This window comes from Harpegnathos saltator, unplaced genomic scaffold, assembly GCF_003227715.2.
Source record: "Harpegnathos saltator strain DR-91 unplaced genomic scaffold, Hsal_v8.6 scaffold161, whole genome shotgun sequence".
In the NCBI taxonomy this organism is placed as follows: domain Eukaryota; kingdom Metazoa; phylum Arthropoda; class Insecta; order Hymenoptera; family Formicidae; genus Harpegnathos; species Harpegnathos saltator.
Window position 1 is genome coordinate 217,684 of NW_020229941.1, and position 72,089 is coordinate 289,772.

At 40.4% G+C, this 72,089-nt stretch overlaps 3 protein-coding genes across 14 annotated transcripts; 1 reads left to right on the forward strand and 2 right to left on the reverse strand.

Moving 5' to 3' along the window:
• Nucleotides 1-21,849: 21,849 nt before the first annotated feature.
• On the reverse strand, nt 21,850-27,495 carry SrpRalpha (signal recognition particle receptor alpha). 3 transcript variants are annotated; one of them, XM_025296932.1, is made up of 9 exons: nt 27,351-27,495; nt 27,086-27,278; nt 25,841-26,210; nt 25,080-25,121; nt 24,667-24,808; nt 24,447-24,585; nt 23,285-23,841; nt 22,766-23,180; nt 21,850-22,140 (listed from the first exon to the last, which is right to left on the reverse strand). In XM_025296932.1, exons 2-9 carry the CDS (start codon nt 27,200-27,202, stop codon nt 22,015-22,017), a joined length of 1,908 nt encoding a protein of 635 aa, XP_025152717.1. In that variant the 5' UTR covers nt 27,203-27,278; nt 27,351-27,495; the 3' UTR covers nt 21,850-22,014. The 3 variants fall into 3 exon arrangements, with proteins under 3 accessions (XP_025152717.1, XP_025152718.1, XP_011139947.1); XM_025296933.1 differs by lacking the exon at nt 25,080-25,121; XM_011141645.3 differs by lacking the exon at nt 27,351-27,495 and having other exon boundaries at nt 27,086-27,300.
• Nucleotides 27,496-33,410: 5,915 nt separating this feature from the next.
• Nucleotides 33,411-38,647, reverse strand: LOC112588142 (translation initiation factor eIF-2B subunit delta-like). 4 transcript variants are annotated; one of them, XM_025296936.1, is made up of 7 exons: nt 38,505-38,627; nt 37,706-38,032; nt 37,316-37,648; nt 35,730-35,857; nt 35,420-35,597; nt 34,957-35,137; nt 33,411-34,511 (listed from the first exon to the last, which is right to left on the reverse strand). In XM_025296936.1, exons 1-7 carry the CDS (start codon nt 38,547-38,549, stop codon nt 34,300-34,302), a joined length of 1,404 nt encoding a protein of 467 aa, XP_025152721.1. In that variant the 5' UTR covers nt 38,550-38,627; the 3' UTR covers nt 33,411-34,299. The 4 variants fall into 4 exon arrangements, 3 of the variants coding, with proteins under 3 accessions (XP_025152721.1, XP_025152720.1, XP_025152719.1); XR_003112591.1 differs by adding an exon at nt 34,710-34,810 and having other exon boundaries at nt 34,330-34,511; nt 37,316-38,032; XM_025296935.1 differs by having other exon boundaries at nt 33,412-34,511; nt 37,316-37,928; nt 38,505-38,647.
• Nucleotides 38,648-38,891: 244 nt separating this feature from the next.
• On the forward strand, nt 38,892-45,557 carry LOC109504083 (uncharacterized). Of its 7 annotated transcripts, none has more exons than XR_003112595.1 (5): nt 38,988-39,097; nt 39,185-39,350; nt 44,532-44,689; nt 44,851-45,097; nt 45,169-45,557. XR_003112595.1 is itself a non-coding variant. In XM_025296939.1 (5 exons), exons 3-4 carry the CDS (start codon nt 40,648-40,650, stop codon nt 41,977-41,979), a joined length of 1,260 nt encoding a protein of 419 aa, XP_025152724.1. In that variant the 5' UTR covers nt 38,988-39,097; nt 39,185-39,350; nt 39,826-40,647; the 3' UTR covers nt 41,980-41,991; nt 42,353-42,793. The 7 variants fall into 7 exon arrangements, 3 of the variants coding, with proteins under 3 accessions (XP_025152723.1, XP_025152724.1, XP_025152722.1); XM_025296939.1 differs by lacking the exons at nt 44,532-44,689; nt 44,851-45,097; nt 45,169-45,557 and adding exons at nt 39,826-41,005; nt 41,078-41,991; nt 42,353-42,793; XM_025296938.1 differs by lacking the exons at nt 38,988-39,097; nt 44,532-44,689; nt 44,851-45,097; nt 45,169-45,557 and adding exons at nt 38,892-38,959; nt 39,826-41,991; nt 42,353-42,793.
• The last annotated feature ends 26,532 nt before the right edge of the window (nt 45,558-72,089 follow it).

A 72,089-nucleotide genomic window follows, 5' to 3' on the forward strand; every position in this document is an offset into this window, starting at 1 on the left:
TTTGGATGTTCAGCATCGTTGGTTTGTTGGATCTCACTTTCAGCAGCCTCTTTCAGAGATTGCATTCCAACGACTTTCGCGACAGTGTGTATATTGCCCATAATCTTACCATAGGAGCATTGTGCGACATATTTCGGCAAATCCATTATGCCGCAAAAACGTTGTATTCCTTGTAGTCCCTTACCAAGAATACGCATAGCGAAAGTCAATCGTCTATTGATCTCGTATGCAGTCCCTATTAGCGGTGACAAATATACGCTATTAATTATCTTATCGCACGTAGTACACTTAATATTTAATTTAAAACCGAGTCCGCGAACATTCGATTGTAAAAATTTAACTGCACCTCTACATTGTTTACAAGCGACACATTCAGATATTGCTGTAAACACAGCGCAGAATTGCAGAATACAAAATGACATTTCAGGATCAAACGTAACGTTCGATTTTTTGTGTAGCTTTTCCGAGGTTTTGTTTGTATAAGTTTCCTCGCTCTCCATCTCTACATTCGTTGGAGGTGGTCTTTTTTTCTTCGGCCGTATAGTGCGAGTTACACGCGACCCTTTTCTATCGATACTTCGACGTTTCATTTCGTTTTTCGCGGACTGTTCGAAGAGCTGTGAGCTACTAAGCTCGCTGTGTTTCGTACTTCGCTTCTTTAGCCTCGAGTCCAGCGTGTAGAAATTTCTTTGATAGCCAACGAATAGAAAGCAGGAGAACGGTTTCAGGAGAACGGCGGCAAAGTGGAAGTCGGTAGATACAGATGAAAGTTAAGTTTCGACTCGATGCAGGTTAAATGAAGTAACAACGTGAATTTCAACAACACGGGTTTTAATAAAGTAATAGCTGTTAATAAAGTTATAGCTGTTAATATTATAGGTGGGCCATTGTGATTGGCTCCGTCAAATTATGCGTGCGAGAGCCGTGCTCCTAAAACTTGTTCCGCGATATCATCGAAGGAAAAAGGCTTTGTTGTCGTTGGCCTTCTTTTCATCGTCAGCTGATCCGAATAATAGACATACATCACGTTGCCGTTTAACGCACACAATCGAATGTTTGGAAGACCAATAACAACAAACCGTGACGTAGGATACATGTGTCGACGGTCGAACTTTCTGGAAGCTTCTTGCGCGCATTAGTCTTTGGTTGAGAAGCCTCCAGGGCCGGAACTTAGATCGTGTTGCGATTCGGTCATCACCGATGCGACCACTCTCACTTTTTTCCATACTTAACACGCTGGTTCTACGCTTTCTTGTCATTTTCATTAGACTATCTAACAAAAGCGAATTTATAACCTGTCCGAACACGCGCGATTCCGATCGGTAGCAAGTCGTAGCATGCGCTCCGTTTGAGTCTGCGCGCGCCAAGTAACCGAGCGCCCGAACGACCGTTCGCGCGCTCGCACGTTTTCATCTATATCTTCGTCAATTTTGCGAGTACCGAGATGCGCTTTTAACCATAAATTCTTGAAACTATGTACAATATAAATAAACAAATAAAAAAAATCGATTTTTTTGACCCGACAAACATATGTGCCCCCTTAATTTTCGGAATCAGCAATGTCTAAAACCTTAGGGTACATACCAGGTCTATAAATATGAAATCGGAATTTGCCCATAGATGGCCCTAGCTGTCAATGTAGTTACCGTCAAACCGCGTCATTGGCGCCATTTCCATTTGTTGACATCTGACAAAGATTTTCAATTCACAACAATACAAGTTTCATACAACAGCATAGTTTGTAATAGCGTTGAACATGTCGAATTTTGTGCCTGAAAGCTACGATTTGCGGACAGCATTGATTTTCTGTTACCATTTGAAGAAAACTGCTGCAAAATCGCATCGAATGCTTGTCGAAACTTACGGTGAGCATGCTCTTGGTAAATCACAGAGCTTTGAATGGTTTAAAAAATTCAAACGTGGCGATTTTTATGTGAGAAACGAAGAACGTGGAAAACCACCGGAAAAGTTTGAAGACAGCGAATTGCAAGCATTGTTGGATGAGGATAACGCTCAAACGCAACAACAACTTGCGGATCAATTAAATGTGACATGAGAAGCCGTCTCCATACGTTTGAAAGCCATGGGAAAGATCCAGAAGATGGGAAAATGGGTTCCACATGAACTGAATGAAAGACAGCAGGAAAACCGAAAAACCACTTGCGAAATGCTGCTCGCCAGGTACAAAAGAAAGTCATTTCTCCATCGAATTGTGACTGGCGATGAAAAGTGGATATATTTTGAGAATCCTAAGCGTAAAAGATCATGGGTGACTCCACGCGAACCATCGACATCGACTGCAAGGCCAAATCGCTATGGACGGAAGACAATGCTCTGTGTTTGGTGGAATCAGAAGGGTGTGATCTATTATGAGCTGCTAAAAGCTGGCGAAACCATTAATACTGAACGCTACCGATAACAAATGATCGATTTGAATCAAGCTTTGCGTGAAAAACGACCAAAATATCAAAAAAGGCAACACAAAGTGATTTTGCTTCATGATAATGCACCATCGCACACAGCAAAACTGGTCAAGGAAACGATTGAGGCGTTTAGTTGGGAAATACTTTCGCATGCGGCTTACTCACTAGACTTGGCTCCGTCCGATTACTACTTATTTGCATTGATAGGACACGCACTTGCTGAGCAGCGCTTCACTTCTTACGAAAATGTACGAAAATGGCTCAATGACTGGTTTGCCTCAAAAGAGCAACAGTTTTTTTGGTGTGGCATCCACAAATTGTCAGACAGGTGGGAAAAATGTATAGCTAGCGATGGGCAATACTCCGAATAAAATATTTTTTATCATTTTCATACAATAAACGTGTATTTTCTATACAAAAATTCCGGTTTCATATTTACATACCTGGTACTATCAGAAAAATAAGAAATGAAGAAATATTTTTTTATTCAGTTCGACGAGGTGTGACTAATATGCCACACCATGCTTCAAAGGGTTAAATGATGCAATTTTTTTCATAATTGTACGGAATTTTAAGACGAATTGAACGCATTATCAGAAATGTCACTTTGGTAGAATTCCTGGTTAAGGGAGGTACTTTCATACAAGTTGTACAAGTAAAGTAAAGTAAAGTTTTACAAGTCCATAACTTTAAAAATATTTATCAAATCAAAAAATTGTTCATAAGGATGTTTCATACAGGGTTCTCAAAAAGTCTTCGAACGATAAAATATCTCGAAAACAATCAGTTTTTGGAAAAAAATGTTTCAGGCAAAAGTTGTAAGGTTTAAAATGATCTATTTACTGATCTTATCAGTTTGACCTTGGCTAGCGTCAACAAGCTCAGGGCAAAGTCACCTTGAACTTTTCAAATGGAACGCCCTACTTTTTTTGGCATATTCTTATAACGTATTTCAAGAGCTTTCCAAAACACTACAACAAAGTATTTTTTGTTAAGTCTATCTCGAGTTATGAAGCTTTAAAGTTACAGTACCGTCGGCATTAGCATTACCCAAGGTGTACCGCGTGGAGGTTGCACGATCGGATTTACACCTCTTGTGTGTGTGTGTGCGTATGTGCGTGTGCGTGTGTGTGTGTGTGTGTGTGTGTGTGTGTGTGTGTGTGTGTGTGTGTGTGTGTGTGTGTGTGTGTGTGTGTGTGTGTGTGTGTGTGTGTGTGTGTGTGTGCGCGCGCGCGCGGGCGTGTTATGTAACAGAAACAAGGATCCCACGATTCGTCACTCCCGTAATATTTCATGACTCCAAACCCTTTCTGTTGTGTAAAGAGACTTTATCTCATCTTTTAAGATGTGCAACATTTTTCAATTAATTACATGTTCAAATTGTCTTCCTTCTACCATTTGACAATGAGCTAAACGTTCATAGAAATGACTGAACACATCGTTTATTTGTTCTAAAGTGATGAGAGATGCTTCCTGCATTATTCGATTGCTAAGGTCTTCCAAATTACGTGGTTTTGTCGCATAAACCTTATTTTTGAGATATCCCCAAAGAAAAAAATCTAGAGGAGACAAATCAGGTGATCTAGCAGGCCACTCAATAGCACCCCTCCTACCTATCCATCGACCAGGAAAAGAACGATTCAGAAATTCTTGACTTCTTATTGCGTAATGAGGCGGTTCTCCATCTTGCTAGAACCAAACATGTTGCATGTCTGCGCCAAATTTATTTCGTATGGGTATAATATGATCTCGTAATAAATTTTCATACTTTTCCGCATTCAAATTACCGTCTGTCAAAAATGGACCAATAATACCGCGACTGCAAATTCCTGCCTAGACATTCAATTTTTGTGGATACTGTGTGCGAAGATCACTCATCCAATGTGAATTTTCATCACTTCAGTATCTGCAACTGCGACGATTAATAGAACCGTTTATTTGAAACATAGCTTCATCTGAAAAAAACAATAAAATTCAAAAAGTTATCATCAATTCGATTCATAATTTTTTCACAAAATTGAATTCTATCAAAATCATCTTCCATGAGTTCTTGAGTGATAACAATTTTGTAAGGATGATATTTATGCTTTTTTAAAATGTTAAGAATGTTACCTTGACTAATATCATGGGCTTGCGCTGTTCTTGGCACAGATGTATGAGGATTTTCTTGAAATGACAGCAAAACATCCAAACTCATATCATCATTTGTTGTGGATTTTGGTCTTCCGCTACGAGGTCGGTCTTGAACTGTTTCAGTTTCCAAAAAACGTGTCACTGTGTACTGAATAGTAGACTTAGAAATAGGGTTGCGATCAGGATGTGTAGCATTGAAGAGATCAGATACTTCCTGATATGATCTAACACGGTCTCCAAACCCTCGATACATAAGCAACAAAATCCTTTCTTTTTCGATCAACATTTTTCAGATAGAAATTTGAAATTGTAGAACGAAAAAAGAACAAAACAGATAAAGATCGAGACGCAAGCGAATACGATTAATTTGTAGAATACACGGAGCAAGAAGCGTTTTCGAAAACCACCAGTGTGCACGAGTTTTAGCTGTAAGTCCTCGTGGTGTCCGATGTTCACTAATGATCGCCTTTGATGTTAGTAGATCAATTTGCCAAAGTAAACTCCTTGCAAACTAAACTCTTAATAAGCTTTGTAGTTTACTCCTAGTTCGTTAAAGTAGATTTTCTTAAGAGTTCCCTTACGAAAATAAAGTACTAAGAATTAGTGAAAAATTTACAGTGATTAATCACTGACCAAATTATTACTGAAATACTGCTATCCCTATGAACGTTTAGCTCATTGTCAAATGGTAGAAGGAAGACAATTTGAACATGTAATTAATTGAAAAATGTTGCACATCTTAAAAGATAAAATAAAGTCTCTTTACACAACAGAAAGGGTTTGGAGTCATGAAATACTACGGGAGTGACGAACCGTGGGATCCTTGTTTCTGTTACATAACACGCAGACGCATATACACACACACATACGCACACACACAAGAGGTGTAAATCCGATCGTGCAACCTCCACGCGGTACACCTTGGGTAATGCTAATGCCGACGGTACTGTAACTTTAAAGCTTCATAACTCGAGATAGACTTAACAAAAAATACTTTGTTGTAGTGTTTTGGAAAGCTCTTGAAATACGTTATAAGAATATGCCAAAAAAAGTAGGGCGTTCCATTTGAAAAGTTCAAGGTGACTTTGCCCTGACCTTGTTGATGCTAGCCAAGGTCAAACTGATAAGATCAGTAAATAGATCATTTTAAATCTTACAACTTTTGCCTGAAATATTTTTTCCAAAAACTGATTGTTTTCGAGATATTTTATTGTTCGAAGACTTTTTGAGAATCCTGTATATTCGAGAGGCCTCTTTACTATTGGGTGTGTGAATATGACTCCGCCCTTTCCCAACAGATATTGCTTTTAGTATTGTTAACGTGTACTAATAACTGGCAACACTTGTATTCGATAGTATTTAATGTCAACTTTCAAACGCACTACGTGAAGTTTGGTTTAAGTGTAAGCAACAAGTGTTTTACCCTACTTGAAAATGTCGGTTTTCGTTCCAAACAAACATCATTTGCGGGAAGTATTATTACACTATTTTATTGCAAAGAAAAGTGCAGCGGAAACTTATCGTTTGCTTGTGGAGATTTACGATGATCATGCTCCATCTAACACAACTTGTAAGGGATGGTTTCGACGATTTCAAAATAATGATTTTGGAACTGAGGACAGAGAACACGGGAAACCACCAAAAAAATTTGAAGATGCTGAATTGGAAGCATTGACAGAGGATTGTTGCCAAACTATTAAAGGAGAAGTTTACCGACGACAACTAATGCGTTTGAAGCGAGCCATAGAAGAAAAGCGGCCAGAATGGGTGAATAGGCACAGCAAATTAATTCTTCAGCATGATAATGCCAAACCGCATACCGTAGAAGTCGTGAAAAGATATTTAGATGGACAGGACTGGGAAGTGCTACTCCACCCGCCATATTCGCCAGACATAGCTCCTTCAGATTACTACTTATTCCGGACGATGCAGTCAGATCTTACGGGAGAACGGTTCACTTCATACGAAAGTATCAAAATTTGGCTTGATAATTGGATCAGCTCAAAAGACCAGGACTTCTTCAGGCAAGGAATACATAAATTACCTGAAAGATGGGCGAAGGTTGTAGCTGCAGATGGAGCATACTTTCAATAAACTTTTCTTTAATTTTCTAAACAAACAAATGTGTTTTATTTTAACAAAAAAGGGCGGAGTCATATTCACACACCCAATACATAAACGTAAAGTCGCCCCTGCTTCCCTTTTAAGGGAAAATGTAAAAATAGTTCTAAAATAACGTTCTAAAAATAGTTGCGCTGCACGTCAATAATTTTTCTCACATTCTCCCAGAATTAGCAACATATTAACTTCCACATCAAAACGAGCCATGATTTTCGAACTTGATAGCATGAAAATTAGCTCAAAACTAACTAAATGTCTGATGATCTGTATTTGTCTGTGATCTCTATTTACGTTTCCCAATAAATGTGTTTATTTATGTTTCTTTTGGTTAACATGAAATATGTACTAGAACGTCTTTGTCTTTGTTTTCGTTGTATCGCAAACACAACTTTGTGTCAATGGAGTTCAATCATGAATGAAATCGCTAAAGGTTTAAATGCTTATAACTTTTGATAGAAGCATTTTCCAAGCAAATGTTTCAGATAAAATTTACTTGTTTTTTCCCATAGAATCCAAATATGCAACATTTTATCGGGGATTCCATTTAAAATTATGAAGTTATCCCTGTCCCCGTCTTTTTTTATCACCGTCAGGAAATCCTCATGGATACCTCGCCCTTTGGGGGGGGTATGCCGGACTCTTACCGCTACCCCCCCCAAGATGCCTGCCAGGCGGGCCGAAGTGGGAGGAGTTGGGGGAACTGCGCCAGCATTCCTTCCCCGACATCCCGGCCCTGAGGCTCTCGGGGAGCCTCTCGCCCAAGTGCCGCGCCCCTCCCCTTCAAGAGGGAGGCGCGGCGCTCTGATCGGTCGCCCGGTCGGATTGGCCTCTTGGTCCTATCGAAGAAGAGAGGGGACACCCATCCTTTCTCCTAGCCCCCCTCTCTGTTAGATCCCCAAACGGGCCTTCCATTCCCCTTTTTCCTCCCTTACCGTCGCGTAGGGAGAGGCAGGTTCTAGACCTGTCACCCCCTCTATGCGGACGGTGGCAGGCCCGAGGCGGTCGAGGAGGCCTCCGACGGATCGGGGGCGGTTCCTCGACCGGCGCCACCTCGGGCCCGCTGTCGAGGCCGGTGAAGCCGCCGCCCTCTCCGTCGCCCTCTGCAACGGGTGCCAGGGCGGCGCTCCCATTCGGCGGCCTCCTTGCGGGATATAACATCCTCCGCAAAGGAGGCCGCCGCCGACCAGATCTCCTCACTCCCACACATGGCCTGGATGCGCGGGAGCGAGAGATTCTCCCCGGCGCATCCCACCGCCCGGGCGAGGACATGGCGCTGCTGGTCCCATGCCTTACATGAAATCAGCGTATGATACGTCGTGTCCTCAAGCACCGGGCAGTGGCACCGAGTGGTGGGCTCCTTCTGGATCTGGTGCAGGAACCGGCCAAAACACCTATGGCCGGTTAGTATCTGCACCAGCCGGAACGAGAGTCCGCGTCCCCGCCTGCTCGCCATTTCGGCGAGATAGGGGCGGGCGGCCTCGACTGTTCGGAGCCCGGGTCTGCGGGGGTCGGCCAACATGGCTTCCCACCGCGTCATGACCCGGGCTCTGGCCTGGGATTTCAGGGTCGCCAGGTCCCTGGCCGTCACCACTTCCCCCTCCCTGCGGAGCTCGTGTATCCTCCAATAAAGGATACATCGCTCTTCCACGATGAGCTCCACGGGGGGGAAGCCGGCCAGGGTCGTCGCCGCCATATATGATACGGTGCGGAACGCCCGAATCGCTCTCACGATCACCGACTGCAGCGCCTGACGCATTAGGCGCTTGTAGCGGTCGGTGGCCATTAGCTCTAGATAGGCGCCCCATAGAGGGCGATCGAGAGAACCGCATCGACATACAGGCGGCGAGCGTGCCACCCGGGGCTCTCTAGGTCTGCATCAGTCTGGCTAACGCCAGGCCGGCTTTTCGGACCCGGGGGGCCAACCACCTAAAGTGAGGCCCAAAGTCCATCGGCCGTTCAATATCAGGCCCAGGTATTTGATGCCGTGCCCAGTGTGGACGCAGACTCCGTCTACCGAGACCAGTGGTGCGATTCTTTAACTCGTTATTGGACACTTTCATTATCGTTGCGCAGCTTTTGTATACCGTAGAAAAACTGTGCAACGATAACGAAACTGTCGTTAACTCCTATAACGAGTTAGAGTAAAGAATCGCACCGCAGGGGTTATATTCCGTACCTGCATATCGACAGTTGTCGGTGTCGTTAGCGGCATTGCGCAGTTTTTCATATAATAAAAAAGCTGCGCAATACTGCTAACGACACCGACAACTGTCGATATGCAGGTACGGAATACAACCCCTGGGACTCCGGCGGCTCCCCGCGGCTGCCGTTGTGAAAAAAGACGGTCTCCGTCTTATGGGGCGCCACCATAGACGTATAATAAATAGACTGCACGTTCAGCAGATGGCGTCTTGGCGCTTTGACGCCGCGCGACGGTCAGCGCGAGCCGCGTTATCGCCCTACGCATACAGCTTGCCGCGAAGCGTCTATAGGCCGCGCTGGGCGTGGAAAACGCCAAACTTTACGCGGTTATTACTAAAAAAACTATTACGGTTTTTACATTATGGTAGAGGAATTTTTTGTTCCTCTCACTTAGCTCTATGTCCCTACGGAGCCCAAAGTTCTGAGACACCCTGTAGAGAAAGGGGAATTGTAAAAGGCAAAGAGAAGAAAATACGTCTGATATAAATATACGCATATGGAAAAATGATGAATATGGAATTTTGTATGGAAAAATGATGAATATGGACATATGACGATGGGTATAATTACATACCGGTGGAAAATAATCTGTTTGTCATTTTTACATGCATTGCTGCGGTATACACAACAATATAGACTCATTGTATTACGATTATACTTTTTGTGTTATGATTATACTATTATGAGTAAATACGTTGTATAATCTTTAATGTCAATCATCTTGTTTACATACGCTTTGTTTCACGAAAAGAAAGAGAACCAGAAACATAACATTCCACTCTAAATAGGCGGAGGGGCCAAATACCCCACCACGCATCGTTAGAAAGAGACAGACTGCTCTACGAAAGCATGCTACCTCTTTCTAATATTGAACATGTGCAGAAAAAGGAAACGTTGCGAATGCGCGGTCTATATATTATGTCTATGAGCGCCACCTTCAATCCCAGGCTCCGGTTGGAGCTCACCACCGATGCCAGCGCCGCCTCCGCTCAGAGGCGGGCATCCCCCCAGTCCTCCCCCTTAGCCACCACTCTAACTAAAGTGTCATCTACATAACAGATGACGTGCAGCCGGGACCCCTGTCCCCTCTGTAAAGGGGTAGTGGGGTTGACTTTACGTTTATGTAGTTAGAGAGGCCTCTTGAATACATGAAACTTCCTTATGAACAATTTTTTGATTTGATAAATATTTTTAAAATTATGGACTTGTAACACTTCACCCGGATTTTTATCTGTGGGGATTTTTGAAAGACGCAGTGTTTCATCAACCGCCAACGACGCGGCAGGATATGATGGATCGCATCAAAAATGCATGCTGAGTGATTCCAGCAAACATTCTTTTGAAACTCGTCGAAAGTTTCAGAAAGCGAATTTGAGTGTGCCGAGCTGTGTCGATGGCGGTGTTTTCGAACATTTATGATGAATGAGCCCTCCCCCCCACACATTCACACACAAAATCGGCCCTTTTTAGGGCCACTATGATGTACAAATTCGACCGAGCAACCTCCCCGCGGTGTATATCGGGTAATGCAAATGCGGCAGTATGTCAACTTTGAAGCTTCATATCTTAGGAATGGCTTATGCAAAAGACAAAAGTAACACATCACTCAATAAGTTCATAGGATGACTAATAAAACAATAAATTTTAGACAAAATTTGACTTTATTCATCTACATAGTCTCCTTCAAGAGTGATACATTGATTACAACGCTTCTCTAACATTTCGATGCCTTTTTTGTAGAACGATTTATCTTTGGCCTCAAAATAGACTTCAATTTCGGCAATCACTTCTTCATTGGAGCCAAATCTCTTTCCCTGGAGCATTCTTTTTAGGCCTGCAAACAGGTAGTAGTCGCTGGGAGCCAGATCCGGAGAATACGGTGGATGAGGAAGCAATTGAAAATGCAATTCGTGCAATTTTGCCATTGTTGCGAGCGACTTGTGACACGGTGCATTATTCTGGTGCAAGAGCACTTTTTTCTTCTTCATTTAGGGTCGTTTCTTCGCAATTTCTTCCTTGAAACGCACCAATAACGCTATATAATATTCGCTATTGATGGTCCTTCCTTTCTCAAGGTAATCAATGAATAAAATACTTTGCGCATCCCAAAATACGGAGGCCAAAACCTTACCAGCTGACATTTGCGTTTTTTATCGCTTTGGGCAGGTTTCGCCGGTTGCTATCCACTCAGCTGACTGCCGATTTGACTCTGGAGTGTAGTGATGGATCCATGTTTCATCCATTGTCACATACCGCATCAAAAAATCCTTTTTATTGCACTGAAACAGCTCCAAACAGCCCGCTGAATCGTCGACGTGTTGCTGTTTTTGATTGACTGTGAGCAAACATGGTATTCACTTCGAACAGAGCTTCCTCATGGACAAATGTTCATGCAAAATGATGAATACACTGTCTTCTGATATCTTTAAGGTGTCAGCTATCTCAACTATCAGCTATCAGTAACTTCAATTTACGATCGGCCAAAACTATTTTGTGAACTTTTTTAATGTTTTCTGGAATAACTGCCGAATTTGGGCGACCAGAGCGTTCAGTGTCATTGGTATTTGTACGGCCGCCTTTAAAATCAGCAAACCACTTCTTTACCATTTGTCTCGATGAAGCAGAGTCCGAATAACACTTGTCAAGCCATTGTTTGCTTGAACGGTATATTTTCCCATTAAAAAGCAATGCTTTATTAACACACGAAATTCAGATTTTTCCATTGTTTTCAAAATTAAAACAGTAGCGTCACTAAAACCATTGTAACTTGTGAACTAAACGTTCGATTGTCATGAAATTTTGACACGTATCATTTGAAGGTTAGTACTTCCTAAAAATCATATGGATTTGTCAATAATAGCGCCATCTATATATCATCCTACGAACTTATTGAGTGGTTATATTGAGTTAGGTAATGTTTTGAAAACGTCTCAACAAAGAATATGCAATAAAAAATGGGGGGTTCCATTTAGGATTTTAAAGTTGACCTTTATGTGACCTTCAAACGACAATCTAAGGTCAAGTCAAGGTCACCGTCAGATGTCCCCCTCTGAATCCTACAACTTTTGTTTGAAACATTTTTCGCGATCTGGCTTACTTGACGAAATATTTCCGATTATCGATTAAAATGGACCACCCTATATATTATAAAATATATCTTCGTAAGTAACAATTAAGAAGTTTCAGCCGTTATTCGTTATTTATTAAAAAATTGTTGATGGAAAAGATTTTATAAATTAATGGTTTTTTAACACTTTATATAAAAGTTCTTTATAAAAATTCGATGAATACATAAAAACAGTATACGTATATTTGTTTGCCTTTTATACATGTCGGTTTTTCATTAATACTCTATACTATCTATTTTTAATTACTATCTATTTTTATAGTATATATAGTAACTAATCAGTCGATAACATATTTGATAAAAAAATGAAAACAAAATAGTAAACTTCATTGTGTGCTGAATAACGTGTACCATATATTTACTTTTCAAATGTATATGTTATCGGAAAGCATTGGTTTATTTGTAAATTTTTTAACAATTTTTTAATAAACTATAAGCGACGGCTAAGATCTTCTAGTTACTCAGTAGGATGATTTTTATAATATATATGAAGGACAAGGTCATGAAAGTGTTTAAAAAAATTGTATGGTGTCACATAAAAAATTTAAAGTGATATTAATTTTTCTATAAAAAAATCATTAAAAATTTCTTCAGCAGTAGTAGCTTACTTAAGACAGAAAAATGTTTATCTTACAACTTTCTTCCAACTGTCGGAAGCGTCTAAAAAATTGTACAAACAATTCCGCTGAACATCTCGTATACGTAGATATATATGAGAATATCATAATTTATATTCAATATACAGGATGTCCTATTTAACCTGACAAATGGTAATATCAGGAAAACTACATGTCGGATAAAAAAAAGTAGGTGATGAAATTTGTTCGTCTCGAAGGGGGACATCCAATGATATCAAACTCGACCTCCCACCCCACTCCCGGGGGGTGAGGGTGGGGGGCAACTTTGAAATCTTAAGTGGGAACCCCCATTTTTTATTGCAGATTCGGATTCTACGCCACAAAATACGTAAGTTTCGTCCGAAACTTTTCTTTTGATTCGTGATAGATGGCGCTGTAATCGCAAAAAATTAGATTTTCTGCAATTCTCCAGAAATGATCATTGGATTGAAAAATAAAAAAATACCTATTCAATATTTTTAAAAATATTTTTGAAAAACAATAACAGTTATTCTCCCCCATCCCCTCGGGGTAGGGTGGGTGGTAACGTTCAAATCTTAAATGAGAACCCACATTTTTCATTGCAGAATTAGATTTTACGTGAAGTTTTTATAGAAACAATTTTTTTCATTCGTGATAGATAGCGTTGAATTTTTCCGAGAAACTACTTTTTATAGCGTTACCCAGGAACAACGACGAGGACGTAGTAGCTTTCTGTTCCCTTCGGGGTGCACCCACCCTACCCCGAGGGGATGGGGGGAATAACTGTTATTGTTTTTTAAAAATATTTTTAAAAATATTGAACAGATATTTTTTTATTTTTCAATCCAATGATCATTTCTGGAGAATTGCAGAAAATCTAATTTTTTGCGATTATAGCGCCATCTATCACGAGTCAAAAGAAAAGTTTCGGACGAAACTTACGTATTTTGTGGCGTAGAATCCGAATCTGCAATAAAAAATGGGGGTTCCAATTTAAGATTTCAAAGTTACCCCCCAACCCCACCCTCCGGGAGTGGGGTGGGAGGTCGAGTTAGATATCATTGGATGTCCCCCTTCGAGACGAACAAATTTCATTACCCACTTTTTTTGATCCGATATGTAGTTTTCCAGATATTACGATTTGTCAGGTTAAATGGGACACCCTGTATATTCAATTGAGGAAGCTGATGTGTGTATGTGTACGCATCAAGAACTAAAATTTAGTGTCGTATTTAGAAACGATCGGTTTGTCACCCGTCACGAATATTCTTCCATCTGGACTCACCACTACGAAAAGTCAAACAACTAGCAATACGTCGTCCTCCGCGCAAGTTGGCTCAACCTGGGCTGGCTCGGGATTGAATATCGACCTCGACAATATAATGGGTAGTAAAACGAAACAATCTGGCCCGGCACCGACGATGAACCAATTAGCTAGCAATAGTCCTCAGCATCAAATGAAGATAACGCGTAAGTAAATGCCTCGGCATTCTTTTTCCCATTAGTATCTTTATACGAAGGAAGGTTAATATTCATGATTTTTTATAACAACTTCTTTTTTAATATGGAATAAAATTCTGTTGATATTCGATTAAAATACTAAAGAAAGGAAAAGTCAAAGAGCTTGTATACTGGTGATATAATGCAATAAATTAAGATAGTAAACTTACCCTTTAAATTACGTAAACATATATTTATATACAGATGTTTTCTTTAGCTTTCTTTAGCTTTTTTTAACTTTTAGAGGACTTACTATCTATATATAAAATGTAATACAATAAATTGAAATAATTTTAAATTTTTTAAACAAACAATTGTTTATTTAAAAACTATTATAAATAATTATAAACAAACAATTGTTTGTTTATAGATAGATTTAAAGAAGTTAGTTTTGCCTGGATCTTTTTTTAGTTTTCTTAGAAGGCACAGAAGTCTATATGTAATGTAGTGCAAAAAGATAAGATGAAAATTTATTTTTTAAATTAAATAAACTAAATAAACATTATTGTATATAGGTGCCCTTTTTTCAACTTTTCAGAAGACCAATTATTGTCTATGCGTGTCATAATTCATGACTATATTGCTTATAGCGCCGGCGATGGGATATATGTCGCCAATGGTGCAGCCCTTACCGCAAAACCAACAGCAACAACCTAACGCGGCGTTCTTTCCCGCATTCCAATAAGGATCGTATCACATAGTCGAGTCACAGATCTGAGACCGACCAAGTTCTCGGTGGAACGCGTGGCACAACATACCAAAATCCAAGGCTTCACGCGCGGAGTTTCTTACAGGACGATTTATCTTTTGATTAATTAACGAAAAATTATGGATCTTTTATATTCTCCCGCTACTCCGGGCTAACTTACTCCAATTTATACAGGGTTCAACGTTAAATCTATCTATCGAGATCATATTTTCTACCGTCGCGGATATGCCCTAGGTATATAGGCTGACGTGATTTAGAAAGCACGGTGCAGTAGAACGATCGATTGTAAGAGAGGGATTGGAGGAAGGTAATCTCCCTCGGGACGAGTTTATTCCTTTTTAGAGACAATCTCAGTGTTTGCATTTCAAAATATATAAAATATTGGATTGTGTATTAAGAGTAATTTCGAATTTATCAAACAAAATAATATTGTGTCTTTATATCGTGTTGATTTATAGTCTTCTGCTATCTTCCGTACATACATTGTTTCGTGAAATTATGACGACCAAAAACACAATTATTTCGCTTTACCAAAGAACTCAAAATTACTTTTTACATAACCCAATATGTGTGAGTTTTGCGAAATCGAGACGAAGAAACGGGGGCCTAAATTTAATATCGATTGAGAAAAAAAGAAATATATATATACATGTTTACAATAATTTTATATAAAATTATTATCAGTCTTGGGATTGCGTATTTACATGGAATAGATTTATTCTTGCTGATTTAATAAATCTTACTATCGGCACTTAATTGATCGACGTTTTACTGTGCCGCAAACACATGTGTTCAAGAGCAATTCGAGGTGCAGGACAGATCAGAGCATTTGTCGGATGTTTTGTAATTCTTATCAATATACATGTAAGCAACAACTCGGTACGATAGTTCTTAACTCTTTGAATTGAACCAGCTCTTCTTTTTTCGAAGCAGGATATTGTATGATCTCTGTAAATATAGTCATCCTCCATTTCTAAGAATACTTGATTTCTAAGGAAAATATGGTTTTTAACAGAATGGTGAAGAATAGAGAGGAAAAAAGTCAAGATATTTAAAAAAATATCTTTTGAGTTAATTTCGTCTATCTCGCTTTTCCTCTAAAAGCGCACAAATTCGTCATTGGTTGTGCTAGCATTATTCAAAGCGTCTTCACAAAGTAATGGAGTTATAATTTCAAAGTGAATAAGTTATTATTTATTATGAAGTTTTTCTCTTTATTCATTATTATGAAGTTACTTTTACAAAAGAGATAGAACAACGAGAGTACTTTTATTTAAGGCGAACGTGATATTATTAGTTAAAAATGGAGCTACCAGTTGAATCGTGCGAGAGAATATAAGTAAATACAAAATAAATGAAAATATAACATCACGAATATATTTATAATAACTGATCTAAATTCATTTGTTTCACAGTTAATTAAATTAAGGTGTAAAGTATTATCTATATATGTATATATATTATTGACATAAAAAATATGGCTATTCTTAAAAATATTTTATAAAAAAAACATTAAAAATATTTTATTAGAAATAGTCGGAAAATGAAACGTCGCAATATACTAAGACAAATTTATCGTGTTCATTATATAATATTAAATTGAATCTGATATTTTGCTATAAAATTAATATTAGCTCTTATCTGATTTTCTTCTGATTTTACTTTATTAATTTTGTATATTTTGAGGGCCTTTTTAACTTTATTAAAGATATTTTTGTCATTATACATTACCGTTTGTCTTATAGTTAATTTCTCGAGTAAATGGCAGACGTTGCATTTAAGCGTTACTACTCGAAGCGTGAAAGCGAGTTAGACGAAGCTAGCTTTAGTGTATTTATTAAGGTGGTAAAAGATAAAACATTCATCTCAATTATATTTTTCCCATAGAAAACAGGATTCATATTTGGTCATTCGATGTTCAAAGAGTTAAAAATTTAGAGATAAAAATGATATATGTATATGGATTGAAAAAGAGAAACGTGACAAATACAAATAATATACAATAATGACAAACAACATACACTATGGTCGGATAATTTTTAAGAACCAAAAGGAAACCAAAGATTCTAAGAGAAAATTTTGAATTTACATTTGCAAATAAGTTACCTAATATTCTATTGTTGAATGTTTTGCATCCATCTTTGGTGACTAGCTGCCATCAGCTAGCAGCAGCTAGTTTTTACCAAATCGCAGAATGCGCCGTGACTTTCATGTATAAAAAGTATATTAATAAATTTGAATAATTAAACAACTTTAACATTACCAATTTGATACTAGTAAGTTGCGCAAAGCCGTTTAAGCCGCGTTCCGAAATTTTCCGACATTAGTGTATATAAACGTACATATAGAACGTACATATAGAAATTAATCATTTTTCTGACTTAGAGGCAGCTTCATAGTAATCTGATATAACGATTATTAAGACATTGGGGCAGCAAAGGCGACGACATGGAAGATTAGCAGCGTATGGCATTTCTTGTGTAAACATATGATGTCAGTAATACGTGTCATGTCACGATTTGTCATGCATGAGGCCATCGTTCGCATGTAATAGTAATTGTTGTTTCGCATATGCGAACAACGCGTGATTCTTACGCGGTAGAGCCGCACATTACCTGTGCGAGTTATTTGCGGGAGCAAATTTGGCAGGAATTATCGCTGTGTGTATTTTATATATGATGTACATTAGAGTCCTTGAATTAGGAATCAAGATTATGCCTTATTAATAGCGACAATGTATCATAAAAGTATATATATAAACTATGAAAGAGAGGGGGGAGGGAGAGGGGGAGGGAGGGAGGGAAGGGGGGGAGAGAGAGAGAGAGAGAGAGAGAGAGAGAGAGAGAGACGGGGACTTTGTAGAGTGTAATCTAATTGACCGCATCGAGAAGGAATTCACATACTCTTATTGCGCGTGTACATTTTGCCTGTATACATGGATAGACGGTTGCGGAAAGTTGCTTTTATAATAAAATCTACATGGACTACAGACAATATAATTGCGGTAGTCTTAAAAGATGCGGTAATATGTTGCAATGACGAAACAATAGCAGGAATGGAGCATAAAAGTTATACGAGAGAAATAATGAGAAATAGAGGGGGGTGAGGAGTTAAAGAGAACAATGAATTGTCAGTGGATATTATAAATAAGTGCTTCCCTCTTATAATTACTATAGCAGGAAAAGAACGACTACTATTATTATTACAATTATTAGTATTATTATATTGTTATTATGATTATGAATTATTATCATTATATTGTATTATTATTGATATATTATTGAGACTTTAGTAGAAAGGGATGTAGATAGGTATTTTTAGCATTTATTTCATCGTACAATCGTGTGTATGTATCTATTATGCATGGAATCGGCGTGATAAGCGGACTCTCCTACTTGGTCGAACATCACTTGTAAATCGTACATCGTTTCGCTGTTGATTGTATAATTAAGATTACACACGAATTACACGTAGATTAAATAAGGAAAATTAATCTTTATGCGATACTTTACAATTAACCAAAAGGAAAGACAGAAAAAAGAAAGAGAAAGCGAGAGAGATCATTAGCATTCGATTATATTTTACTAACAATAAAATATACACACATACATACATATACACACGATGCATATCCTTCAACATAAAATATTACAGAATTATTGTCGGGTTATAATTAATTATAAACGATAATTAGTACGAAATATTAATACGTTAGAGATATAATTATGTTTATGCACATTACATCAAAGAGAATGAAAGAAAGAGATAAATTGTTACTTTTCATAATTTAGTTTATTTTTGCTTATACGAATATGATATTGAAAAATTTTGAAAGTTACTTATCATAAAAATATTAATAATAATAATAATGGTTTTCTCATTATATATACGATGAAATTCATATTACCAATAATTATTTATATGTACATATAGGTATATTGAAAAAAGAGAAAAGTGAAAAAGATATATTTATCTTGTCGCTTTTTAACAGCAATACGCGAACGGGAAGTTACACGAGAAATTTAACGCAGATACTAAAAATCGTTCCAAGTTTAGCAGTGAAATTAAATATATATGAACATATATTGTAAAAAGAATTATTTTTATTATTATTCATATGTGTAGGAAATCATTATTATTTGTCTCTGTATGAAATTAAATGAATTAATGTTAATAGTACGAGATCGGATGAGTCTGAATCAATTGCAGAAGTAATTGATTATAATAAAAACCATTTTGTTATTGCAAGGAGGAAAAAACAACAAGTTGAATAGCGTTACCGAATTGTGTTTTGCTATGTAAAGTTGGCTTAAAGAAAGAAAGAGAAAGAAGAGAGAGAAAGAGAGAGGGAGAGGGAGAGGGAGAGGGAGAGAGAGAGAGAGAGAGAGAGAGAGAGAGAGAGAGAGAGAGAGAGAGAGAGAGAGAGAGATCGTAAAGTCCGAAGAGAGCCTTCACGCGAAATGTGTAACAGAGACTGAATTACGTAGAGGCCAATGCACAGTATTGTCCTTTACACTTTCCATTATTTCAGCATTTTATGAAAGGCGCGTTCAACATATATATGCAGGAATATATTTTTCAAATGCGAATGATATATTGTACAAATGTGAAGAGAGAGCAGGGTTGGGAAAGTTACTTTTTAAAAATAACTCGTTACCGTTACCATTACTTTCGGTAAAAAGTAACTCGTTACCGTTACTCGTTACTGATCTTAAAAAATAACGCGTTACCGTTACTTGAAAGTAACGATATTTTATTTCGTTACTTTCCGTTACTTTTTTTTGTTATAAATCCAAGATTATAAGAAAGGTGCTAAGACAAGATATAAATCGGACATAAGACGATTAGAAATATATATATATATATATTTAAATATTTTTATTATTTTATGTTATTAAGTATTGTACTTAATGAAAAGTTTCTTAATTAGTGGATATGAATTTAATATTTGGACATTAGTGCCTGTTGACTTTAAAAATCTTTGCCATTCATCATAGGCAGATTTCTCATTTGATGTTTGCTATTTAAAATTTAAAAAGTCATCGTTATTATTGTGCTTATCAGACAACAAAAAATTTTTAATTGAAGGAATTCCTTATAAATCTTCTAAATACGTTTGCGCAAGTTTTCATTTATCTTCAGCTAACCAACTCAATTTGGGATGCAAATAGCTGACAATTATCAATTCTTCTTTTTCGAGTGTAGTACAAAACCTAAAGTTAAATCAATAAAATTAAATATGAACATATTGATTTTTCTTTTTGATTAGATGAATGTTGTTTGATGAACATATGTATTAACCAAATTACACCAACTTACCTTTCTTTTAAACCTTTCTGTATAGCTACGGCCAATGGATGACAATATGTGAGTCCATCTTTATTGGTTCTCATTAAATTCAGCATAAAACAAAAAATGCATAGAAATTAAATACAATTAAGTTTAATTTTATAAAAATTAAAAAGTAACGATTAAAGTAACGGACGTTTTATTACTCGTTACAAAAAAAATGTATCGCCGTTACTTTTTCATTACTGACACCAAAAAATAACGGCGTTACCTAATCGTTACTCAAAAAAGTAACGATATCAGTAACGGCGTTACAAGTAACGCGTTACTTCCCAACTCTGAGAGAGAGAGAGAGAGAGAGAGAGAGAGAGAGAGAGAGAGAAAGAGAGAGAGAGGGGGGAACGATAGGGAAAGAAAGATTTTAGTCAATTCAACGCGTAGAGAGGAGAATCGTCATCATTGATTAATATTACAGAGTTATTAATTACAGAAGGTGTATATGTACAGTTTAATATGTTATAAAAAGATCCTCTGCGAAATACGAGTGGACACAAGAGACTCGTATAAAAACAATCGTACCTTCTCTACTAACTCGCGCGGTTTTAGCGATAAAATTGCGTGGTACGAATTAGTATCTTTCGTGTTTTTATAATCCACATCACACGATTGTGTTATTTACGCGCGATAATATTGTTTACGGTACGCTACGAGAATTTATTTGACATTTCTGGATTACTCGAATAATAAATTGCAAATCGTACGAGTTTCTTATAATACATTTTTCGATTGATTCTTTTGCGATATTTGTAAATTAAATTAATTTCGAGAAAGTGAATTGTAAGACGCAAAGCAGCGATTGTTATTATGTGAAATTAATAATAGAGAGCACTTATTAAACTATAACGCATGTTCTTGACTACGTGATTGTTCAGTGAGTTTTTTTTATTACGCAAGAAAATCGAGCTATTTTGGATCTTATGATTCTGTTTCTTTTACATTGATTATATTAATATTACATATCGATTTGGTAAACATTTGTTTTAGATTAGATTAAGAGATAGATTAACAAAAGTAAGAAGAGATTATATGGATAATTTGTTATATTGCGGTATTGGAAAATGAGATATTAGGAAACAAAATTTTGGGAAAAATTGCGAATGATGACGAAAAATCCTTAATGAGAATATCTTATTGTGTAATAGATGCTTGAATTTTTTACGCGTATTGCTACATATCAATATTCATCGCGCGTATACAATATACATGTATATATATATATATATATGTCCAAAATACGATGTAACATTCAATTTCGTAAGAAATTTGTATTACGCATCAACGAATAATTATTAGTCCTCCAACATTAATTGTGGCACTGATAATGAGCTGCTTATAATATTTATACGCAGTCCGATATTATCGATTTTTCGATCAAGACTTCACTTAGAAAATGAAATCGTTTTATTGTAATTATTGTTTAGATATTTATATCTACTTTACAGACTTATCGTTATTAAATGCTAATTGGTGCTGGTGTTAACACTGATTGTTGCATCTTTTTCATTTACATCTCTTGTTATAATTACCTTTCTTTATCCCGTTCCTTTTTATTGCCCAAACAAAATCTCAAAAAAGCGCTAGATGCTATGTAGCTAATTTAAGACGAACAAGAGAAGACAGAACATTCCATTAAAAAACCGCACTTGGGAGAGAGAGGGGAGGAAAAAAAAGAAAGACAAAATCTCGCTCATTTTTCTTCTTTTCCCATTATTCTGTCTGATTTTGTAATATCGGTGCGATTTTCCGCGGAGTTCCGTAAGAATATCAATATGTGTGACAACGCTCGAAAAAAATACACATTCATTATAGTAGGATATCTTTTGATATTTTTTTTATTATCTCGTGTAACATTCATTTCATCAGAGCGTGCACCACAGCTTTGGCGTTCAGTGACTTCAAATCCGTGTACGTTTGGCCAGTTCCGACGAAGACAATGGGTTGTCCAGTGATGTAAGTCATCGTAATTGCCGCACCGACCTACACATTAAATAATAATCCATTGTAGCCTATATAAAATAAATAGGCTCTCCAGATATACAATCAAGTAAATAGACGTAAATGCAAGAACCAATGCTGTTATTCAAGCGTAACTTAATATGTAAAAAAATTACTTTTATATTCATTTCGAACATTTTAATAATTTTTCAAATGCTCTAACAACTTGGACATATTTTGTCGTTTTGGCTGTTGTAATTTAATACTAAAACAATTTTTTGTTTTATTGTAATTTTAACTCAGGAAAATCTATATATTCAAAGCATTTGGATTAAATGTAAAAACATGTCTTTTTTGTACATTAAATTTTGCTCCAACGACATAGCACTGGTCTTATTTGCCTATACATTTATTTACTCGATTGTATCCATTACAGACAAATGAGAACATGTATTACTTTTCTCCTAGTTACTACACGTCGCTACAGTGGCTTTTCATTAAACGATTTCGTTTAGGACGAAATGCCACTATATTGTTTCTCTTCTAAAATTCGCATTGAAATCAGTAGCTAATCTAGTAAAATTTAATAAAATAACAACAGATAATAATAGTAAGCTAAATAATAATAAATTGATAATGAAAATCTCAAATAGAATATTCAATCTACCTTATCATCGATTGTGTCAAATTTGGTCAGCACGATACCATCGATAATATGAGGATTGACAGACTGGCTATAGTCAGCCAGTGCTTGATTGAACTTCACCAGCTGATCGACAGCCTCGTTGCCCACTAAGGCTTCGCCGACGAACAGCACTAGATCCGGCTCATTCACCTTAATCAGCTTCGCTAAAGCACGCATGAGCGGCTCATTGTCCTGCATTCTGCCGGCGGTGTCGACTAACACGATATCAAACAAGCAGTCTTTGGCGAAGCGAATCGCCTCCATGGCAATGCCAGCAGCATCCTTGCCATAGCCTTTCTCGTATAGTTGCACCATTGGTACATTACCGTGCTTCTCCTGCGGGTGCAGCGCGTTCAAATGTCGCATATGCGTCCGCAGCTGTTCGACTGCACCGGCTCTGCGAATGGCAAGATCTTACTATTAGTTCGTAAAGTGGAAACCTGTGCCTTCATTATCAGAGAACGGGCGGGACGCGAGGCGGAAAGCAAAGTGTCGATTTACCGGAATGTATCGCAAGCAGCGATCAGAACGCGGAAGTTGTTCTCAATGAGCCAGAAGCAGATTTTAGCTAGGTTCGTGGATTTGCCGACGCCGTTCACGCCGCAAAACGTCATTACATATGGCCTGCCGGTCTTCTTCGCTTCCAACGCGTCACGCAGAATATCGATCCGCCGTTTGGGAGACAATATCTGCACCAAGGCGTCGGTGAGAGTAGCCTTCACGGTGTTCGCCACATTGTCGAAAGTGCCCAACACCTTGCCCTCGAGCTTCGTGCCCACGGAATCACATAGTTTCTGCGCGATATCGGCGGCGACGTTTTTGGTGATCAGGTGGTCCTTCAATTTGTCCAACACTGGTGCCATGTCGTCGTGTTTCAACGACTTGCTGCCGACTAGGCTTTTGAACATGGAAAACATACTGCTGCTTGTTGTCTTCTTCTGCGTCTGCTGCATCTTGGAACGTTCCGTCGTCTCCTGATCGGAATCGTCGTCATCGTCTTCCTCGGATTCGCTGTTCACCTCAAGGTCACGTATGCTGCCTTTCATCTGCCCGACTAGCTATAGGAATTGACGTAAGTATTAATAACAACTTAGACAAAAGATAACGGTGACATGTATATATATAAATCTGTCTAAACCTGAATTGGGTAGTAACATGTTATGTCGTTATCTTTACAACCTACTTCTTTGCGATGACTTAATAAAAGTATTATTTTTCCTCGTTAATAACGATAATAGTATTAATTATAATTAACGGCAGTAAAACGATAATGATAATGCAATTAATTTTTTATGTAATATTAATGAATGAGCGATAATGAGTCAAAGAAACAATAAAGAAAACTTCGAAATTTGGTGAAGAAAATTGTAACGACTCGTTACTTCTTGAGTAACAATAACAACAATGAATATAATCGTTACCTTATATATATTTAGAATATATTTACATGAAATAAGCGATAAAGTAATCGGAAAGAAAATTTTTTAATTTGAAAAAAACAGAAATCGTAACGACACATTATTTCTTGAGCATAATAATAATGATAACGAGATATTTTTCAAAATGAATAACGAGTTAACGAGATAATAAGTTTCTCTTCAAAACTAAATCTTCCAACCCTGCTTTAAACAAACTGCTTTAAAAGGAACAGAGAAAATATTACAGTTGTATCGGCCGGTACGTAATCGCCGCTTTCTTCAGGCTTGTCTTTGGTTCGCTCCAAGGCTGCAAGATCTTTGACAGTCCCGCCGAGTTCCCAAATACGTGGTTTCTTACCAGCTTTCTCAGGTTTCGGACTCTTCCTAGTATTGTTCGATGTTAGGTAAATATAATAAATAAAATAATAAGTTATTATATTGTGGATTAATTCACGAAGAACTTACTGCTTGTCAGCTTTTTTCTTTTGCCCTGTCATCTTCTGAACAAGTTTCATGCGATTAGCGATCAATGTTTCTTCGTCAAGTTCCCCATTGTGAACCGCTTGTTGTTTCATAGGTTCTTGCTTTGAATTTTCTTGAATTTTTGCTATTAATTTCATAAAAGTTAGGAAATATTAATTACATTTAATCCTTAATATAAGATCAGATGCATATGAAATCAATATCAGATCATATGCATCAGATAAAAAAAATTTAGCAAAAGTCTCAGCTGATTTTAAATATGTTTAGTCTCTCATGCAGCATATCTTTATATTTTAGTATCAAAGAAGAAGAAAACAGCAAAGTTAATATTAGAAGGTAAAAGCAAAGTCGATAACTAAAAAAGATCAGCTAGAAAAAGTTCAAGCATTGCGTACCATGATTATTCTCGTTATAATTAATCCCCTTCTTCTTTTTACCTAGAAACGAAGAAGAAAATCCCCATTTTTCGTTATTGTTAGCCAGTGAGTGAAAAGGAGAGATTATTACCTAAATAAAAGTAACTCGTAATTCTAGATTACATTTTAAAAACAGAAGTTGTACTTGTGAGCTTCTCATAACTTCATAGTGTGACATTTTTTAAAAAACATACATTTAGAAAGTAAAAGAGATAGAATTTTGAATTGTCAAACCCAATTCTAAGAATAAATTAAATATTCTAAGAATAAATTATGAATTCACTTCCAAATCCTGTGCGTCAAATTCTTTTCTTTAATCTTTTTAATATTTCTAAAGTATATTTCTAAAGATATGGTATAAATATAAAAATATAGTAAAATAAAAATATTTTGATTGTGTTTAATAAAGTTTTTGTTGAAACTATTTACTGAGAATTCATTAAGCTTGAAAATATTTTTCATTTTCTCATTAGTTTTTTAACTTTCAATAACATTTTTTAAAAACTCTTTTTGTTGAAAATACTTTCTAAATCAATCTTGTAAAATATTATTTATACCTGTAGGATATCCTTATATTAAAACAATACTAAAAATTCAAGATTCAAAGATTGAAGAAATGAAGATAAGAAACTGTTTGGAAGCATTTCAGCTAAGCCAGGCAATGTATTAACGCGAGTCTCTCGCGTATATAACTTTCAAGTTTGTTATATTATGGACAGCAGCTATATTGTGATATATACCAGCTTTCTTCTCGTCTTTGTCGTCCTTCCTCTCAATCATGCTAGCGACCGTCTTCTTAGATTTCTGACTCTCATCAAAAGTGCGCATTTGCTTAGGTAACTTGGCCTGCGTGCGGGACCACTGCTCGGCCCGCTCGAGCACCAGTCGGTAAGCATGTTCAAACTCAAAATTAGAGAACCAACTCGCATTCTCTAGCTCGTTTTTGAAACGATCACGGAACTCCAGATGAACATCATTCAGAAACTTGTCTACATATGACAGCTGTAGTATTTTCTGATATGCTACCACAAACACCAGCTCAAACTCATTGTCAAGTTTATATTGCAGACGCAGGGAGTCATGCTCGAAACTGTGGTTACCTGTACGTTCCTGTAAGAGGTTTTCATATATTTATATATTTATGGAAAAAGAAGCATCTTTTTCTCATATGCCACATGATTCTCTAAAGCTTCTAATATAATATCAACACTGTCAATATTAGGAAAATTGATTTCACAAAGTGAACTTCTTTATTTTACAAATTAAATTAAAAAAAAAGAAATTAAAGGAATCTGTTACATATCACATTACAAATCATACATTATCATTTTTCTTAATTTTTTATATTTTTGGAAACAAAAAATATTATGTGTCCCAGAATGTCCTAATTTTTAATGTAATAACACTGCCAATAAAAAAAAATGTATTTCAAAAAATAAATTTATCTTGAAAACAGACCTAACAAAGTTAAAGAAATTTATTTTAAATCACTATTATCTTCTTTAGTTTTACACTTTAATTCGTTATATCTTTTCAATTCGTTGTATCTTTTTATAAGGAGAAATAAAGAGCTTCAAGGCATCTAGATTGACAACTCTAACCATATGGTGTATTTAAACCCTGTTCTCTTTTTCTTTGTATTTACATTTAATCAGGTTGAATTCAAATAAATATATATATACATTTTATGATTTTAATTAAGTATAGAGTTTTCTATTCTGTGCTGTGTACGAAAATTTATTTATAAGCAAAAAAATTAATATTTATAAAGCATAAAATTTGTCATTAAAAACATACGAAGCAATGTCATATGAAGCTATGACATTCAAAATATAAGTAACATGGTATATTCAAATGGTCGATTGAATAATTAAAATGCGACAGTTTGAAAAAGTAACAGGAAAAATTAATCATTAAATAATTTTTGGATCAAAGGTCGGGAACAATACATCGTGACAATAGCAAAGATTGATTTCAATACTTACTTGCAATATGACACTTCTTATCAGTGCATTGACACTGGGCGCGAAGATCTGAGACGTGCTCTGAAAACACCAGAGCACTATACCGCCCTTGCTGAATATCGTGAAGAGATCGAGCATGATTTCGCGAGGCAACCCGACGAGAGAAGATATACGCCTCCGGATATACACAACACACGACGTGTTCCAACCTAACCTAACATATAATATAATTTACTTACACGTCAGACACGAATAAAATCCATAGAATTGTCGACGAGAAGATTACCTGATTTAACGGGTTTTTCTCATAGAGCCAGCAGCGTCCAATCAAGATCTAATTAACACATCCAATCAACATTCAAAACATTCCGTGACCGAAAATCATTGGTCTGTTCTTTTTAGCTGCACTGCGGAACTAGTGCAATAAGTTAGAATGAGACAACTATATTTTTTCTCACTTTAACTTATTGCACCAGTTCAGTAGTGCAGCTAAAAAGAACAGACCACATGGCTGCCATCACAGACTTCTATCAGAGAGAAACCTAAGAGCGGCTACCGGGCGAAAGCATATGTCTGTCCTGATAGGCCCCCTGAGAAAATAGACGTCAACTAACTCGATATGTCGGTAACGATGCGAGGTTTATGTCTATGATTTGAGTCTGGTTAATGTCCGAGCTACTAAAACAGACTATAGTGAAAATGATATATATATATATGAGTAAGAGAAGGATAACAATTGAATCGCTTTGACTTTGTCTCACCACTAGTGAGCAGACACGCGACACAGGCACAAGTAATGCTGGAAATTCTTAGACGCACGGTCGAGACAGAGAGAAGAATGAGAGCGGCCACCGGCCGTATTTCGGGGGATACGGCTAGGCGCATTTTAGATACGACATCTGACCAAAATATGCCTAAACTACGCCCGCTAGGCGCACTTTCGCGGTGATAAAAGTAAAATGCGCCTAGATTCGTGTCCGTACTACTTCCATGCAATGGATAGTAGATTAGAAAAAGACAGACGACAGACAATCGTTCCGTCTTTGTCTCACTACTGAGCGGCGCGCGGCAGTAAACACGAGGCGAGGTAGCGGCGATCTTATCGCTAAGCGAACATCTCTCCGCTTTTCTTTCATCTTTCACGCTTCAGAGACATCAAAAGACGCGGTAGCGTCTCGTGTCAAGGGAACGTGCGAAGTGAGGAATTATTTTTCACGCACGCGAGGTAGCACATGGGAGACTAGACGAGCGTCGACATATTATCCTGTTTCTTTCCCGCTCGTCTAGCTCACTGCGTGAGCCGCGAGATTTTTCTCGCTACTCCTATACCTCGCTCTTTCTCTCTCTCGCTCGTTCTTTCTCTCTCTCGCGCACTTGCTCGCTCTTCCTCTCTTCTCGTGTTCTTACGGCTTGATTAAATATATTAATTACATGACAATATATATATAAATAAATGACACATATATAGTGTATATGTATATAAAGAATATTTAGTATTAATGCACAAATAAAGAAGAGAGAATTATAATGAGAGACGAAAAGTTAATAGAAATCCGCTCTTAGCCAATATATACATCTTTTAAAAATGATTTGTTATTAAAGTATATGACAGAATAATTTATTTATGCTAGTAAATTAAAATTAAAAATTAAATGAAATGTTATTTGTTTTGTAAAAAATATTCCATTGTTACATTTTTCTTTTCGCAGCAAAAATAAATTTAGTCTAATAAAAAAAGAAATTAGTTTTATTATCATATTTCAATTACTTTATTATTTAATTTTACGAATAGATAACGTGCATATTGTTGCTCAACGGAAACCGCGAGAAAATGGTGATCTCCGTCAAAAAATAAATGCAAACTTTTTAATAATATAATAAGTTTTTTACGTAAGTGTTCGTTTTTATAATATAACCTGTTGAATTTTATTAATTATTAATTCAGCATGTTATAGTATAAAAAATATATTTTAATATAAAAATTAATGTAATATTAATTGTTTGCATTTGCAAGAAATATGGATAGTACAGGATAGATTGCAATGATACATAGGAAGAAAAAAGATAGATGGATAAATAGATAGATAGATAGATATAGAGATAGATATAGATGGATAAATAGATAGACAGATAGATAGATAGATAGATAAGTAGATAGATGGATAGATAGATATAGAGAAATAGATAGATAGATAGTTAGATAGTATAGAAAAAAAGATAAATAGAAATATAATTATCATTATTATTATTATTAATGTTTTCAATTTCAAGAGAACATTCGCTTAAACGTAAGTCTTACTTAGGTCCAGCTACGAGTGTTAACACTCGTAAAGTCAGCCGAATTTTAAACATCTCGTAGAAACAAGTGCTTCAACTCATCAATATAAATGTAGAGGAAAGTAACCGAAACAGCCAAAAACCTCCTACAGAAAGGAAGAGATTTGAGCAGAAATTCATATTCAGTAGCTTCGAGACATTAAGTCAATTAGACATTCCATGTTAATGTAAGTTGCATATTAAATAATAATCATTCATTGTTAATCTCTTCTCTGCTTCGCATTTATTTTCGAGCTTTTTGCATTATGTTTCAAATCAGCATGTTAATCTTTGACTTGTGAAAGGAATTGTTCAATTAACAATTGAAACTTAGAGAATGTAATGAAAGGCCATATATCATTGATAATTGATATAAGCAATTTCAATCGGTTCAATCGAAGAGCGTTCCATTGTGTAGGTTACAATTGGTTATATAGATAATATTTATAATCGTAACATCGTGAAAGATGCCGATGATTGAAAAATGCTAAGATTTAGTTTCATAATTTATTTTAACCGAAGTTTAAGACTTATTGAGACAAACTTGCATAGTCGTATTGTTCATATGCATAACTGAAGTAGAACAAATAATTATATAAAAGTGAAGATGATGTCAAAATTAAGTCAAAATAATTTTGACGTTATCTTGACCTTTGATGATTATTTGTCTAGAGAAGGAAACAGATTAATTAAATGTAAAATATGTCTAATATAAAGGGCACGCTTGTACGGATTATGATTGGTTGATTTCCTTGTGCATATCAATGATGTGATTATGTAATTTTGTTTAGATAGGCTTTTAAAGAGTTGTCTTATTCAACCCGACAAAAAATACGTATATTTCGTTAATCTTTTTTGCGGAAGCGAAAAAGATCACATGATTAAAAGATTACGGGTTTTGAGAGTTTGCTTAATGATGTTTGAAGAATATATATACATTTTTCTACAAGTATGTAAGGTTAAAAATATATAAAATATTGCAGTAAAAGCAAAGAGGTTGCAAATAGACGATTCCAAGGAATTTTTAATGTGTGTGATTTAATTTTACACAATTATTTAAAGTAGCTTTTTATTTTCTATAAGTATAGCTATCGTCTGAACTACAATCGGAACACAAATAATAAAATGGTAGCATTTAGAATAAAAATCGTCTATTTCTGGCCTCTCGGTAAAGTTTAATAAAAAATATTAATTATTAATGAATTTGGTTAATTATAATTAAAACGGTAAAGAGAAGCCTATTTTATAATGCTGCCAAGTTGCAAGTCGATTGGTCAAATAGTTATTGAGATATCGTGCGCACCATGGAACCTCCTTGCATTCACTGCAATATTTTTCATATTTTTAATCTTATATGTAGAAATTTATATACATTCTTTACAAACATCACATTAAACAAACACTCAAAACAAAAATCCTATAATCTTAAAGAAACAGGATATTAATCTAAAAAATAGAAACGATCAGAAATAACCGCTCGGTACTTTTAATATTAACGAATTATATTCCGGTTAAAATAATATAAATCGTATAATATATTCCGGTTAACATAATATAAGTCGTATAATATATTCCGGTTAATATAATATAAGTCGTGAAACTGGACCTAAGTAAGACTTACGTTTAAGCGAATGTTCTCTTTACTGAAAACATTAATAATAATAATAATGATAATTATATTTCTATTTATCTTTTTTCTATACTATCTAACTATCTATTTCTCTATATCTATCTATCCATCTATCTATTTATTTATCTATCTATCTGTCTATCTATTTATCCATCTATATCTATCTATCTATCTATCTATTTATCCATCTATCTTTTTTCTTCCTATGTATCATTGCAACCTATACTGTTCTATCCATATTTCTTGCAAATGCAAACCATTAATATTACATTAATTTTTATACTAAAGTATATTTTTTATACTATAACATGCTGAATTAATAATTAATAAAATTCAACAGGTTATACTATAAAAATAAATACTTACGTAAAAAAATTATTATATTATTAAAAAGTTTGCATTTATTTTTTGACGGAGATCACCATTTTCTCGCGGTTTCCGTTGAGCAACAATATGTACGTTATCTATTCGTAAAAATAAATAATAAAGTCGTAATTGAAATATGATAATAAAACTAATTTCTTTTTTTACTAGACTAAATTTATTTTTGCTACGAAAAGAAAAATGTAGCAGTGGAATATCTTTTACAAAACAAATAACATTTCATTTAATTTTTAATTTAAATTTATTAGCATAAATAAATTATTCTGTCATATACTTTAATAACAAATCATTTTAAAAAAATGTATATATTGGCTAAGAGTGGATTTCTATTAACTTTTCGTCTCTCATTATAATTCTCTCTTCTTTATTTGTGCATTAATACTAAATATTCTTTATATACATATACACTATATATGTGTTATTTATTTATATATATATTGTCATGTAATTAATATATTTAATCAAGCCGTAAGAACACGAGAAGAGAGGAAGAGCGAGCAAGTGCGCGAGAGAGAGAAAGAACGAGCGAGAGAGAGAAAGAGCGAGGTATAGGAGTAGCGAGAAAAATCTCGCGGCTCACGCAGTGAGCTAGACGAGCGGGAAAGAAACAGGATAATATGTCGACGCTCGTCTAGTCTCCCATGTGCTACCTCGCGTGCGTGAAAAATAATTCCTCGCTTCGCACGTTCCCTTAACACGAGACGCTACCGCGTCTTTTGATGTCTCTGGAGCGTGAAAGATGAAAGAAAAGCGGAGAGATGTTCGCTTAGCGATAAGATCGCCGCTACCTCGCCTCGTGTTTACTGCCGCGCGGCGCTCAGTAGTGAGACAAAGACGGAACGATTGTCTGTCGTCTGTCTTTTTCTAATCTACTATCCATTGCATGGAAGTAGTACGGACACGGATCTAGGCGCATTTTACTTTTATCACCGCGAAAGTGCGCCTAGCGGGCGTAGTTTAGGCGTATTTTGGTCAGATGGCGTATCTAAAATGCGCCTAGCCGTATCCCCCGAAATACGGCCGGTGGCCGCTCTTATTCTTCTCTCTGCTTATAATGTGTGAGTGGCGTTGGAGCATTTATTGTATGCACAGAGCCATCTATTGAAGAAGAAGAAAAAGATTTCCTAACCTTATGCATGTTATTTTTCAGATTTTTATAACTTTTGATCCGTTTGAGAGCAACACTTTTTTCTTGCCAAATCACATTCTACGCACCAAAATACACAATTGTGGAAAGTTTCACCGCAATTGATGAGGAGGCCTGTATTCTTCACAATTACCAAAATTATTTATATAAATATTCTTAATTTAAGTATTTTCATGAAGTTGCTGCACTACGCTACATTAGTACAGTAAATGCAACTATAATGAACAGATTTTACATTGCAATGACAGGTTTCTTAACCTATCGTATCTATTATCTTTAACAATTTATTTTTCGCAAAATAAAGCCGAGCGACGATTTTAAGTTATAAATTCGGCTTCTACATGTCAAAATACATAAGATAAGTGAGTTTAAGCGAAATCCAAGGTGTTATCAGACTTCTAAATAATTACCAAATATTTTTTCATCGATATTGGAGGTGGAGAGGGTATTCTGTATAATTACCAATTGTACTTTTGGAAATTATACCTTTAAATCTACTAACATCCATTTTCTAAAAATCAATCACTCCAAAGTTGCATTCTCTAACTGCAACCATTCTTCTTAATCTATGACGTCAGACGTATTTTGTTACTCGTAACTCGACAAAAAAGTTTTGAGATTTTTGGGCGAGGAAGCAGTGTAACAAGACCTACCGTTGCTTTTTCATACATATGTATATTGATAATTTAAACTTGCTCTACATTGTTAACAGTGCTCTCTACTTTCCTTTTCCTTTAAGTTTTTTCCTTTTTCTTTAATTTTACAATGCTAATATCTTTAAATATTAAAAATTGTTCCTGTATTCTCATATTTTTAATGGAACATAATTAGCAGATAATAACATACAATTTATTAATATCAATGTATTTATTAATTACATATTTTCATGTTAGCAACAAAGCAAATAATTAAACGAGAGAATAATCACGCAAAAATCAAGGCTCGATAAATACAATTTTCGTAGAAATAAATCAACTCTATAAGGAATATATTTTTTCATTTCTTACAACTAATGTTCGAGTTGATTTGTATTGTACTAAATAGCGTATCATTAAATCATTATGTGTGTGTGTGTGTGTGTGTGTGTGTATGTATGTACGCATGCGTACGTAAGTGTGTATAATATATTCGTCGTTAAAAAGTCCCCCAATCAATATTAATTCACCTACTTCACAAAATATTTATCGAATGATCGTTACAGTTGTTATGGTGTCGCGTGACAACGAATACACACCATATATATATGTTATACTTGGTAATTTCAACTAATGTATGTGCAATTCTCTCGTAGTCACTGTCATGTCTTTAACATCATGCAAGGTTTATCGGTTGAAGAATTTATTTCCAGAAAATATCTTAGGTTCATATTTCAAAAAAAGAAAATGCATTAGTAAATGTATGAAATTACTCTCCATTATCTACACAAATATTATTTTTATTTCTTTTTAATTTGTATTTAATTCGTCTGGCAGGTTGAAGAGAGAAATTTTAGAGCAAATTATTGAAATCATTAAATGTTAGAGATAAATAAGTAATATTTAAATAATCCGATATTTAAAGATAATATAGAGTTCTTATTTTTCTTTTAAATATATTCACACATTCTTAATTTTTCTGTATATTTAGGAACTCTATAGTTAAAACATTTTTTTTTTTAATAATCTATTTGATCTAAAACAATTTAGGGAAGTAAGTTGTTTACATTTGTGTGTGTGTATGTGTGTGAGAGAGAGAGAGAGAGAGAAATATAACATAAATTTAAAACTCTGAAGGTTTAATTCGTAGGATCACAGGAATACTGGTGCATGGCAGAATGGCCAATTCCGTGACGACAGCAGTAATGAGATCGGCTGGTGTTACGTCATATGTGATGTTTAAGAGATTCAGCGACTTTCTCGCCCGCCAGTTGGTGAACAGAGACTTTCTCGAATTACCATATTGATTCGAAGTTACGAGATCATCCGCATTCCCTGAAATGATAGGAATGAAAGAAATGAACAAGTATAATAGTCATTAAGCTATGTAGAAGACATGAGATTAAAACTGAATTAAATTGAAATTAAAGATTATAAAAAGTGAATAAATCAATTGAGTAAAATGTATATATAAGTGACGGGTGAACAAAGTTGGTAACTCTAGTAAGATATATATATATATATATATCTTACCGGCCAAACCCGATTTCAGGATAAACTAGTTTCGTCTAGGCCAAACTAGTTCCAAAGTGCAGTAGGATGAATCAGTTTTGCCTAATCCAAATTATATTCTCCTATGTGTATTGTAAAAGTATAATAAAATGAAAAATATAAAGTATATTTTAAAGTTGTAATAGAGTTAAACACAATAGTACATAGTAATGGAAAATTGCATGTAATACATTATATGTGTGAATCAAATAGATTTTTTAATGCTTACCAAGTTCATTATACACGATGGAATCAGTCTGCACTCGTCCACATGTCTTATGCGTCTCACACGCTACTAAAACCGGTACGTTGAAGGCTTTGGCTATCAAAGCGATTTGCGAAGTTCCGACTCGCGACATCACCGCGCCATTGGCCAATATTGCGTGAGCACTAAGAAAGACTTTGCTAACCTAGTCAATGATGAAATAATTTGTCATATAAATAACATTATTACATATTTGTTAACACGTTGCACAAAAAAATAAATATAATAGCTCAGTGTAAGAGAGGATAGAAGCCGAGGCATACAAACATATCAAAGTAATGAGAATATAAACAAGTTGAATTTTTAAAGAATTCTTTTTAGCGTTTTAATGACGAAAGTTGAAATTTATCGAAATAAAATTTGCTTTATTTGTGTATTTTCAGCTTTTCAATTCACATCCTGCGTTAGTCAGCTACGCATTACTTACTTCTGACATAATGAAGCTCACAGCGTTGATGAACATATATGAACAATTGATTCCATGTTTCGCTAAACGTTTCAATTGTTCTCTTCCTTCTAGCCACGGTCTGCCGTCGACTACGATAACGCGGAATTGTTTACCCGCAGCATGTGCATCCACTAATATATTATAGATTAAGGATGAGCTAAAATTTTATACCGTTGAGAATTAGACTGTTTGATATCATCAGAAAACATATTTTCTACTTATAAGTAAGTAAAAAACTTATAAGCTATATATAATTTGAAAAATCCATTCTTATAAATTCGATACTTACAATCCGTAAATTAAAATGATATTTCCGTTTGATATCTTAGTCTGAATAGTTATGGATATTGCTTTGCCAGCCAGTTGAATTTGTTCCATTATGTAGGTGTCTATTATACCTGTTAGCTTGGTTTTCGCCTGAGAAATAAATAAGAAATCCTTGAGAGATAGACAATAAAATTCCAATTAAGAATTAATAATGTCGTAATTACTTGTTCTTCCATGATTATAAAGAAAAGCTAACATACAATATAAAACTAAAATATTTTATAAAAATTTTTTTTATTATACAGGGTGCCAAATTTCAAACGTAACAGGTAAAAAACCTCGAAAACTATGAGATATTAAAAAAGCTAAAACACGTGTTCCATGATTTCGAAGAGAAAAGAGAATGGCATTATCAGCTTTATTTGGAGGGCATTTTCAAGGTCAGTTGAAGGTCAACTTAATTTTTTTAAATAAAAAGCCCAATTTTTTATATCTTCTTTTTCTACCAATTAATTTTAACAACTTTTGTCTGAAACATTTTTTTATTTGCCTAATATTTTTTGAAATATTTAAGGAAAACTTGGTAACTTTTTCAACATTTAACTTACGATATCTTGCTAACTATTCGTCGAAAGAAAAAATAGTATTAGACTTTTTTATTTTATTTACTATCAAGAATATATTACTGTAATAGTGCCCTAACTTTTGTTAATTTATCGACCTTTGAAAATTTCAAAATTATTAAATTAACAAAAATTAGGGCAATATTATAATAATATATTCTTAATAGTAAATAAAGTAAAAAGTCTAATACTATTTTTTCTTTCGACGAATAGTTAGCGAGATATCGTAAGTTAAATGTTGAAAAAGTTACCAAGTTTTGCTTAAATATTTTTAAAAATATTAGGCGAATAAAAAATGTTTCAGACAAAAATTGTTCAAATTAATTGGTAGAAAAAGAAGATACAATAAAAATTGGGCTTTTTATTTAAAAAAATTAACTTGACTTTCAATTGACTTTGAAAATGCCCTCCAAGTAAAAAACTGATAATACCATTCTCTTTCCCCTTCGAAATCATGGAACATGTGTTTTAGCTTTTTTTTAATATATTTCATAGTTTTCGAGATAATCAGCTGGAAAATTTCCAAATGAACACCCTATATATAGTGTCCCAATACTTTCATATAAAAATACCTAAATATTTCTTTTATTTTTAATGATATAAGAAATTATTATATATAAGAAATGATATAAGAAATTATATTAGAACACAATGTGAATAGTTTCAAATGAGGAATTTCGTGGAAGAAACATTTTTTTATAGTCTGTCTCAAATTTTTTAAAGGTTTCCAGTATTTTTTGCAGGAAAGCATATTTTTTCTATAACATTTTATAGAGTATGTTGAAGTGCATCGAAGTAGTTGTATGAATTATGACCGTGAGATGACTTTGAATATAGAAAAGCAGAAACAAGTTCCAAAAAAGTGTTAGGATAATATGATATTGTTAAAAACAAAAGAGATATTTAGTTCTCTTTGGGATATTCACTGGGACACTGTATAATTATGGAGTCGATTTTCTCTTCCCCCCTGAACAAAAGCACTCACCTCACATGTCGACATAGTGACCGAGAAATTCGTCATGTGCCACTTGAGATGACGCATTGCGTTTTGCATTGAAACAGCCACCGGCCGACAACGATGTAGGTACGCGAGCAAATCCCGCAGACATATCTCGAGGCTACGAGTGAAGTCAGCCTGTTCCGGCTTCTCAAAATCCAGGATTACCTGCTTGACAGCTGCCAATAGCGCAACACACCTCGCATTGCTGCCGACGATTGTTCTGCCCGTGTACTGCGCGCCCAAACCTATGATTGCCGGATGAATATTCGAATTGATGGGCACGCTGGCCAAAGAGAGCTCCCTTTCATTATATAGGTGCTGGAACAGGTTCACCTGGTGGTCATTACTTTTCTTCACAATTTTTTTTACACTCACAGCTTCGACAACCACTTGCTGTGCACGCAGTTTTTCTGAAGGAGTTTCTTGGCTCCTTTCGTTGCTCTTCGTTGAGGATAGTTGCTGCTTTGCTGAGATTTGTTGAAGCTGCTTCGCCGCTCTCTGAGCCTCCTGCTTAGCTCTTCGTTCCGCACGCAATTCCGCCTTGCTCTTGCCCTCGGCTTTACCGTCGGCTTTATCGTCGGAAATCGCGTTGTCTAGCCTAGAAACGGCCGGAGACGTAACATTTGCGGCTTGAGCGATCGGAGATTGCCTAGTCGCGCTTTTTATGGAACTCTCCTCGGTTTCTTTCGCAGCTTGGAGACTCTGTGACATTGTTGTATATATTGTTAGACGATGTTGAAAAGATCTCCTTAAAGCCACAACACCTAGTTATATGCAGATATAATAAGTTAAGTTGAGCCAGGTGATAGATCTTAAGAGAACTTTTTTCAACAATGTCTAGAAATATATAAAGATGCACTAAGTTAGGTTAAGTTAGGATTTGTTTGGGGTGCGGGAGAGAGACGAAGCCCCTCTCCCGCTTATATGTACTATTTCCTATATTTAAAGTGAATGAAAACTGCTTATCTACTTCACATATACTTCAACGTACAATTATGAAACTTTAAAGTCAAATATCTCAGAAACTATAAGCGACTCCCATACCCAGATAGCACACAATATTCTATGAATATTCTTACGAAGTACGAATGTTCTATTTTTAGAATATTCGAATAGGATATTCTATGAATGTAAGTAGAACATACTACCGACTTCCTTTTTCGAATATTCTCACCAATATATTTTGTGGATGTCCTGTGGATGTCCGATGTATGTCCATGTTCCTTTGACATTCGAAGTTGTGCCAAACGTATATTCTATGAACGTCTTTCGTAACAAAATAAACGTGCAATGAATATCCATTGAATGTCCGTTTGCTATATGGGTATATTGTGCGTTCACATCAGTAATTCGCGCCGTACGTCTACAAAGTCGCCATCTATACACGACAAAGTGAATTACGACACCGAACTTCGTTGTCTCCAGACTCTGTTTTCGCTATGCCCTTTCGCCAACATTTCTTGACATAGGGCCGTATTCATAGTCAGATCTTATATTTAAGACCGTCTTGAGTACACGTTCAGATATTTTGTAGCCAATGAAATGATCTATACAGCATCTGAAGATGGACTTAAGACAATCTTAAATATAAGACCGGACTACGAATACAGGCCATAATCTTAATCAAAGGTAATCTTCCTCTTTCTTTTGTAAATCATATTGTATCAAACATTAAATAAAGTGTAAGAATAGTTTCTTATATATTTTGTATCATATGTTTCACGCATCTTTAATAGTTCGTCAGTAAAACACTGCATAAAATTGGAGGTTATACTTTTAGAAAATTTTACAAGCAACATATATAAATATTTATTTATATTCTTATTCTAATATGAAACTCTTTATATGTTGCAGCAAAGAGAAACTTTTCAACATAGATACACAGTCGCAATACAGCCGTGTTAGCGACTTCTTACGACGTGCGTCATTCTTTCATGTTATAAAGTACTTTGTTATTTGTGTTCCGTCATCCGACATGTGAACAATAAGAGACACATATATCTAGTGTGGGACACGAAAAGTAAGTACAAATTAATAGCGTTTGCTATTGAGAAAACAAGAATAGCACTAGTGCAATAAATTCAGGAATAAAAAGGTTGTTACTACTGTTTCGATGCAGTTTGGAGCACAGCTAAATTGTTCAATGAAAGAATAAGTGATTTGAGAAAATTTTCAAAATGAGTTCTTTTTAGGTTAATTAGCTGCATTCTAAACTGCATCGAATAGTGACAACCTTTTGTTCATAACTGTATTACACCAGTGCTGTATTAGTTTTACCAATAAGAAACGCTATACAAAAAGGAAATAGGAATGATTTTAGCTCATTCTACAATGGTTGTGAACATATGACTATAAGACTGTCAGGAGTGAAATGAATTATTTGCATTTGCTGATAGCTTACGTTACAGCCTTATGCCATATACTTACAACTATGAATAGGCTTTGTTACGTCATAATATAAAGCATGGAAAATATAGCAAAGAATTAATTTACAGATGTATTTAAGGGGACCAACTCGGTTACAAAGTCAAAATTTTCGATTTTTTTTTTTTTCAAAAATCGATAGTAGTATTCGTAGAGAAAATATTCCTAAAGCTATAAAGCGAAATTCGAAGTCGTTCGGTAGATACAGCTCACGAAACAGGTACGCGTCACGTAGGTACGCGTGACGTACGCACGGCGAGAGCGCTTAGCGACGCTCCGTCTCTCGGTCTCTCGCACAGGACTATCGTTTCGGCAGATGTTGAGTCAGTGTTTGTGAACACTGATCTGTTGTGTAGTCTGCATATGTGTTTGTTTGTATAAGTGTAATCGAGGCAGCTGTTTCAAACACAACGGATTTTTGAAAAGTCCTTCGTTTCGAGGCGGTTATTGCTAACAGTCAGTCGAGCCCCATTGTTCGGTGTGTGAAGACGTTCCTATGTGAAAACAATAAAGTGTATCCAAAAGGAAAAAAAGAAGAGTCAGCACGTGCATCAAGACCGCGAAAGAGACAGTTTCATGGCAATAAATTTACGAAAGAGGATAAGGATGTGGAGCAGAGTGACACCGCTAAAAAATTTAAAAGTGCGAGTAGTGATGATATAATTTATGATCCACTACATTATTATAGAATTGTAGAATTTGTAACTGTTTTTGGCGCGCTCGCGGAGTTGCTTATTTGTAGACAATGCAAGCAAAATGTAAAGTTTGAAGAATCCGGAAACCGTGGTCTCGGTTTTAAACTTATTGTTCGATGTACTTGTGGTCGTAAAGAAATCGATTCAGGGCCGTTGATTAATACTAGCTATGAAATTAACCGAAGAATCGTTTTCGTTATGCGACTATTAGGCATCGGCCGAGAAGGTATAAATATATTTAGTGGACTTATGGACATCGGTCAAGGTATAAGCACGAGTTCATACACTATAAGTGTGCAACATATATACACAGCAGCACGTTCGATGTTTGATATTTTCTGCAAAAAAGCCAGTGAAGAGGAACAAATTGAAAATGTCAACAAAGGAAGACCTCCAACAGAGTTCAAAGTATCTGGCGATGGTTCGTGGAAGAAACGTGGGTTTACTTCGTTATACGGTGTAACGACCCTCATTGGATATTATACTGGCAAAATCATAGACCTCGTCGTAAAAAGCGGATACTGCCAAGCCTGTACGTTTTGGAATAAAAAGAAAGGTACTGACAAATATATTGAGTGGTACGAACAGCACAAAGAAGAGTGTTTTGCAAACCATTCCGGTTCCGCAGGTAAAATGGAGGTCGACGCCGTGCAAGAAATGTTTATGAGGTCCAAGGAGAAATTCGGCGTGGCGTACACTAATTATATTGGAGACGGTGATTCCAAAACGTATAAAGCCATTTTAGATCTAAATCCATATGGCGATGATCTCCCGGTAGTGAGAAGTGAGTGCGTTGGACATGTAGAGAAACGGATGGGCACGCGGCTCCGAAATGTAAAAACAAGGGAAAAACTTGGTGGAAAAGGAAAATTGACCAATGTCCTTATTACTAAATTAACAAAACATTATGGATTAGCAATAAGGCGAAATGTAGATTCCGTTGCCGGAATGAAGAAAGCTATAATGGCAACACTTCATCATTTATGCTCCACAAATGAAAATCCGAAGCATGACAATTGTCCGGCCGGGGCCGACAGCTGGTGCAAGTGGCGTAAGGCTGAGGCGGCAAGTAAAGATTTCAACCATCCCCCTCCACTTCATCCAGAGGTCGTAAAACATTTGCTCCCAATTTATAAGGACTTTTCCAAGGAACAGCTTTTGACAAGATGTTTAGGCGGACACACACAAAACTCCAACGAGAGTTTTAATTCAACTATCTGGCGCCTAGTCCCAAAACATTTACATTCGGGATCAAAAATTATAGAAATCGCCGCCTTCATTGCTGCGGGTGTGTTTAATGAAGGATACTCGTCAATTTTAAAAATAATGAATGTCCTAGACATAAAAATTGGGCAACAATGTAGATGTTTCGCCGACAACTACGAGACGCAGCGAGTGCAGCAGAAAGAGCGCCGCAGATCAAGCAGCACACAGGAGGCTCGAACAGCTCGTAGAATTCTGCAAATGGAACAGCACGAGTTCTATGAGGAAGCGGAAGGCTTGCTGTATGCGCCTGGTATAGCAGATTAGCCTATGACTGCTGTAAGTATTGAATAACCATGACTTTTTCGTATCAAAAACTTTAAACGCGTTTTTCTCAACATCACTTCTTTCAAACTGGCGTGCACGATACAGAAAAATTTATTCGACCGATCGACATCTGCCGGCGATTTTTTCTTAACTAATTACCAACCATCGTCGATGAACTCAAAACATTTATAAAAAACATTACATTAATCAATTATTTTTGCAAAAGTAAATCGAAATTTTGTCGTAAAAAGTCGTACCTTTACCTTTACAATCTTGCATTTTTTGTAATTCTATACTTTTGTCTTAGTTTTTTAAGTTCATCGACGATATAATTCTATAACAAATAAGAAAAAATCTGGTTCATATGTTTCAGACAAGAATTGGATCCGCTATCATGCACGCCAATTTACAACTCCTGCGGCGCAGCGCTGCGAAGACATTCTCATATCGCGATATTATATGCATAATGTTTAAATATTATAAATTTTGTTTATTGCCTAAACATCGACTAAAATACCTGTAAAGTTTTAAAAAGATTCGCTTTACTGTTGTTTAGATAAAAATTCACAAAAATCACCAATTTTTCCGCGTCCTAACCGAGTTGGTTAGGACGGGAGTTGGTCCCCTTAAATGAAGTACTCTTACATGTATGAATATATGTAATTACCAAAAAAATCCTATAATTATTTGTATAAGTTATAAGTTTAAAACAATCTGTTTGTTATTTTACTGTAAGTTGAAATTATATACCATTGTATTGTAATACATATAACGCATGTTATAACATATGTGTTGTATAACAGTTATATTGTTAAGTAGGAAATTACAACTAACATGCACGTTACATGTAACATTGTGTTTGCTGGGAAGCAACTATAATGCGATATTTTATAACTATCCTATTCGAGGACAATTTTACTGAAACATCTACAGTTTAAGTTACATATACTATAATATACTATAGATTTCTAGTAAAATTTTCCTCGAAATAGACGTTTTAGAATGCAGCCTAAGTAATTTATAAAAACAGCTTCGAAATACACACGAAACATTTATACAATATATAATATATGTAGTAACAATTATATAATATATGTAGTAAGTATACCATAAAACATTTTGAGATTATCTCGGATGTATTCGACGTTTTATAATACTCCCTGAACATATTCAGAATAATTTTGAGTATTAATTTTCTGATTAAGAATTCTATAAAATACGTTTTGAAAGATACTGAATAATATAAGTGATTATTTCCAAGTCCCAAATAGTCTTGGAACAAACCAAAATATATATTGTATATTTCCAAGTCGGTCCTCAAATTAGCCGTCGGATATAAAAAAAGTTCCATGCCGTACCTCAAACTTACAAAAAGTCCTGGAATTAATCATCTGACATCAGAAATGGACCTGGAATATGACATAAGCCCTATGACATATATATATATATATCCATATAGCCATATTTGCAGATAACAAAATCCCACAGCAGATCCATAGCCTATTATGTCCGTATTAAGCTCGTGTTCTGTACACAGCGTTTGTTGAAATAACCTTATGGCAGGTTGACGGCAAGAATGGTCATTCCTATCGCTAATCTGTCATCAGATTATTTCAACAAACACAATCCATAGAACACGAGCTTAATGCGGACACAGTAGGCTATGGATTCTGCTGTAAGATTTTGTTTTCCGCAGACTGATATATTTATACAGGGTGTTTGATAGCTGATCATGCAGACGAAAGTTGGAGATAAATTGGGTGTAGCCGAGAAGAAAAGTCATGTACCATAATGTCAAATTGGCAATAGTTACCGAGTTATTAATTAAAACATGTGAGCCAACGAGCGCGCAGAGAGCGGAGGGCGGCCGCAGTAAGCATGTAGACATTTGATACAGGCGGAGTCAGCGAGTGATGGTAGGCAAGCGCGCGCGGCAAGGGGCAACGTAAGCGACAATAGGCGATTGCGCGCGACGAGGAGCGAGCGAGCTTTTTCTTTGTAGCTTTTTCCTTATAGCTCGCTCGCTCCTCGTCGTTCGCGCTCGTTCGTTCTTCGTCGCATTCGCTCGCCTCTTATCGCTTGCGCTCGCTCGTCGTTCGTGCTCGCTCGCTCCTCGTCGTTCGCGTTCGCTCGCTCTTCGTCGCGCTCGCTCGCTTTTTGTCGCTTGCGCTCGCTCGCTCCTCGTCGCGCGCGCTCGCCTTTTGTCGTTTACGTTGCCTCTCGCCGCGCGCGCTCGCCTATCGTCACTCGCTGACTCCGCCTGTATCAAATGTTTACGTGGTTACTGCAGCCGCCCTCCGCTCTCTACGCGCTCGTTGGCTCACATGTTTTAATTAATAACTCGATAACTATTGGCAATTTGACATTATGGTACATGACTTTTCTTCTCGGCTTCACTCAATCTATCTCCAACTTTCATCTGCATGATCAGCTATCAAACACCCTGTATATTTATATAAGATATACATATATAATATTAATCATTTTATAAGCACTGATCAACTTTTAAATGGTAATAAAGAGAGTACAATTGTTAATTTTAACTTTGACAGCTGCTGTAAAATCATTATCTACTTCACAATCTGCAATCAGAAATAAATGTGCAGTTGAATCAACAGCAGTAAGAAAATCTAATGAGAAAGAAAATCGTGAATATCTACTTCCAATAAATCTTCATATGAAACTATACAACTATCTGATTATCTGTATGGTAATATTATATCTTCTTTAAGTTTTCCTAAACAAATAGCTACATATGTATTTTTTCTTTAATGTATATTATAATCATGAACAATGGTTTGCAGTTATGTGTGCTGTCTATAATAATGGACATTACTAATCTAAGTATATTTACGAAATACTTTGTTTCAGATGCTAATTTCAAAAAACAAGTATTACGACAATTGCAAATAATTAATATCAGACAACAACAAATGTCAGAAGATATTATATTATTGATGTCAGTATATTATTGATGAAAGCAAATTCAGAGAAAAATGAACCGATTGTTTCAAATAAAGATTCTATATTTAAAACTTATAATTTCCCTCTGAAAACTGTAGCAGAATTGGAAGAACTAGAAGAATTTTTAATCCAGAATGAAAATTTCAACACTTTTGTAAGTAAATTCATTTACTAATATATTCTGAGTGTATTTATAATTTATACAAATTTATAATTGTTGTTTAGGTCAAAGAAATTTTACAAATTGGGGGAACATCTTACAAAAATATGGTGAAACGTATATTGCCAAGAATAATGTCTAATGATTTGGCGAAGACATATAGTTGGATAGGTTTTAAAGGAAAACAGAAGTTCTCGAATCTTCGAACTTGCTCAGCAATATTAACAGCTACTCAAAAAACGCACGGTTGTTCCAAATCTACGAAGATGTAATCAAATATTGGCTTGTAAAAGCTACTGAACGACAAAAGCAATCATAGAAAGAAAAGATATCGTAAGATTGTTTCCTTCCAAGTAAAAGAACATTGACTGTTCAACATTTTCGAAGTTTGTTTAATAATTAATAACATGTTCGACATATATTTACTAATTATTCATTTCTTTAACAATTATTCATTTCTGTAATATTTGTGCATTTCTAAAACATCTTACATTCTGAAATTATCTTTTACTTTTGAATGTTGAAGTGATGATATTTTATGAGAAATGTTTTCAGCTTGCTTTTTGTTACACGAGACTCATTGTTACGATAATTATACCACATTAATCCTTTAATACTAGAAATTATCTAAGGGATCAAAAGTAACTTGTTTGACATCCTTTTAAACATTGTTTATGTATAAAACATGTTAAGTTTTGCAGTTTTCCCACAATTTTATACATGGTTAATTGTATAATGCTTTTGTTTTTCTAATATATGCATAGATTTATACAGAGTGTTTGATAGCTGATCATGCAGACGAAAGTTGGAGATAGATTGGGTGTAGCCGAGAAGAAAAGTCATGTACCATAATGTCAAATTGGCAATAGTTATCGAGTTATTAATTAAAACATGTGGGCCAACGAGCGCGTAGAGAGCGGAGGGCGACCGCAGTAAGCACATAGACATTTGATACAGGCGGAGTCAGCGAGTGACGGTAGGTGAGCGCGCGCGGCGAGGGGCAACGTAAACAACAAGAGGCGAACGCGCGCGACGAGGAGCGAGCGAGCGCGAACGACGAGGAGCGAGCGAGCGCAAGCGACAAGAGACGAGCGAGCGCGACGAAGAGCGAGCGAGCGTGAACGATGAAGAGCGAGCGAGCGAGCTATAAGGAAAAAGCTGTAAAGAAAAAGCTCGCTTGCTCCTCGTCGCGCGCGATCGCCTCTTGTCACTTACGTTGCCCCTCGCCGCGCGCGCTCGCCTATCGTCACTCGCTGACTCCGCCTGTATCAAATGTCTACGTGCTTACTGCAGCCGCCCTCCGCTCTCTACGCGCTCGTTGGCTCACATGTTTTAATTAATAACTCGATAACTATTGGCAATTTGACATTATGGTACATGACTTTTCTTCTCGGCTATACCCAATCTATCTCCAACTTTCGTCTACATGATCAGCTATCAAACACCCTGTATATATATATACAGGGTGGGTGGTTGTAAGTTTACAATCTGAAGTGTACAGGTAGATTACATTAAGACAAACATAAAAGTCCCATACCGTTTACCGAGATTCGCAATAATTATCGAGTTATTAATGACAGAAATCTTGAAGAGTGGGAGCGCGCCGGCGTAGATGATTGAAGAAACGTTGAAGCTGCTCAGGCTACGGCTCGGCCCAGCAACTGTGGGCGGCGTGCGGCGAGACGTAATTCCGACGAGATAAAACAACGAATAGCGGCGCGTTGTCCTTCCCCTCGTCTTCCCGCTATGTCGGCGCGCTTCTACTCCTCAGATTTCTGTCATTAATAACTCGATAATTATTGTGAATCTTGCAACACGGTATAGGACTTTTATGTTTATCTTAACCCAATCTACCTTCACACTTCGGGTTGGCAGCTTATAACCGGCCACCCTATAAATGCGCGTTTTCGTCACGCGTTCTCCTCGCGGAGATGATTATCGGTGCTATCCTTTCCATACCACCTAGCGGTAGATAGCATGGCGCGTTTTTTTATAGTGGTATCCCCAGGAGGCCTAATCCACTGTACATTAATGTATTAATGTAAAAACTGCTCGAAGTGCCGTCCTTCTTCTCGCATACAAAATTTGGCTCTTCGTTTAATATCGCGCGTTGCTCGGTGCGTCATTTCCGGCGTGATAGTATTGAAGGCCGCGACAATTACCTCACGTACTTCTTGTTCTGTACCATCACGCCGCTGTTCGATTAAATTCTTAACGTGACCCCATAAGAAATAATCGAGCACATTAAGGTCAGGAGATCGCGGCGGCCAGGTGATCGGACCACCTCGACCTATCCACCTTTCCGGGAAACGCGTATGTAATATATCTCGCACTTGCCGGCTAAAGTACGCAGGAGCTCCATCATGTTGAAAGATCAACTCCGCTTGTGCCTGTAGAGGGACGTCCTCGAGTAGCCCTGGGAGTTGATTTTTGATAAAATCGGCGTAAATCTCGCCATTAAGCCGAGGTGGCAAAAAGTACGGACCGATCTAAAAATTATGAAATATTAGAAAATCATTGCGAGAAAGAAGTTTCTTCAATCGAATGATACTCACCACTCGGTCCGCAATTACTCCGGCCCAAACATTAATACTCCAGCGGTACTGGAACGCGCCTTCTCGAACGGCGTGTGGATTTTCCTCCTGCCACAATAGGAAATATAGAACGGATGGTATTTTCTGTGGTCTCGTGCTTCGTTCGTTCCACTCGACTCGATCGAACGAAGTGCGAGTGAACGCGATGCGAAAAGTGTATGCTGGGACTGCCCACAGTACGGGGTAATTCTGAAGTCACGCTCGGCTTCGTTTGTTTTATCCTCCCATCATCGAATCCCTTTGAAAAAAAATGTATAGCGACATTCGGCAAAGCTGGCGAGCAACTCTCGCATCGTTCGTTTTCTCCCACTCATCAAAATCTTTTTTGAAGAAAAACATGCAGAGCTCGATTCGACAAGGCTGATGTGTACCTTTCGCATCGTTCGTTTTCTCCTCCCTCAACGAAATATCTTGAAAAAAATATGCAGAGCTCGATTCGACAAGACTGACGTGCGCCTTTCGCATCGTTCGTTTCTACCACCCTTCAGCGAAACTACTTAGAAAAAAACGGACAGCTCGATTCGGCAAGGTTAACATGCATCTCTTGCGTCGTTCGCTTTCTCCTCCCCATCGAAATCTTTTTGGAGAGAAACATGCAGAGTTCGAATCGGCAAGGCTGACGTGCACCTTTCGTTCGTTTTCTACCTCCCTTCAGCGAAATCACATAGAAAAAAAACGAACAGCTTAATTCGGCAAAGCTGACGGACATATCTGGCATGGTTCGTTCTTTACCCCCCCTTCAGCGAAATCTCTTAGAAAAAAACATGCAGAGCTCGATTCGACAAGGCTGACGTACACCTTTCATATTGTTCGTTTTCTCTCCCTCATCGAAATTTTTCGAAAAAAAGCATGCAGAGCCCGATTCGGCAAAGCTGCCGGGCAACTCTCGCATCGTTCGTTTTCTCCCTCCTCAGTGAAACCTCCTGGAACAAAACGGACAACTCGATTCGGCAAAGCTGCCTGGCATCCCTCGCATTGTCCGTCTTCTTCGCTACATGCGCGAAATGTATCAAAAATCGCCAATATCGCGATCCAAGTCACAACAGCAACATGTCGCGCAGCATTAGGTTAAAGTCGCCGATTGTCGCCGTGGTGGGCGTACATTGTACCTGATTGGAGGTATTTTCCCCACCACTCTGATTTACGACCAATGAACAAGCAAAGCTTTCCCCTCTACTGTACAAGTTGTACAATTTTCCAGTACGTACCTAGCTGTACCAGGCGCGCGCCGGTACTATTGTACGTACCGTAGTACAGAGCAGTCAGAGGTACAATAGGACCAGGAGCTACTGCTCTGTACTCCGGTATTTTCGTTAATATATACGAGGGTGGTCCGATAAGTACTTAGCCTACAAAAGAAAAACGAAAATTTTGGAAAAGTGGCGATTTATTTCTCAACATAGTTTCCTTTTAGCTCGATACATTTGACCCAGCGATGCTCCAACTTCTTTAACCCGTCTGAAAAATACGTTTTCTCGAGGTCTGCAAAGTAGGCCTCCGTGGCGGCGATGACCTCCTCATTCGACTCAAATTTCTGCCCGGCGAGTGACTTTTTCAAGTTTGGAAACAAAAAGAAGTCGCACGGGGCCAAATCTGGAGAATACGGTGGATAGGGCAGCAGTTCGTAGCCCAATTCGACCAATTTGACCGTGGCGAGGGCGGAAGTGTGAGCCAGTGCGTTGTCATGGTGGAAGACCACTTTTTTCTTCGCCAAATGAGGCCGTTTTTTCTACAATTCGGCGTCGAATCGGCCCAATAATTCGGCATAGTACAGCCCTGTGACCGTTTTGCCCTTCTCCAGGTAGTCGATGTAGATCACACCTTGTGAATCCCAGAAAACGGTGGCCATCACCTTTCCGGCCGATAGGACAGTCTTCGCCTTCTTCAGAGCACGTTCGCCGGGTGAAGTCCACTGTTTCGACTGTTCCTTGGTCTCTGGTGTGTACCAGTGGATCCATGTTTCGTCGACGGTCACGAAACGACGCAGAAACTCCTTCGGATTGCGCTTAAACAGCGTCAAACACTGCTCTGAAGTGGTCTCACGGTTGCGCTTGTTGTCCGGAGTGAGCAAACGCGGCACCCATCGCGCCGACAGCTTTCTCATGCCCAAAATTTCATGCAGGATATGACCCACGCGGTCTTTTGAGATGCCTACTGTCTCAGCTATCTCGCGCACCTTCCATCAGCGGTCTGCCAATATGAGATCATGGATTTTTGTCATGTTATCCTCCGTGGTAGCCGTTTTCGGGGCACCTGGGCGTGGCTCATGAAAAACCGACGTGCGACCACGTTGAAACTTGTTAAACCAATTTTTGACGGTCGCCATCGAAGGAGAAGAGTCACCGTACACAGCATCCAAGCGCTCTTTGATTTCGCTGCGCGATTTCCCTTCCAAAAACAAGAATCGAATCACCGACCGATATTGCTCTTTTCCCATTTTTCTAAAATCCGCGGACACGCCCGCTTCCACACGCGGTCAAAACAAAACTACGAGTCCGATTCGGCTGAAATTTCGACAGTAGCCGTCTACGAGAATGTACTACACGATAGTAAATTTCTCTTGCGATAGTGGCGCCATCGGGCGGTGAGGCTAAGTACTTATCGGACCGCCCTCGTATATAGAACGTGTGGTTTTCCGCGCGATGTCTCGCTGTCGATCGACAAGACTCGATCGAACGAATTGCGAGCGAACGCGATGCGACAAATCTCTTTGAAAAAAAAGAACAGTTGGACTCGGCAGGATGACGTGCACCTCTCGCATCGTTCGCTTCCTCCCAAACCCCTTCCAAGGAATCTGTCTGAAAAAAAATGGACAGCGACATGCGGAACGGCCAACGGGCACCTCTCGTCTCGTTCGTTTCCAGCGCCCTCCCCCTCAATAAATCGAAATTTCTCTAAAGAAAAATGTACAGCGACGATCGCAAGGCTAACGGGCATCTCTCGCTGCGTTCGTTTCCTCTCTCCATCAGCGAGTCTATTCGTAAAAAAAACGAACATCCAGATTCGGCAAGGCTGACGGGCATTTCTGCCATCGTTCATTTTCTCCTTTCCTTTTGGAAAAAGAACGAACACCCTGATTCGGCAAGTATCACGGACATCTTTTGCTTCGTTTTGTTTCATTCCTCCTCCCCTCTTCGAAGAAAAACAAACACCAAGTTTCGGCGAGGCTGACATGCATCTTTCGCATCGTTCGTTTCATCCCCCTTCTTGGAAAATAAATGAACAGCAAGTTTCGGCGAATCTGACATGTATCTTTCGCTTCATCCGTTCCATCCCCCCCCCTCTTGGAAAAAAACGAACAGCAAGTTTCGGCGAGGCTGAAATGCATCTTTCGCTTCGTTCGTTTCAACCCCCTCTAGGAGAAAGACGAATACCCCGTTTCGGAAAGTATGACGCGCATCTCTCGCATCGTTCGTTTCATCCCCCCCTCTTCGAAAAGAAAACGAACAGCAAGTTTCGACGAGGCAGATATGCATCTCTCGCTTCGTTCGTTTCATCCCCCCTCTTGGAAAAAAACGAAAACCCCGATCAGGCAAGTATGATGTGCATCTTTTACATCGTTCGTTTCATCCCCCCTTTTCGAAAAAAACGAATACCCCGATTCGACATGTATGACGGGCATCCCTCGCATAGCTCGTTTCATCCCGCTTCCTCGAAAAAACACGAATAGTAAGTTTCAACGAGGCTGACATGCATCTTTCGCTTCGTTCGTTCCATTCCCCTCTTGGAAAAAAAACGAATACCCCGATTCGGAAAGTATGACGGGCATCTCTTGCATCGTTCGTTTCACCCCCCCTCTTCGAAAAAAAAAAGAATAGCAAGTTTCGGCGAGGCTGACATGTATCTTTCGCTTCGTTCGTTTCATCCCCCCTCTTCGAAAAAAACGAAAAGCAAGTTTCGGCGAGGCTGAGGTGCATTTTTCGCATCGTTCGTTTCATCCCCCCTCTTGGAAAAAGAACAAGTAGGAAGTTTCGACGAGGATGACATGCATCTTCCGCTAAGTTCGTTTTACCCCCCCCCCTCTTGGAAAAAAACGAATACCACGACCAGGTATGATGTGCATCTTTTACATCGTTGGTTTCATCCCCCCTCTTCGAAAAAGGAAACGAACAGCAAGTTTCGGTGAGGCTGACGTTCATCTTTCGCATCGTTCGTTTCATCCCGCCTCTTCGAAAAAAAACGAATAGCAAGTTTCAACGAGGCTGACATGCATCTTCCGCTTCGTTCGTTCCATCCCTCTCTTGGAAAAAAAACGAATACCCCGATTCGGAAAGTATGACGGGCATCTCTCGCATCGTTCGTTTCACCCCCCCTCTTCGAAAAAAAAACGAATAGCAAGTTTCGGCGAGGCTGACATGCATCTTTCGCTTCGTTCGTTTCATCCCCCCTCTTCGAAAAGAAAACGGACAGCAAGTTTCGACGAGGCTGACATGCATCTTTCGCTTCGTTCGTTTCATCCCCCCTCTAGGAGAAAGATGAATAGCCCGTTTCGGAAAGTATGACGGGCATCTCTCGCAATGGTCGTTTCATCCCCCCCTCTTCGAAAAGAAAACGAATAGCAAGTTTCAACGAGACTGACATGCATCTTTCGCTTCGTTCGTTTCATCCCCCCTCTTGGAAAAAAACGAAAACCCGATTCAGAAAGTATAACGCGCATCTCTCGCATCGTTCGTTTCATCCCCCCTCTTCGAAAAGAAAACGAACAGCAAGTTTCGACGAGGCTGATATGCATCTTTCGCTTCGTTCGTTTCATCCCCCCTCTTGGAAAAAAACGAATATCCCAATTCGGAAAGTATGACGCGCATCTCTCGCATCGTTCGTCTCATCCCCCCTCTTTGAGAAGAAAACGAACAGCAAGTTTCGACGAGGCTGATATGCATATTTCGCTTCGTGCGTTTCATTCACCCTCTTGGAAAAAACGAAAACCCGATTCGGAAAGTATGACGCGCATCTCTCGCATCGTTCGTTTCATCCCCCCTCTTCGAAAAGAAAACGAACAGCAAGTTTCGACGACGCTGATATGCATCTTTCGCTTCGTTCGTTTCATCCTCCCTCTTGGAAAAAACGAAAACCCCGACCAGGCAAGTATGATGTGCATCTTTCACATTGTTCGTTTCATTCCCCATCTTCGAAAAAAACGAACAGCAATTTTCGACGAGGTTGACATGCATCTTTCGCATGGTTCGTTTCATCCCCCCCCCCCTCTTGGAAAAAAAATGAATAGGAAGTTTCGACGAGGATGACATGCATCTTTCGCTTCGTTCGTTTTACCCCTCCTCTTGGAAAAAACGAATACCCCGACCAGCCAAGTATGATGTGCGTCTTTCGCATCGTTCGTTCATCCCCCCTCTTCGAAAAAGGAAACGAACAGTAAGTTTCAGCGAGGCTGACGTGCATCTTTCGCATCGTTCGTTTCATCCCCCCTCTTCGAAAAAAGAACGAACAGCAAGTTTCGACGAGGCTGACGTGCATCTCTCGCATCGTTCGTTTCTCGCATCCCCCCTCTTCGAAAAGAAACGAATACCCCGATTCGGCATATATGACGTGCGTCTCTCGCATCGTCCGTTTCATCCCACCTCTTGGAAAAAGAAAACGAACAAGTTTCGGCGAGGTTGACGTGTATCTTTCACATCGTTCGTTTCATCCCCCCTCTTGGAAAAAAACGAATACCCCGACCAGGCAAGTATGATGTGCATCTTTGACATCGTTCGTTTCATCCCCCCTCTTCGAAAAAAAACGAACAGCAAGTTTCGGCGAGGCTGATGGACATTTTTCGCTTCGTTCGTTTCATCCCCACTATTCGAAAAAAACTAATAGCAAGTTTCGGCGAGGTTGACATGCATTTTTCGCTTCGTTCGTTTCATCCTCCCTCTTGGAAAAAAACGAATATCCCGATTCGGAAAGTATGACGGGCATCTCTCGCATCGTTCGTTTCATCCCCCCTCTTCGAAAAGAAAACGAACAGCAAGTTTCGACGAGGCTGACATGCATCTTTCGTTTCGTTCGTTTCATCCCCCCTCTCGGAAAAAAATGAATACTCCGATTCGGAAAGTATGACGCATCTCTCGCATCGTTCGTTTCATCCCTCCTCTTCGAAAAAACGGACACCTCGACTCAGCAAGGCTGACAGGCATCTCTCGTTTTGTTCGTTTCACCCCCCCCCCTCTTCGAAGAAAAAATGGACACTTCGACTCAGCAAGGCTAACGTGTATCCCTCGCATGGTTTTCTCTCACTTTTTGGAAAAAAAACGAATACCCCGTTTCGGCAAGTCTGACGGGCATTTCTCGCATTGTTCGTTTTTTCACCCCTCGGCGAAATCTCCTGGAAAAGAAACAGACACCTCGTCTCAGCAAGGCTGATGTGTGTCTCTAGAATCGTTCGCTTTCACCCCCCCTCCCCTACTCTCAGCGAATCTTGTTGGAAAGAAATGTACAAGGACTTTCGGAACAGCCGACGGGCAACCGAGGAAATGAACGAACGGAAAGGAAAAGAAGGAAAAAATTGAATGAAAGGTGCATCAATTTTTTATTTGCATTCCGTTGCTACATGTTGATACAACAACAACAACAACAACGATAGTGAACAACAATATTTTCATCGCATTCCTTGTCGGTCCTTCCTTCCTTGTCCATCTGTCGGTTGCAATAGTTGCCAGGCTTTCCACTTTCGGCATCGTTGTGGACGAATAGACTTAACGACGATGTTTAGGCAGCGCCGGCCGTGCGTACGGCAATTGTGATTCACCCGCTTTGATATTTTCATGCAGTGCATACTGAAGTCTTCGTCCCTCGGCCTTGGTGTCGATGGCAACTTCGCACGTGCCGTCCATGTAGCATTTGCATCCTCGTGGATCAACGAGTTTGCTTCGCTTTTGCGCCGATGTCTTCGGGGCACGTGTGGACGTGAGATTTTTCGTCAATCGTCGATATGGATCCACGTCGGCGAATGCTTCCGTGGGATTTCGTACAAATTCTTCCGATTTACGCGGAGCGCCTACTCCTCTATCAACGCGACGACGCTTCCGACTCCTGTGTTTTTTGATTGTTACACTGCAGCGTTTGCTGCGATCATGACAGCCGTTATGGCCGTTGTTCAATGGCAGAAACTTCCCCTTAGCGTCGCGTGGACGATTCATGTTTCTTTCCTCGCTCGCGTTCGTCCACTCACCACGCTATCTCTTACAGTAGCCTACCACCATGGTCATGGCGTTCAAACGATGACGAGTGCGCGGGCGAGCGCTGCTCGACCGATACCTTGTTACTCCGGCAATCGCACAAGTGCCGTCTCAGCTGCACCGCATTGATACCTACACGAGACACTTTGCCCAAATATCGATCGACTTGATGTCCGCGAGTCGCAAAGGTGGCTGCTTCGGTACCCCCGCGGATTTTGCGAATTTGTTGAATGCTGTTTTCTGCAAACATATGGTAACCGGCATCGTTGTACGCTTTTCCGATATTCTGCATATTGAGCGCCAAGTTGAGATTGCGACCGTCGCTAACGCGTAGCATTTCAGCGTTAACGACAGCTAAGAGAAAGAACAAAGAACGCATGTGCCTCTGCTTGTTTCCAAATTGCCGTTCGTCGAAAGTGCCTTCGCTTTCATGATACGCGTGATAGGCCGTAAAGTTTGCTACATATAACAGCCTGGGCGAAAGCTCGTCGGCCGCCGCCGTGGTATTGCGAGCAGCAGAGGCAGCGGCCACAATGATATCGCGATACACGAGACTTTTGCAGCTGACAAATATCAATCGAGGCAATTTGCGCAAACGAGCGAGCGTTGCCACGATCCCACGACGATCCATTGTGAAACGAACAATGGCTCGTGACTTTCCGCGCGCAACCACTTCAAACTTGAAACTTGAATTCCGAAGTTGCACCAGATCATTTTCGTCGCGTTTCGGGGTGTTCACGATGCAACATATCTCGATGGTACGTCGCTGAGAACAGCTTCTATTCAAACCAATGTACGATGATGACGCAGCGTTTGTTGTCGTGGTGGCATTGACACCATTGGTATCGTTCTCGTTTTCGCCATGAAAACGGTTGGCCTCGGCCGCTCTAACGTGTTTGGCGTTCAAACCTCGCTGTTGTACATCTTGCATAACCATAGAGACGAGACGCAGCAGTAACGCGGTACCAGAATGAGGACAAGTTGTAACGACGAGAGAGTCGTCGGTGCTCGTTAGTGACCGCCGTCGCTCGTAACATTCAAAGACGTACGTATTCATGTCTACGCGTGTCATGGTAGCACACGCAGCAACGCATCGATTGGCCTGTTTGCCATACGTACGTTGTTTTGCTCGCACCAGTGCCTGTCCTATTCGACCGTCCAAGCATAGCATTTTGCGCGACACGAACGGTTGTTTCAGAAGAGAAGAATAGTCTTCATTGTCATTTTCATGTTTTGAAGAGCAGCATCGGGCGAACAAATTGACATTGATCTCGCTGGCGTTTCGCCGTTTTTGCGCCGTTCGCGACAATGCACGTCTGCGACTGATTCGGTGCAAGAGTGAAGCTTTGCGTCTACCGCCCTGTTTCTTCCTCGTCTCGGTAGAACCGATAAACCGTAGGGTAAACTCGAGCCCATCCGCGCTGCTGTCGTCGCTTTCTTCCCCGGGTGCCGACGTCGTGGTAGCAGCGGCAGCGGCAGCAGCAGCAGCAGCAGCAACAGCATCAGCAGCAACAGCGTTCAAAATGCTGGAATTTCTAGATTCGTTCGAATTGGAGCTAATGGAGCTGCATCGTGCGCGATTTTTTCTACGGAACACGCAAGATATATTTGTTTTAAATGGAAAGCAACATCGAACACAACGTATCGTGGAGTTGAACAACGTGAACGAGCGCAGTTTGAATCGTTCAACGTTTTCCCCAGAATCAATTGTCAATTCGTTGTCGTGAATGCCGTCGTTGTCGTAAGCGTCATCATAAGCGTCACTGCTGTTCAAGGCACTATTCGTCGTCATCCCATCGTCAACATTTTCGACCGTTATGTCATCTGGTGGCTCCTCGTTCTTGTCCTCAATGTTCGGTAGAGGCAGTAGAGGCGGTAGCGCCGGCAGCGATAACGATGTCTCCAAGGTAGCAGCCGCCACCGCTGCTACAGAAATTGCCGATACTTCGGACGATGAAACGTCACCGTCGTCGCCACCGCTATCGCCTCCGCCGCCGCCGCCGTCGCCGGCACCGTCGTCCGACAATGACCACAAAGACTTGTTCAACGAGATCGCTTGGCTTGATTCCATAATTGATACGGCGAGAGAGCTTATAGTAGAATTATTGGGTGTATCGCCGCGGGTATTAACGGAAATCCGCAAGATACTTGGCCGCGTCGGAAGCGATCCAGATGTCACGATACTGTATGAAACGCTGACGTATGGTCGCCAGTGGCGCATTTCGACAACCCCATACGAGAGACCGCGCGTTGTCAGCGTCATGTTCGGCATGATTAGTTATCCGTTGCATTGCCCACTCGATCGATTGGTATTCAATGTATTGTCAAGTCAATCGCTAACTGTTCTCTACGAAACATACAAATCGTTCATGACACACTGTAATTGCGATCGAATCGCTACAGTCGTGGATATTATCGAAAAGTTACGCGCGAACGTCATACTGCGCAACGAGAATGCGCATGAGCTGTTGCGAGTCCTGTGGCATCGAACATCTCTCGACACGTACGAGTCGCTTCGCGCGATTGCCCATACAGTCGTCTCGTGTCTGGATGCGGAAAAGTTACGACGCAGCGATCAGGTCTTGGGCGACAACGTAATAAATTTGTACGACCGTTTAGCCTATGCTGTAGCGGAGGCTCAGACAACTTTATCTGATGGAAATTCTGGGGCCGGCACCACCACCACCACCACCACCATCACCGCGGTCAAACGCAGTCGCAGGAGCACGGACAGACAGCAGCGGCAGCAGCAGCAGTCGTCGATACTTGGCAATAAACGTACCGTTCGACAACGCAGTGGTGGTCGTAGTGGTACAGCCAATCAAAGCACCGTCGTGAAACGCAACAACTAACCTAATCTAATCTAACCACTCGTTGAATACATCAAGAGCCGGTTCATCGTCGTATTCGTCGTAACAAATCCATTCCAAATCTTTGACCTCTATGCGATATCCTTCACTGGATCGAGGCACACGTTCGAAACAATTCGGCTCAATCTGTCGCACGTAATACTCTACATAATCACCGTAAAGAACTGGGTGCGCGACTAGACCTCCGATGTTGTCTCTGATCGCTATGGAACACGGATTTTGATGAACAAAGCGAATATTGATGCTGCTGCCATACGATTTTATTGCGCTTGGAAGGAACTCTATCTTCACGCGAGTCGGCAAGCGTATGCGTACTTCTGCGAACGATTCGATTCGAATGGCAACGGTCGAATCGTCTACCATTGAAACATAGATCCATCCACCGATAAGACGCGCGAGAGTAAACGCGTCCTTGGGTACTCGATCGTCCAAAGAGAGTAAGTCCGCGCGACGAATTGCGAGCAGCGATCCGTCACCGGTGAAACGCAAGTGATACGTCGCAGGATCAGGAATGGATATGGCGGGAGCAGCCTCTACGATTCCACGATCATCGACCACGCGCAGGAATCGAATTAAATTCAAATCGAAATCGTATACAGGATGAACTTTTCCGCTAATATCCGGTCCTATGAATCATTCATACCATTGCCGTCTGGTGCTGCTACGACGACTACGGGAGCCAGCAACACCATTGTCACCACTGTCATTCGTTGAAACTAGCGGAGGAGCGCCGTTGACGATCTCGCTCGAAAATACAGCTCTGCGCAATCGCTCTGCAGATATTACGAGACGATCTGTTTCGCACTGGGAAAGCCTACGTTTGTGTAAAAGGTTCAACATCCACGCGAAGAAAGTGATGATGAAAATTGCAACGAACAAGAGGGGCGAGAATATCGAGAGAAACATTTCACAGATCCGTCTCACGTACGCTTCGTATTATTTGCTTTATTATAAATAAACTGCACACCTGTATGAAAAAAATCTTGTATTTATTGATTACGGTGATTCATTACAATCCATCTAGATATTTTAGCGCAATATTTTGTATCGTCTGCGTTTGGTCAGATTGAGAATTTTGTCGTTTTTGCCAGCTGTGGTAGATAATCGTCCGCGCTTTCGCGGTGAAAGCCTGATTTTCACACATTCGCTCGGATGCACATATGGATAGGCGTACAAATTAGGGTTACTGTTGTCGCGACAATAAATGCTGCACGCACGCTTTTGCACTGATGACCGCATACGCAGCGCGTATAATCTTGGACTGCACCGCATAGATCTACGACGAACCGATGGTATCCGCAAATCCATTATATCCGTAGCTGTACACAGTACTGTCGCAGAAGGCGAGTAAATATTCAACTTTGGTGATGGCGAACTTGTCGAGACCAGATTCAGGCAAACATTTTCATTCGTCGTCGTCGTCATCGTCGTCGTCGTCATCGTCGTCGTCGTCATCGTTGTAATACGCATTTCCGATTCATAGGACTGCTGCTGCTGCTGCTGCGATGATCGGCTCGGCGTACATTGGTGCAGATTCAACAGTGGCGGCGATAATAATAATTTACAAATGTTATCGATGTCGTTATCGATGTCCTTATCAATGTCGACTTCCTCGTTCGTTTTACCATTGTCCTCGTACATGGTATTTATCATGACCCATTGTGCATGGAGAAAATCCTTTACGTACTCGCTATCCCACGAGGATTCCAAATACTGAATTATGTCTCCGAAGCTTTGTCGCACGTGCATATTGACGAGCGGTTGCTGGATCGTTCTGACGCTTAGGCGATATGTACGTATATATATATATATATATATATAAATACTACTACTACCTGCGTGAGACCCTTCCTGCGAATCTTCCCACGCTCGTGTGGCCTGAAACCGGATCCACCGAAAACGTTGACGCGTTTGTATATGTGTTACATGAAATCCATGACTTCTTTGTGAAATCGAACCTGATGATCAGGCACGCAATGTGGCAAACGCACATCATAGGCTGTTGCCGTCTTTAGCATCATACGTTTTGTATCGGGCGGACATGTGCAGTCGTGATAGGTAGGTTCGCGCATTATTGCGTTCATATTCCACACTCCACCTTCGCAAAACTTGTGTCTTTCGCGAAAATGCCGATACAACTGCACGCATTGCCAAATAGCAGCACCGAGACTGGAGAAGCCGACAAGCATCGCGTATTCGCCATTTATCGCGTCGCACTTGTGCTCGTTATCGTCCCTGTCACTGCTGCTGCCGCCGCCGCCGCCATCGTTGCCGTCATCCCTCCTGTCGCTATCGTCCGTAGCGTTCAATTGCACTGATTTGCACGTTCTGCGGGAAGTGTCGCAATAATGATTCACGCCACTGTACGCGCGACACAATGTGGTGCAATCACTGTCGAATACGCATAATCGGCGAACGGAGGAACAATCGACAGACCCGGCCCCCACGAATCGACGTGTTCTAGGACGCACCATGGAGCGCAAGAGAGAGGCGTTGTCACGACTTCGTTGCAATGATTTTGTGCTACTTGTTGACATTGGGAAATACGCTCGTTGTCTATAAAACACAACACACCATACAACTAACAACACGATGAAAATAATTACAACAACGATCGGCATCGGCATTGTCTACGCGCGCGCGAATGCAGCGAGATGCGTGGCGCGCGAGGAAAAACTTATTTGATCACGGCGTTAACGTCATTTTACGCTTCGAACAAAGTACGTGATGATTCGAACGATGGATTTGCACTAATGGTGCACCGCGCGAAATTGGACCAAACGTAGCGAATACTTGTGCATAAATATACAATTGCTCGATTGTCCGCGACTTGCGCATTTCGCTGTCGAAAAGAAGAATTCGTTTTGTATTACAGCGGTCGCGCTCCGTATCGTGCTCGAACGATTGCACACCACAGCCGGCACACTGTTGACGGTATCTAATATAACGAAATATCGTCGTCGTCGTCGTCGTTATCAAAGTTGTCGTCGTTATCAAAGTTGTCTTCCTTCGATAATAGAGTAGATTCAACGAGACGAAGAATCGACTACGTGTTGTTAATCGAACGGCGACGAGTACGACCATTTGACACGGGCGTATCAGCTGTACCTAACCTAACCTAACCTAATCTATAGCGCAAACATCATCGAAATAGTAACGCAAAGAACGAAAATTACGATCGATCCAACGACGAGAGCCATTGTTGTCGTAGTTGCAGTTGACGCTCCGCCTTCGTCAGCGTCGTGGACTTCATCGAGCACGAGAGATCGCGTGCATAGCATCTCGCATTGTTCGTTTTCACCCCTCGGCGAAATCTCCTGGAAATAGAAACAGACTACCATCGTTCTCAGCAAGGCTTTTGTGGTTCTCTAGAAATCGTTCGCTTTTCACCCCCCCTCCCCTACTCTCAGCGAATCTTGTTGGAAAGAAATGTACAAGACTTTCGAACTATCCTGAGTGCACCGTAGGAAATGAATCGAACGGATTAAGGAAACGAAAGTGAAAAAAATATTGTGAAAGGTTGCAATCAATTTTTTATTTTGGCCATTCCGTTGCCTACATGTTGATACTAACATAACACAACAACAACGATAAGTGAACAACAAGTATTTTCAATCGATCTTCCTTGTCCGGTCCTTCCTTCCCTTGTCCCATTCTGTCTGTTGCAAAGTATTGCCTAGGCTTCTCCACTTTCGGGCATCGTTGTGACGAAAGACTTAAACGACGATGTTTAGGCAGCGCGGCCGGGCGTACGGCAATTGTGATTCACCCGGCTTGATATTTTCTTATGCAGTGCATATCGAAGTCTTCGTCCCTCGGCTTGGTGTCGATGTCCAAAACTCTCGCACGTGCCGGTCCAGTAGGTTCATTTGCATTCCTCGTGGATCAACCGATGTTTGCTTCGCTTTTGCGCGATGTCTTCGGGGCACGTGTGGACGTGAGATTTTTCGTCCAATTCGTCCGATATGGATCCCACGTTCGGCGAAATGCTTCACTCTGTTGGGATTATCAGTACAAATTTCTTTCGATTTACGTCGGCACGCCTACCTCCTCCTATTCAATGCGACCGATACCGCTTCCGACTCCTGTGTTTTTGATTTGTTACACTGCAGCGTTTGCTGCGCATCCATGACATAGCCGTATGGCCGGTTGTTCAATGCAGAAACTTCCCCCTAGCGTCGCGGGACGATTCATGTTTCTTCTCGCTCGCGTTCGTCCACTCACCACGCTATCTCTTACAGTAGACCTACCACCATGGTCATGGCGGTTTCAAACACTGACGAGTGCGCGGAGCGAGCGCTGCTCGACCGATACCTTGTTACTCCGGCAATCGCACAAGTGCCGTCTCAGCTCCACCGCATTGATACCTACACAAGACACTTCCCAAATATCGATCGACTTGATGTCCGCGAGTCGCAAAGGTGGCTGCTTCGGTACCCCCGCGGATTTTGCGAATTTTGTTGAAATGCTTTTTTCGTGCAAACATATAGGTAACCGGCATCGTTGTACGCTTTTCCGATATTCCTGCATATTGAGCGCCAAGTTGAGATCGGACCGTTCGCTAACGCGTAGCATTTCAGCGTTAACGACAGCTAAGAGAAAGAACAAAGAACCAACTGTGCCATCTGCTTGTTTCCAAATTGCCGTTCGTCGAAAGTGCCTTCGCTTTCATGATACGCGTGATAGGCCGTAAAGTTTGCTACATATAAACAGCCTGGGCGAAAGCTCGTCGGCCGGCCGCCGGTATTGCGAGCAGCAGAGGCAGCGCGCCACAAATGATATCGCGATGACACGAGACTTTGTGCAGCTGACAAATATCAATCGAGGCAATTTGCGGCAAACGACGAGCGTTGCCCACGATCCCACGACGATCCATTTGAAACGAACAAAGGCTCGTGACTTTTCCGCGCGCAACCACTTCAAACTTGAAACTTGAATTCCGAAGTGCACCAGATCATTTTCGTCGCGGTTCGGGGTTGTTCACGATGCAACATATCTCGATGGTACGTCGCTGAGAACAGCTCTATTCTTAACCAATGTACGATGAACGCAGCGTTTGTTTTGTCGTCGTGGGGCATTGACACCATTGGTATCGTTCTCGTTTTCGCCATGAAAACGGTTGGCCCAGGCCGCTCTAACGGTTTGGCGTCAAACCTCGCTGTTGTACATCTTGCATAACCATAGAGACGAGACGCAGCAGTAACCTGCGTACCTAGAATGAGGACAAGTGTAACGACGCAGAGATGTGCGTGCTCGTTAGTTGACGCGCCGTCGCTCGTAACATTCAAAGACGTACGTATTCATGTCTACGCGTTGTCATGGTAGCACACGCAAGCAACGCATCATTGGCCTGTTTCCATACGTACGTTGTTTGCTCCACCATGCCTGTCCTATTCGACCCGTCCAAGCATAGCATTTTTGCGCGACCCGAACGGTTGTTTTCAGAAGAGAAGAATAGTCTTCATTGTCATTTTCATGTTTTGAAGAGCAGCATGGGGCGAACAAATTGACATTGATCTCGCTGCGTTTCGCCGTTTTTGCGCCGTTCGCGACAATGCCACGTCTGCGACTGATTCGGTGCAAGAGTTAGCTTTGCGTCTACCGCCCTGTTTCTTCCTCGTCTCGTAGAACCGAATAAACCGTAGGGGTAAACTCGAGCCCAATCCGCGCTGCTGTCGTCGCTTTTCTTCCCGGGTGCCGACGTCGTGGTAAGCGCGGCAGCGGCAGCAGCAGCAGCAGCAGCAACAGCATCAGCAGCAACAGCGGTCAAAATGCTGGAATTCAGATTCGTCGAATTGGAGCTAATGGAGCTCATCGTGCGCGATTTTTCTACGGAACACGCAAGATAGATTTGTGTTTTAAAATGTGAAAGCAACATCGAACACAACGTACCGTGGAGTTGAACAACGTGAACGAGCGCAGTTTTGAATCGTTCAACGGTTTCCCCAGAATCAATTGTCAATTCGTTGTCAGTGAATGCCGTCGTTGCGAAGCGTCATCATAAGCGTCACTCTGTTCAAGGCACTATTCGTCGTCATCCCATCGTCAACATTTTCGACCGTTATGTCATCTGGTGGCTTCCTCGTCTTGTCCTCAATGTTCGGTAGAGCAGAGAAGCGGTAGCGCCGGCGACATAACGATGTCTCCAAGGTAGCAGCCGCCACCGCTGCTACAGAAATTGCCGATACTTCGGACGATGAAACGTCACCGTCGTCGCCACCGCTATCGCCTCCGCCGGCGCCGCCGTCGCCGGCACCGTCGTCCGACAATGACCACAAAGACTGTTCAACGAGATCGCTTGGCTTGATTCCATAATTGTACGGCGAGAGAGCTTATAGTAGAATTATTGGGTGTATCGCCGCGGGTATTAAACGGAAATCCGCAAGATACTTGGCCGCGTCGGAAGCGATCCAGATGTCACGATACTGTATGAAACGCTGACGGATGGTCGCCAGTGGCGCATTTCGACAACCCCATACGAGAGACCGCGCGTTGTCAGCGTCATGTTCGGCATGATTAGTTATCGTTGCATTGCCCACTCGATCGATTGGTATTCAATGTATGTCAAGTCAATCGCAACTGTTCTCTACGAAACATACAAACGTTCATGACACACTGAATTGCAATCGAATCGCTACAGTCGTGGATATTATCGAAAAGTTACGCGCGAACGTCATAACTGCGCAACGAAATGCGCATGAGCTGTTTGCGAGTCCTGTGGCAATCGAACATCTCTCGACACGTACGAGTCGCTTCGCGCGATTCCCATACAGTCGTCTCCGTGTCTGGATGCGGAAAAGTTACGACGCAGCGATCAGTCTTGGCGACAACGTAATAAATTTGTACGACCGTTAGCCTATGCTGGAGCGGAGGCTCAGAAACTTTATCTTGATGGAAATTCCTGGGGCCGGCCACCACCACCACCACCACCACCACCATCACCGCGGGTCAAACGCAGTCGCAAGGAGCACGGACAGACAGCACGGGCAGCAGCAGCAGTCGTCGATACTTGGCCAATAAACGTACCGTTCGACAACGCAGTGGTGGTCGTAGGGTACAGCCAATCAAAGCACCGTCGTGAAACGCAACAACTAACCTAATCTAATCTAACCACTCGTTGAATACATCAAGAGCCGTTCATCGTCGTATTCGTCGTAACAAATCCATTCCAAATCTTTGACCTCTATGCGATATCCTTCACTGATCGAGGCACACGTTCGAAAACAATTCGGCTCAATCTGTCGCACGTAATACTCTACATAATCACCGTAAAGAACTGGGTGCGCGACTAGACCTCCGATGTGTCTCTGATCGCTATGGAACACGGATTTTGATGAACAAAAGCGAATATTGATGCTTGCTGCCATACGATTTTATGCGCTTGGAAGGAACTCTATCTTCACGCGAGTCGGCAAGCGTATGCTACTTCGCGAACGATTCGATTTCTTATGGCAACGGTCGAATCGTCTACCATTGAAAACATAGATCCATCCACCATAAGAGCGCCGAGAGGTAAAACGCCGCCTTCCGTGGTACTCGATCGTCCAAGAGGAGTAAGTCCGCGCGGACGAATTGCGAGCAGCGACCCGTCACCGTGAAACGCAAGTGATACGTCGCAGGATCAGCGAATGGATATGGCGGGAGCAGCCTCTACGATTCCAACGATCATCGACCACGCGCAGGAATCGAATTAAATTCAAATCGAAATCGTTATACAGATGAACTTTTCGCTAATATCCGGTCCTATGAATCATTCATACCATTGCCGTTCTGTGCTGCTACGACGACTACGGGAGCCAGCAACCCCATTGTCACCACTGTCATTCGTTGAAACTAGCGGAGGAGCGCCGTTGACGGATCTGCTCGAAAATACAGCTGCGCAAATCGCTCTGCGATATGACGAGACGGAAAGTATGACGGGCATCTCTTGCATCGTTCGTTTCACCCCCCCTCTTCGAAAAAAAAAGAATAGCAAGTTTCGCGAGGCTGACATGTATCTTTCGCTTCGTTCGTTTCATCCCCCCTCTTCGAAAAAAAACGAAAAGCAAGTTTCGGCGAGGCTGAGGTGCATTTTTCGCATCGTTCGTTTCATCCCCCCTCTTGGAAAAAAGAACAAGTAGGAAGTTTCGACGAGTGATGACATGCATCTTCGCTAAGTTCGTTTTACCCCCCCCTCTTGGAAAAAAAACGAATACCACGACCGGTATTGTATGCTGCATCATTTTACATCGTTGGTTTCATCCCCCCTCTTCGAAAAGGAAACGAACAGCAAGTTTCGGTGAGGCTGACGTTCATCTTTCGCATCGTCGTTTCATCCCGCCTCTTGAAAAAAAACGAATAGCAAGTTACATGACATGCATCTTCGCATCGTCGTTCATCCCCTCTTGGAAAAAAAACGAATACAGATTTCGGAAAGTATGACGTGCATCTCTCGCTTCGTTCGTTTCACCCCCCTCTTTCAAAAAAAAACGAATAGCAAGTTTCGGCGAGGCTGACATGCATCTTTCGCTTCGTTCGTTTCATCCCCCTCTTCGAAAAGAAAACGCGACAGCAAGTTTCGACGAGGCTGACATGCATCTTTCGCTTCGTTCGTTTCATCCCCCCTCTAGGAGAAAGATGAATAGCCCGTTTCGGAAAGTATGACGGGCATCTCTCGCAATGGTCGTTTCATCCCCCCCTCTTCGAAAAGAAAACGAATAGCAAGTTTCAACGAGACTGACATGCATCTTCGCTTCGTTCGTTTCATCCCCCTCTTGGAAAAAAAACGAAAACCCGATTCGAAAGTATAACGCGCATCTCTCGCATCGTTCGTTTCATCCCCCCTCTTCGAAAAGAAAACGAACAGCAAGTTTCGACGAGGCTGATATGCATCTTTCGCTTCGTTCGTTTCATCCCCCTCTTGGAAAAAAACGAATATCCCAATTCGGAAAGTATGACGCGCATCTCTCGCATCGTTCGTCTCATCCCCCTCTTGAGAAGAAAACGAACAGCAAGTTTCGACGAGGCTGATATGCATATTTCGCTTCGTGCGTTCATTCACCCTCTTGGAAAAAAACGAAAACCCCGATTCGGAAAGTATGACGCGCATCTCTCGCATCAGTCGTTTCATCCCCCCTCTTCGAAAAGAAAACGAACAGCAAGTTTCGACCGACGCTGATATGCATCTTTCGCTTCGTTCGTTTCATCCTCCCTCTTGGAAAAACGAAAACCCCGACCAGGCAAGTATGATGTGCATCTTCACATTGTTCGTTTCATTCCCCATCTTCGAAAAAAACGAACAGCAATTTTCGACGAGGTTGACATGCATCTTTCGCATGGTTCGTTTCATCCCCCCCCCTCTTGGAAAAAAAATGAATAGGAAGTTTCGACGAGGATGACATGCATCTTTCGCTTCGTTCGTTTTACCCCCTCCTCTTGGAAAAAACGAATACCCCGACCAGCCAAGTATGATGTGCGTCTTTCGCATCGTTCGTTCATCCCCCCTCTTCGAAAAAGGAAACGAACAGTAAGTTTCAGCGAGGCTGACGTGCATCTTTCGCATCGTTCGTTTCATCCCCCTCTTCGAAAAAAGAACGAACAGCAAGTTCGACGAGGCTGACGTGCATCTCTCGCATGTTCGTTCTCGCATCCCCCTCTTCGAAAAGAAACGAATACCCCGATTCGGCATATATGACGTGCGTCTCTCGCATCGTCCGTTTCATCCACCTCTTGGAAAAGAAAACGAACAAAGTTTCGGCGAGGTTGACGTGTATCTTTCACATCGTTCGTTTCATCCCCCCTCTTGGAAAAAAAACGAATACCCCGACCAGGCAAGTATGATGTATATCTTTCGACATCGTTCGTTTCAATCCCCCTCTTCGAAAAAAAACGAACAGCAAGTTTCGGCGAGGCTGATGGACATTTTCGCTCGTTCGTTTCATCCCCACTATTGAAAAAAACTAATAGCAAGTTTCGGCAGGTTGACATGCATTTTTCGCTTCGTTCGTTTCATCCTCCCTCTTGAAAAAAACGAATATCCCGATTCGGAAAGTATGACGGGCATCTCTCGCATCGTTCGTTTCATCCCCCCTTCGAAAAGAAACGACAGCAAGTTTCGACGAGGCTGACATGCATCTTTCGTTTCGTTCGTTTCATCCCCCTCTTGGAAAAAAAGGAATATCCCGATTCGGAAAGTATGACGCGCATCTCTCGCTTCGGTCGTTTCATCCCCCCTCTTCGAAAAGAAAATGGACAGCAAGTTTCGACGAGGCTGACATACATCTCTCGCATCGTTCGTTTCATCCGCCCTCTTCGAAGAAAAAGTGGACACCTCGACTCAGCAAGGCTGACGTGTATCCCTCGCATGGTTTTCTCTCACTTTTTGGAAAAAAAACAAATACCCCGTTTCGGCAAGTCTGACGGGCATTTCTCGCATCGTCCGTTTTCTCACCCCTCGGCGAAATCTCTTCGAAAAGAAACAGACACCTCGTCTCAGCAAGGCTGATGTGTATCTCTAAAATCGTTCGCTTTCACCCCCCCCTCCCCTACTCTCAGCGAATCTCGTTGGAAAGAAATGTACAAAGGCTTTCGGAACAGCCGACGGGCAACCGAGGAAATGAACGAACGGAAAAGAAAAGAAGGAAAAAATTGAATGAAAGGTGCATCAATTTTTTATTTGCATTCCGTTGCTACATGTTGATACAACAACAACAACAACAACAACGATAGTGAACAACTATATTTTCATCGCATTCCTTGCATCTATCGGTTGCAATAGTTGCCAGGTCTTCCACTTTCGGCATCGTTGTGGACGAACAGACTTAACGACGATGTTTAGGAAACGCCGGCCGTGCGTACGGCAATTGTGATTCATCCGCTTTGATATTTTCATGCAGTGCATACTGAAGTCTTCGTCCCTCGGCCTTGGTGTCGATGGCAATTTCGCACGTGCCGTCCACGTAGCATTTGCATCCTCGTGGATCAACGAGTTTGCTTCGCTCTTGCGCCGATGTCTTCGGGGCACGTGTAGACGTGAGATTTTTCGTCGGTCGTCGATACGGATCCACGTCGGCGAATGCTTCCGTGGGATTTCGTACAAATTCTTCCGATTTACGCGGAGCGCCTACTCCTCTATCAACACGACGACGCTTCCGACTCCTGTGTTTTTTCATTGGTACACTGCGGCGTTTGCTGCGATCACGACAGCCGTTATGGCCGTTGTTCAATGGCAGAAACTTCCCCTTAGCGTCGCGTGGACGATTCGTGTTTCTTTCCTCGCTCGCGTTCGTCCACTCGCCACGCTATCTCTTACAGTAGCCTACCACCATGGTCATGGCGTTCAAACGATGACGAGTGCGCGGGCGAGCGCTGCTCGACCGATACCTTGTCACTCCGGCAATCGCACAATTGCCGTCTCAGCTGCACCGCATTGATGCCTACACGAGACACTTTGCCCAAGTATCGATCGACTTGATGTCCGCGAGTCGCAAAGGTGGCTGCTTCGGTACCCCCGCGGATTTTGCGAATTTGTTGAATGCTGTTTTCTGCAAACATATGGTAACCGGCATCGTTGTACGCTTTTCCGATACTCTGCATATTGAGCGCCAAGTTGAGATTGCGACCGTTGCTAACGCGTAGCATTTCAGCGTTAACAACAGCCAAGAGAAAGAGCAAAGAACGCATGTGCCTCCGCTTGTTCCCAAATTGCTGTTCGTCGAAAGTGCCTTCGCTCTCGTGATACGCGTGATAGGCCGTAAAGTTAGCTACGTACAATAGCCTGCGTGAAAGCTCGTCAGCCGCCGCCGTGGTATTGCGAGCAGCAGAGGCGGCGGCCGCAATGATACCGCGATACACGAGATTTTTGCAGCTGACAAATATCAATCGAGGCAATTTGCGCAAACGAGCGAGCGTTGCCGCGATCCCACGACGATCCATTGTGAAACGAACGATGGCTCGTGATTTTCCGCGCGCAACCACTTCAAAGCCGAGGCTCGAATTCCGAAGTTGCACCAGATCACTTTCGTCGCGTTTCGGGGTGTTCACGATGCAGCATATCTCGATGGTACGTCGCTGAGAACAGCTTCTGTTCAAACCAATGTACGATGATGCCGCGGCGTTTGTTGTCGTGGTGGCACTGCCACCATCGTCACCGTTCTCGTTTTCGCCATGGAATCGGTCGGCCCCGGCTGCTATAACGTGCTTAGCATTCAAACCTCGCTGTTATACATCTTGCATAACCATAGAGACGAGACGCAGCAATAGCGCGGTACCAGAATGAGAACAAGTTGTAACGACGAGAGAGTCGTCGGCGCTCGTTAGTGACCGCCGTCGTTCGTGACACTCAAAGACGTACGTGTTCATGTCTACGCGTGTCATGGTAGCACAACGCATCGACCGGACTGTTTGCCATAAGCGCGTTGTTTTGCTCGCACCAGTGCCTGTCCTATTCGACCGTCCAAGCATAGCATTTTGCGCGACACGAACAGTTGTTTCAGAAGAGAAGAATAGTCTTCATTGTCATTCATGTTTTGAAGAACAGCATCGGGCGAACCAATTGACATTGATCTCGCTGGCGTTTCGTCGTTTTTGCGCCGCTCGCGACGATACACGTCTGCGACTGATTCGGTGCAAGAGTGAAGCTTTGCGTCTACCGCCCTGTTTCTTCCTCGTCTCGGTAGAACCGACAAACCGTAGGGTAAACTCGAGCCCGTCCGCGCTGCTGTCGTCGCTTTCTTGCCCGGATGCCGACGTCGTGGTAGCAGTAGCTGCAGCAGCGTTCAAAATGCTGGAATTTCTAGATTCGTTCGAATTGGAGCTAATGGAGCTGCATCGTGTGCGATTTTTTCTACGGAACACGCAAGATATGTTTGTTTTAAACGGAAAGCAACATCGAGCACAACGTATCGTGGAGTTGAATAACGTGAACGAGCGCAGGTTGAATCGTTTAACATTTTTCCCAGAATCAATTCGTGCTAATTCGTCGTGAATGTCATCGTTGTCGTAAGCGTCATCGTGAGCGTCACTGTCACTGTTCAAAGCACTGTTCGTCGTCATCCCATAATTGTCGACATTGTCGACCGTTATATCATCTGGTGGCTCCTCATCGTTCTTGGCCTCGATGTTCGGTAGAGGCAGTAACGCTGGCGGCGGTAACTCCAAGGTAGCAGCCGCCACCGCTGCTGCAGAAATTGCCGATACTTCGGACGATGAAACGTCACCGTCGTCGCCACCGCTATCGCCGTCGCCGCCGCCGCCGGCACCGTTATCCGACAATGACCACAAAGACTTGTTCGACGAGATTGCTTGGCTGGATTTCATAATTGACACAGCGAGAGAGCTTATAGTAAAATTATTGGGCGTATCGCCGCGGGTTTTGATGGAAATCCGCAAGATACTTGGCCGCGTCGGAAGCGATCCAGATGTCACGATATTGTATGAAACGCTGACGTATGGTCGCCAGTGGCGCATTTCGACAACCCCATATGAGAGACCGCGCATTGTCAGCGTCATGTTCGGCATGATCAGTTATCCGTTGCATTGCCCACTCGATCGATTGGTATTCAATGTATTGTCAAGTCAATCGCTAACTGTTCTCTACGAAACATACAAATCGTTCATGACACACTGTAATTGCGATCGAATCGCTACAGTCGTGGATATTATCGAGAAGTTACGCGCGAACGTCATACTGCGCAACGAGAATGTGCATGAGCTGTTGCGAGTCCTGTGGCATCGAACATCTCTCGACACGTACGAGTCGCTTCGCGCGATTGCCTATACAGTCGTCTCGTGTTTGGATGCGGAAAAGTTACGACGCAGCGGTCAGGTCTTGGGCGACAACGTAATAAATTTGTACGACCGTTTAGCCGATGCTGTAGCGGAGGCTCAGACAACTTTCTGATGGAAATTCTGGGGCCGGCACCACCACCACCACCACCACCATCACCGCGGTCAAACGCAGTCGCAGGAGCACAGACAAACAGCAGCGGCAGCAGCAGCAGTCGTCGATACCTGGCAATAAACGTACTGTTCGACAACGCAGTGGTGGTTGTAGTGGTACAGCCAATCAAAGCACCGTCGTGAAACGCAACAACTAACCTAATCTATTCTAACCACTCGTTGAATACATCAAGAGTCGGTTTATCGTTATATTCGTCGTAACAAATCCATTCCAAATCTTTGATCTCTATGCGATATCGTTCACTGGATCGAGGCATACGTTCGAAACAATTCGGCTCAATCTGTCGCGCGTAATACTCTACATAATCACCGTAAAGAACTGGGTGCGCGACTAGACCTCCGATGTTGTCTCTGATCGCTATGGAACACGGACTTTGACGAATAAAGCGAACATTGATGCTGCTGCCAT

Coding starts and splice junctions, on each gene's coding strand:
- SrpRalpha (XM_025296932.1), bottom strand. CDS start 27,202: ATGCTCGATCTCTTCACGATATTCAGCAAGGGCGGTATAGTGCTCTGG. Junction 23,842..24,446: donor ACGTACCGGCCGATACAACT/GTAATATTTTCT, acceptor CAATTCCTATAG/CTAGTCGGGCAGATGAAAGG. Junction 23,181..23,284: donor GCTGCTTGCGATACATTCCG/GTAAATCGACAC, acceptor TGCCATTCGCAG/AGCCGGTGCAGTCGAACAGC.
- LOC112588142 (XM_025296934.1), bottom strand. CDS start 38,549: ATGGACATACATCGGACATCCACAGGACATCCACAAAATATATTG. Junction 35,598..35,729: donor ATCATTTTAATTTACGGATT/GTAAGTATCGAA, acceptor ATAAAATTTTAG/CTCATCCTTAATCTATAATA. Junction 34,512..34,956: donor CATCGTGTATAATGAACTTG/GTAAGCATTAAA, acceptor CTATCATTTCAG/GGAATGCGGATGATCTCGTA.
- LOC109504083 (XM_025296938.1), top strand. CDS start 40,648: ATGCGACTATTAGGCATCGGCCGAGAAGGTATAAATATATTTAGTGGA.